This window comes from Camponotus floridanus, unplaced genomic scaffold (genome assembly GCF_003227725.1).
Source record: "Camponotus floridanus strain SB8 unplaced genomic scaffold, Cflo_v7.5 scaffold170, whole genome shotgun sequence".
In the NCBI taxonomy this organism is placed as follows: Eukaryota; Metazoa; Arthropoda; class Insecta; order Hymenoptera; family Formicidae; genus Camponotus; species Camponotus floridanus.
The window spans coordinates 182537-254233 of NW_020229293.1; the positions used below are offsets into that span (position 1 = coordinate 182537).

Consider the following 71697-nt stretch of genomic DNA (forward strand, 5'->3'; position numbering starts at 1 on the left):
CAATTATGTAACAGTTACATAACACGTAACAGTTTATTGTTGAGTGGGAAATTATAACTAATAGTTATACGAACAGTTATGTAACAGTTATATAACAGTTATGTAACAGTTACATAACATGTAATAGTTATATTGTTGAGTGGGAAATTACAGGAATAACAATTATATAAATGTTACTCAGTGTTTGCTGGGTACGGATTACAAATAAATTCGAGAACGACCTCGAGGAGTCGATACAGGGAGCAACGTAATCTATGCGAACGACGGCGAAGCAACCTGGAAGGCAACTCGATCGATTTTTCGGCCTCGGTCGGACCATCCAAATTCCACCCCCTTTTTCAACCCCTTACGCATGCGTTCGCTCCCGTTTATACCTCCCTTTCCGTTCCCCGTCAACATAAACGCACACACGCGTGCATGTTTCTCGCCATCTGTTCATCGCTGATAGGCGGTGTGCAACGCGCAAGACGAGGCGCGATTAGCAACGTCGACGAAGCCAAACCAGTGCTTCTTGCCTCCTTTGTCAGGACGGTTCGCTTCTCTTGGCGGGCAGGAGAATCCCGAGGTGGTCGATCGAGGTCGCCCCTCGATAATCGCGTGGGCGCGACGCGTATCTCGGAGGGATCTCGGAAGTTTTCGGCCTCGTCCCTCCTTTCTTTTCCTCCCCGGTGAGTCTATTTTCACGACGAACATCCGGACATCGCGCTCTCGACCCTTCCCTTCTCTCCTTCCGATCCCCCGTTTCCTCGGCCGGTTTTTTTCGGCGATCGTCATGAGAGCAAGAGAGCGCGTCGAGGCGGCATCGGGAATTAGACTCGCCAAAAAGTGAGATCGATGCGCGAAAACGCACTCGTTCGCACGCGCGTGCACAAATCGCGATATCCCCACGTACACGTGTCGAAAGAAAGATACATGTCAGCGTATTTGCGCGAACGGAAAGACGGAACCGGGGAGAGACAGCGAGCGAGAGAATATCGAGGGACAGAGCGCCGGACGGACTAAGGGCATGTCAGTGCACACACAGTGAGTCGACAAACGTCACATACGATATCGCACTATTTCATTGGATCTTGACAGTGTTATCTTGATATGTGATGACACCCACTTTGCTCTATCGACCTTTTTCTGCGATGCGATTTATTCGTTCTCAAAACACACTCTCGTGTCTATCACTCCAGCTAGAAATGTATACCCACATCTTCGAAGTTAGAGATCTTACATATACTTGAGTAATCTAATTATCGACATCCGTAACATTAAATCGTTCCGAAATTAATTTTGTCCCAATTGTAATTAATCTAATTTTATTGGACTATCAAGTGCTTCAGTTTTTGGAATAACGTGATTCTTTTTATTCGCTTTCATTCTCCATTAGGCGAGAATTCCGTTGCATAATTTCTACATGTAACCGCGATAAGATAAGATCATATCAAAAGATTGATGATAATGTGTGTAATTCCGCTTTATAATGTACCAAGATAAAAAACTCATCAGATCAAAGTTATCTTTTATTAACAAGTATCATTATGTCTAGATATATGATCTAATTATGCGGTGAAAACAAATTATTGTTTCTCAGACCGACATGGAGAAAAAAAAGGCTTTGACTTTCGTAAAAAAAGAAAAAAGAAAAGAGAGAAAAAATGCACAACTTTTTTTATTTCCTCGCTCGAGTAAAGTCACTCTATATATCGTAGATTAGATAGGTGTAAGAACACATTATAAATTAATTAATCCCAACCCTTCGTATTCAAGGTTCGTACTGATATACTTACGTATATACATGTAGGTGAAAGTGTAACTTCTGGTATGGCTGGCCGATCGATATTTAGAGCGTATAACTCGATCGATCGCTTTCAAAGTTCTATATACCACGTGCAACGACGTCGACAATGCTGCGTTAACCCTCTCTGAAGGGCATAGAATAAAATACCATATTACCCACATATTAAGATATTAGATATTTAGTTATATATTTCAATATATATATGATTAATTAAATATTTTAGTGTACTTTTTTCTATTTTATCTTAGTATAAAATTTAAGAATTAATTTTTTTTAAATCGAATAAAATGATTGATTCTCTATTCTTCAAATTAATGCATTAACAAACACGATTGTATCTAAATATTGATAAACTTCAAATCAAAAATGTAATATTTAATTCTGATAACCAGATGACCAGATATATACAGGGTGTATCTGAAATGATGCATTAAACTTTATTCTAGAGGTCAAAATAAGACTTTTTTCCCCATGAACATGGGTCCACAAATGAACCCTTTCCGAGCTAGAGGTCCTAAAGCTAAAGTTTGAGGAAAAAATTAAAAATTAATTGGCTGTATTCCAGAAAAAAAGAAGTTTTTGATGTTACCTATCACTCTCTCTTGAGAGATAAATAAATTTGCGTTGCGGGTGTTTGGTCAATTTCATACATTTTCGAATTTTAGCTCAGAGAGGGGTTCATTTGCGGACCCATGTTCATAAGAAAAAAAATCTTATTTTAATCTCTAACATACGCTTTTAAAGTTTAATTGTCATTTCAGATACACTCTGTATTATTGTTAATTTTCCATATTATACAGGGTGTTTCAGGTCAGGTTAGAGAAACTTCAGGATCTTATGGGAAATTGAATTTGGAACAAAAAAGTTTTCTATAAACATAGGAAACGGTTTGTTATAACTAATGACCGTCAAAAAATCACGTTTATTTCATGATTTTTTTAAATATTAAATATTTAATTAATTAATTAAATATTAAATATTTAAATATTTTTTAAAATCTCTTATTTATTTCACAAAAGTAATGAAATAAATCTGATAGGTAATTAAATAACAAACTAAATTACATTATCTTCATTTTTCTGCCATGGTACAGCATTAGCTTATTCGTCGTGAACTAAACTGATTCTGAATGTTCATGTTCGAGATGTAAACAAAAAAGTATCTATGTGATCTACAAACGTTATAAATGTAATGTTTACATAAAGACCTGCGAAAGTTTGTTTTTACAGTTTCTGTTTTTTTTCGTTGTTTTGAATATATTTTCTTTTGAACGCCTTATCAAAATTACATAAATAAAAATGTGAAATAAATAAAACATTAATGAATAAATAAAACATTAATAATAATTAATAATTATTTTTTACTAATAATTAAAAATTGAATAAATAAAATGTAACAATTATAAAAAAAAAATAATAAAATAATTACATCATATATTAATAATAATAAATACATCATATGAAGTATGTACACAATATTTCGCTTTTCCTGCTCAATTTTAATGCTTTATTATTTTAAAAATGCATTTTAGTAAAACTTTCAGTTTAAATTTCGTCTCTAATCGATTATTTTTGTAAATACCTTTTATTTATTTTATTAGTAAAAATGAATGAGAAAAAACATACTTTCTAAATTTTAAGTTTTTTTTAAATTATTATTTTAACTTTATTTTTTATTTATTATTTTAACAATAATTACATTTGTCAAAAATTTCATTAAAATTTATTACAATAATAACATAAAATTTTCATATTTCAAAGCCATATTTATTGGATTTTTATTTTTCATATTGTATGTATTTTAGTAACATCTTCTTATACTAGTTTCTTTGTTTTACATTTTATTGATGTATTTGGTGGTGTATTTTTGTAAATTTTTATAGATGACCAGTCTTTCTCTGCGATAATTTTGTATATTATTGCATAAAAGTATAATTTTAGAGATTTTGTACTTGCTATTAGATCGCACTATTGCTCTTTCGGTTATCTCATCTAACGGTCTTTTGAACATTATCAGTTTGCGGCGCTTTTATATAAATAAGATAAGAAAACACTCAACTGATGTAATCTACTTTTCACATCTTTATAAGTATGCATGTATACTTCAATAAGCAGTTAATTTATAAAAACAATGCTTTTTTTCTAACGTAAATTCGTTTTTATTCTAATTATGTTTATGCACAATTAATTATATATATAACCTTTATTTTATTTATATCAATTAATGATTTATGTCTAGATTCGTTTATTACGTTCTTTTAATTTAATTTAATTTAATTTTAATTTAATTTTTTTGTGACATTGATAAGAATTGAAACATTTGTTCAGTTATATGTATATTATTTTAACACGTTTAAAAAATTCTAATTATTATGCACCATTTACTGTGTCTATTAGGCTCCAACAGCTTTTCTTTTTTCTTTTTATGAATAATTATTATTTATGAGCTTCATTTTTTTGCTTTTTTAAAATAAATTCTGAGAAAATAATTATTTTTAAGATGACGAAGATGACGAGGAAAATCATTGAAATACATATATTTTATACATACATTGATTCAGAATAATTTGTAGTAATTTTCTTTTTTTTTAATCGCGCACTTAAAATTTATTACTTAAAGATTAGTATATTTACAGAAAAATGCAATTATATTAATTTCATGCAAATGATACACCTTCATCTTAATCACACACGCCATTCTAAATATTTGTCCTGCACAAAGAAACATGACTATATTTACATTATGTTATTCACATTTATACATTTTTTTAATTTATATTGTTACGCCCGCGGCGAGGACTTCGATAGATATCGAAGCGCGCACGAAGGGATCGGCCGCTTGCGAGTCGCACGAAATGAATAAACACTTTTAAGGAACTAAGAACTTTAATATACAACATAGAACACTGAAACGTAATCACAGAACGTTTATACACAATAATAATAATACGGTTCGGCTCGTTACAAATACGCGTCCGCGCAGCTTGACAACTGGGACCAGACCGCTCATAAATGTGCATAAAAATATGCGAGAAGAAATGTTACATTGAAATCAATTTTTTTCTCACACTAAAAACATAATTCCACAAATTGTGGATTACCTATACAGGGTGGGGAAAAAGTATGGAAGCAAACAATTATTTCCGAAACTATTCATTTGTCGACAAAATGTCTTAGACATAATTTTTATGGTATGAAAAGATGTATTATGTGGCATAGACGGCATGACCTTGAAATGACCCTTACGAGCTGCATACAAATAACGTAAAGAATTTCAAATGGAACTCGTCAGTTTTTGTTACAGATTCTTGTAGCTGATGTCGAAACGTTTACAAAACATTGCATATGAGCCCCATTCCCTTAAAAACACTCCCAGTTACGAAACAATTGTGATAATTCGTATCGACGAAATTGAATCTTTCATTCTCACCCCAACCACGCATCAACAGCAATATTCGCTCTCGTTCTGTTAATCGGGCCATCGTGAAAATAACATTTGAAATTACAGAAATGAAAATCAGTAACAATTCCTATGATAGAAAACGACAAAAATAGCAAATTTTCAAAACACAATATCCGAAACTTGTATGCCAATTGACACTACTTTTTTAAGGATAAAATAAATGATAATAATAAATAAGGTAGCGATGATCAAGAAATCAAAAAAATTCTATGAATACTCATAGACAGTGTATCATATGACAACAGGTACAATTACATGTTATTAGTGGACGCAACTGAACGTCATGATGCGAAATCAGTAAGCAATGTCAATGTGCATACAAATTGTTTGTATCACAATTGTTTCGTAACTGGGAGTGTTTTTAAGGGAATGGGACTCATATGCAGTGTTTTGTAAACGTTTCGACATCAGCTACAAGAATCTGTAACAAAAACTGACGAGTTCCATTTGAAATTCTTTACGTTATTTGTATGCAGCTCGTAAGGGTCATTTCAAGGTCATGCCGTCTATGCCACATAATACATCTTTTCATACCATAAAAATTATGTCTAAGACATTTTGTCGACAAATGAATAGTTTCGGAAATAATTGTTTGCTTCCATACTTTTTCCCCTGTATATACACATTTATATAAGCTGTTTATATAAGCACATTTAAATAAGCTATTTAAATAAAAAATATTATCCAACATTTGTATATCAAAGGTAACCCAAAATTAATGGATTTATGTTTCTAGTGTGAGGAAAAAATTGATTTCAATATAATATACTTTTTCTCGCATATTTTTATGCACATTTATGAACGTTAATGAGATTCAATAATGTAAATAAGACTTACTGACGTAATATCATATAAATAAAAAATATATTTAATATCTTATTAGACTTAAATATCCTACCATATTATACATTCGATCAGTGCATACGACTGTTCGAATTATTTAATAATCATGATATGCGTACACATCATGATATGCGCACTATGTAGTATTTTGATCATCAACATTATATGTTTTTTATTCACAATTTTTGTTTGTTTCCTTACAATTTAAATTTATATAAAATGTTTGTTTCCTTACAATTTAAATTTATATAACAAACGGCATTGCAAATGTTATTCGATATTGTACGTTTAAATAATCTTCGAAAATATTCAAAAATATTATAAAAGAAATATTAAATGATAATTATGATAAATTTGTAATGATATAGTGAATGTTTACTTAATATGCTATTCAAAGCAAAATTGATTTCTCATGGATTTATTATTAAAACGTTTACAACTTTGTACTAAAGAATCATTTACTCTTTATTTTCTAACTTTCAGAATATAACAAATAATGAAAATTAAAATGTAATGATGTAATTGAATAATGTTATATTATCACAATGACAATTCAACAGTCGATGTAATTTTTAACGAAAAATAACAGAATGAAAATAATTCATAATTAACGATATATACATAGGCACACGAAATTCAAACAATTGTATATTTATACTTTTACTAATTATGAATTGCACAGTATAATAAATATTTGCGCGAGATTGATTAAAAGTCACATATTTCTCAATAAAATTTAAATGTGATCAAAATAAAAAATAATACATATATACATATGAATTACTAAAATGTTTATTAAAGTAAAAAAATATATCATAAATATATCACTAAAATATTCGGACTCTGTAACAATAAATGAATGAATTATGCGCATTGTCTATATTTTTTGTGATTGTCCATGTGCTATAAACTCATATAAAATTATATAATTGTAGATCATATTTCGCATCAAAAACACTGAACGATGTAAGTTTCTAACTTTCCATGAAAAATTGCAAGAGTAAGTAAAATTGCAATATTTAAGCTCTAATTATCGTAACAGAACATTAAGCAATCAGGACAAAGATAATTACAACGTCAGATAAATTAGACGCAAACATAAGCACATTTCGAAAGGAAATCATATCCAGTCTGTTTCATATTAATACGAATATAGGGACAGGAATGTCTCAACACATGAATTTAGATACAAGCATTAAGGCTTCTGAGTAATCACCGCCATATTGAAATCGTCAGAAGCGAGGAAATAACACGCTGAGAATTCTTGCCATTTTTAAATAAAAAAATATTTTGAAAAAATAACATTACAGATCACTTCATGTATACTTGTAAAATATTCCGAAAACTAGGTTTTTTCCTTGACAGTTAATAAATAGCCTTAAAATGAGTAGTAAGCGAGAAAATACATAGTTTGACAACTGTTGAAAAGAATGAAAAATGTTTTTTTACACATATATTTCTTGCTAAACTTGGTTCTCGGAACATTTTATGGCTTTCATAAGCACGTTACACGTCGCAGCACTAGTATAAAGTGAATAATAATGAAATGGTACGCAAGAATTTTTTTTATATGATTATTTGTTATTGATTTTTTTATGTCAAACTTGATATTGATTTTTAATGACTTAATTTTATTTTATAATAATAATAGATTAATTTTTACAAATATTTATTTGATTAAGAAAACGTATCTTAATTTTCAAATAAGTAAAAATATTAGATTTTATAATTCTATGTAAAAATGCAATAATTAAACAATTGATTAAATTTTTATTTAAAAAAGAATTAAATATTTTCTGCATATTATTTATAATTTGTTAATGTTAATTAATCACTATAATATACGATGCACATAATAAACGACAAGATAAAATCAGCGCAGTAAAAATCAATACTCACTTGACATGAAAAAGTCAATAATAGATGACAGATCGCTACGCGAGTATGTATGTATCGCAGGGTGTTCAATTTAAAACTTTCCATCTATTTATTTCATAATTCACTATTTTTTAAATTGATAAACATAAATATATATAAACTTAAATTGATAAACATGTAAATATATAAGTATATAAACATATAAAAGTTAAATATGAGATATTCAGACTGTAAACTTATAGGCTTATATTGTAAAATCAGACAGATTACAATAATGCATATTTCATGCAAATTTTACTCTTAAATTCTTCGTTAAGTTAAATGATAATTAAAAATGATGCGATAAATAATGAGGTTGTGTCTAAAATATTTTGATAGTTTTTTTTATATTTATATTATAATTTTATATTTAGTTAATTTATACGAATTTATGTTATTTAAACTTAGATATTTGGTAATTATATATAATATTATTTATATTTTATTTATTTATTATTTTATTTTATTTTTATTTATTTATTTATTTATTTATTTTATTTATTATATTTTTTATGTATTATATTTTATTTATTTTTTATAATATTATATTTTATTTATTTATAGTTTAACATTGCATATAATAGTAAGTTTGTTTATATATTATAAAAGTAAAAAAGAAAAAGTTTATAACATATATCAATAAAGCGTTTTAACTATATTATTTTATCATACGATAAGTATTGGTTCCATTATAGCTATTATTAGTTAACCATGATAATTTCATGAATGCTATTGTAGTTATTATGCATTATTTACATTTGCACTTAGTCTATTGTAAAAGTTGCAAATTAGTTTGTTACGAAAGAATTTAATAATGCATGCAATTTTGTGTAATTATTTGACTGTTTTATAAATGCAGAACTGAATATTGTATGTCATTATGTAATATTATAAAACGTAACATGCAACTTTTGCAATTGCAATTTAACTTGAAAATTAGGTTATAAATGTCTCAAAAAAGATTAAAAGTGAGTAAAATAGATCAATTATGTGCGTTAAATTGTATTAAGTGATTTTAACTTAAATGTGCACTTTTTTAAACAAAATAATAATTTTTTTCAATAAAATAATTTTATAAATAATCTCTTTATATATATACTTTAATATATATTTTTATCAATATTAGTAAAATAAAAATAAGTGAAGATTTATTTTGATGTACAATTGAATCGGACCGATAATATTAAGTAGATAAATTAATCAAGAAAAAACATTAAATTTTCAGAATTATATTTTAAATAATTTTTAAGAAAGACAAAATTAAAATTTTTAATGAAAACTATTACTACTTATAAACTATTATTTTCTTAAATATTTGAATAATATATCTAAATTCAAAAACACGAATTATTGATTATTATTATATGAGTTATCGAAATTTTAAAATTTTAAAATTTTAAAAATTAAATTAAATTAAAATTAAATTTAAAAAATTAATAATTGCTTTACGTAAAAATTAATGATTGTTTTACGTAAAAGTTCATGAAATGGCAGACTCGTTTATGAGATTTTGTATTTAATATATAAGCGATTTTGTATTTAATATATAAGCGAAAAAACACGAAGATAACAATATCATATTACAATAATGTTTTATTATAAAACATATTGTATAGTAACAATTGCAAAATAAAATGTACGGTATATTACAATTTTATATTTATTAAATAATTTAAATAATTTATAAATATTAATAATATATTTATAATAATATATATTTATAATAATATATTTATAATATAAATATTAATAATAATTCATAAATAATTTATATTATATTATTTGTTATATCTTTGAACTAAAACGAAATATTTACTGAATTATTACAACCATGTTGAATTATGTATAAAGCCAAGATTGTATGAATATTATATGGATACGGTATCTAAATTCTATCACGTGAATGTTATTTATAAAATCAGTTGTTTAGACTGTGATGCTTCGTATGTGAGACAAACTAAAAGGAAGTTGCTGATCAGAATTAAAGAACATCCTTCTGATATTAATAAAGCTTCTGATTTTCTCTCGGTTGTGCTCCTTCATAGATTGAAGGGTCATGAGTTTGATTGGAAGAATGTTTCCATTTTGGACGAGGAGCCTGGATATAAAAAGAGATTAATTGCAAAGATGTTGCACATCTCTAATCAGAATCATAGCATTAATATTCAGAGTGATATCGAATGCTTAGATAAGTTGTATTTGCCTATTATAAAGTTTTAGCATTGATTTTTTTTGAAAAATTTCCTTTTGTCTTTTGTTGTGTTCTTTCTTTCTGACGTTTGCTCTTCCTCTTGCTTAACTTGCTCTTCCTTCGTGTGATTTTTTAATTTGAGATTACTTTCAATTTAGAGACAAGTATGTAATTTTTATTAGATTAACTTTAGTTTTACATTATATGAAAGATTTTCTTATTGTTAGTTTTAATTTCCGGATTGTTGTTAAATTATATATTGCTCCGCCTATTTTTTCTTTTTTCTTTTTTAGAGTGTCATCTTAATTAATTAATTTTAGAGTGTCATCTTTCATTACACACATTAAGGACCATTAAGTTTCCAACTGATCATCGATTTATGCATCTTTGACTGCTTTTCTTTTTTAAATTGGAAATGAACGTAGACTTGCGTGTGAGATTTCCTTTCGGTTTTTGCTTTCGAGGTGAGCAGCACGTTCTTTGTGGTACACTAAGGATATGGGGTGTGAGTTTGCATTCGGTTTTCCGTTGCGATACTCCGATTATTACCGTTAATGCGTTGCGCTCTTTTTTAATTGATTGTTTGAATCATCCGTTACTTTGCGTATTTTTGCTTTCGACTTTTTTGACTTTGTAATTACCATTTATTTTGGTTTGCGTTTTTTCCAAAACTTATTTACATCAATGACTGTTAATTTTATTTTTATTTTTATGTTTATTATTCACTTTATTATTCAACATTGAAAAGGATCCGAATTGGATTAAAACGCAGCGTTTGTCGTGTTTAAATTAAATAATATATATAATATTGCAGATTTTTGAGAAATTGCAAAAAATTTAAGGTGCTTCCTCCACATCTTTCACACCCTTTCAATTGATATTGATTTGTATAATGATAGATCAGTTCGAGCGTACAACAGTTTTAAATTTAGGACAGCTTTACGTATATTGAATATTGAGATTGTGGATGCATTCAGATCATTACGCCGTTTGCGCCATACTTTACTACAGCTCTCCAGATCAGCCTTTGAGTCCATTCCAGCGTACTTATTGAACAATTATTTTAATAAACAATTCAAGTTTTTTCGGCATATTTTTTACAAGGAGAGATGCAGCTTGGACAGCAAACTCAGATGGATGATCGCCAAAAAACATAGAATCAGAACAACTTCTCTCTCTTTCTCTTATTACTGCAGTTTCACTACCGACTCCGGAGTTAATAATTACAAAAGAAGACTTAGATCACATACTCCTATCTCTGATTGCAAGAAAGATTCATCTAATACTATTTTTAATTTTTCCACTACTCCTGTTCCTTCTTCCTCGTTAAAAATTTCAATTAATCCAGTCACAACGAATCCCCCTCCTCCAGGAGGAGGATTCCCCGTCCTGTGTTTGAAGTTATCAAATACATTGAATGCGGTTTAAAGAGACTGGATCCCGAAGTTCAGTATGATTTCTCAGAAATCATACTGTACAATGCTTAGAAAAGTATCTTACTGATAATTCGAGAGTGTGCTCCGATTTTGATAAAAAAATTTTAAAACTAAATAATATTTGTAAGACTTTTTTGGCGGATCATCCTGAATTGATTGTTACGAAGGCTGATAAGTATAATGCCACCGTTGTACTTGACAGAAGCGTTTATATATCAAAGATGAATGAATTATTGAACGATTCTGATACTTATGTGATTGTAAATAAGGACCCTACTAGAAGAATTTGTAATGAGCTCAACGACATTTTGGAGAGGTGGAATCAGAGAAATTACATTTCAACTCTTACTAAGCGATCTCTCTATATTAGCGATGGCACGTTGCCACGAGCATACGGCTTACCGAAGATCCACAAGCCCAACTGTCCTTTGAGAATTATTGTATCATCTATCAACAGTCCTCTTCACAAGTTCGCGGCTTTCCTCCACAACTGCCTTCACGAGAATCTTCCACATTCCAACAGTCGTATTGCCAATAGCTATGAGTTAGTGGATAGAATTAATAATCTTTATGTAGATGACCATCTTATACTCATTTCTCTTGTCGTATCCTTATTCACTAACGTTCCTACAGACTTAATTATTGGCAGTGTTGCTAAACGTTGGCATTTGATCAAGAACAAAATTAAGATTCCATTTTTTGAATTTGCTATTGGACTTAAACTTGTTTTGAATTCTTTTTTTAAATTCAATGGGAGGATTTACAAACAAATATTCGGAACACCCATAGGTTTCCCTCTTTCCCCTATCTGTGCAGACTTGGTCTTGCATGATCTGGAGGATAGAGCCATTTCACAGCTTCCCTTCCATCTTCCTTTTTACTTCAGATACGTGAACGACGTTGCTTTGATCGCGCCTTCCTCCTTTCTTGATCTCATTATGACAATTTTCAATTCTTTCCATAAAAGACTCAAATTTACTATGGAAGTCGCCAACAACAATCAACTTAATTTTTTGGATGTGACAATTATTATTAACAACAATCACATTGAATTTGATTGGTACATGAAACTCACTTTTTCCGGGAGATTTTTGAAGTTTTTCTCGCAACATCCTTTAGAACATAAAAAGGGCGTAATTATTGACTTTACTGACAAAATTTTTAAGTTATCGCATCCCCGGTTTCATGAGAAGAATTTTAGACTTATTTTTGAGATACTTTCTAATAATGGTTATCCTGCAAATCTCATTTTCTCCACAATTACGAACAGAATTAAGTCTCTTATTCATAACCGTGTTGTGCTTCCTTCTTCTCTTACTCTCCATTCTTCCTCCTCTCCCTCTCATTCGTTCTTTGTGATTCCATACATTAAAGGTGTTTCTGATCATTTTAAGGATATTGCTACTAAACTAGATAAATCTTTTGCTTACGTTGTGTTAAATAAATTGAATCGTTTCATAAAAACACATAAGGATCCGCTACCGATAGAAAGTCATTCAAATGTGATATACAAAATTTGCTGCAACAATTGCTCCGCTTCTTACGTGGGGTAGACGAGCAGGTAACTTTCGACTCTCGTCCGAGAGCATCGATCGAACATTGATCGACTTTCTGAATATTTATCAATTGTATCCCAGCATAGACTTGAGAGACATGAATTTTCATGGAATGATGTAAAAATTTTGGATCAAGATCCTTCGTTCCTTAGAAGGATTATCTCAGAAATGATTCATATTACACGACAGAATAATGTAACTTAAATGTTCAAAATGATACCGATAAATTCGACAAAATTTACCTTCCAATCATGAAATCTTTCCAACCATAAATCACCTCTCATTTCCTACGATTTTAAATTGCTATTTTCATGACACGATCCGTTCCTGAATTTCTTATTCCCCCTTTCCCTCACACCGTTATCGGCACGTCGGGCGCTTCAATATTGCGTGGCTCAGTACGTCTCGCCGTCTTGTATGAGTTACATGTCTCTTATACTTTACTATCATAATTACTCTTTTTCTTGCTTACTTTCTGTCATTCGCTTAACGGGCTTTTTCACTGCTTGTATGTATTTTCTCTGAACAATTCGCATTAATTTCTCTTTATTGTTTCACATTAATTTTTTCTTCTTTTTTTCTTTTTTGCTGCGATATGTTTGCATGAACGCGTGTTGCTCTGCTCAATTTATTTTTCAGATACCAGTTTTTGTGGCTTTGGATTTATTAACTTGCAAAATAAGGAATCTTTTGGCATTAGACAAAGTGTGGATAGTGTGCGGTATCTCTGTCCTTTACGCGCATGCCATCGTTTTTCGACACTTTCTTTCCTACACATCAGTTACGATCTCTGTGTTTGGACCTGGTGAGTAACATGCCGACGTGTAGGCTACAGCCATATTCTGTCATCCGAGCGTTATAAATCTATTTTTCTTTATTACAAATTTCGAATTTATTATTATATTGTCCGCTATATTGACGAATATTTTATCTGCGCTGACTTTTCTCATTAATTTGGACGTTGACCTTGTATTACTTTAAATCTTGATTTGCGAATGTTATTATTTGCGAGCGACCTGTTTCTCTTTACATTTATATTTTTTGTATTTTCTATAATGTTAGCATTGAGAAGGATCTGAAATAGATCGAAACGTTTGCGCGACCATTTACAATTCTTGTTAATAATTTGTAATTGATTACTTGATTTACAATTTATGGATCAATTGAAAAATTGTAGTCGACCAAACTAGCCAAAAAATTAAGTTTATTAATACGACGTTTCGATCATGTGGTTGTGGTCCTTATCAAGTATACACTAGAAAAGATTTATAAATACATAAATTAACGGTTTGAATACATAGTAACGCACAAAGAATTAAAGTGTGAAAAGATTTTTACCGATGTAATAATAATCAGAAGGCAAACATTAATGGTGAACATGTAAAACCACGTAATCACGTAATACAAAAAACGTTATTTAACTAAATTCAAATTTGAGAGAAGCTGATGCGTCCATGTGAGACTTCGTCAATAAACTAAACATAACAAGAAGAAAGGCGATACTAAGTGACCTTTATAATTTTGTCGTAAATATTATTTAAACTATCTGTGTCTTTCTGTAAGTTGATTAGATTTTTAAATCTCTTGATAAAGAACATTTCAGCTATCTCTCTTTTCCGAACGTACTTTTCATTGTGCAAGATATTCGGTTTCGACCAGTCGAAATCGTGTCTGGATTCCAATCTATGCTTGCTAATGACCGAGTGATTAGATTCGTGTAGCTTTATATTATTACAATGTTCTTTCACTCGCGTACGTAAATGTCTTTTTGTTTGCCCGATGTATGATAAATTGCAATCTTTGCAGTTTAATTTGTATACTACACTTATCTTATCATTGTTATGTAAGGAATCTTTACCGCGTCTAATTAAATTATTTAGTTTTTTTTGTTATTTTGTAGACGACGTTAAAGCTGCTATTCCGCAAAAGACGGTACAAGTCATGACTCGAATTCTCTACATATGGTATTGTAATAAATTGAGTCTTATCTGAACGAGTGAGATTCACGTCAACCGTATCATTAACGATTATCACGATTATTTAAAAAATTAATTCTTTTTTTAATGTGTCTATGTACAATATGTTCGGGGAAACAATTATTGATTAAAGTGTCATGTACTAGCTTGATGTTTTCTTGTCGGAAGCAGTCATTAGATAATAAAATAGCATAGTCAACCAAATTATAAATAGTGTTAATTTTGTATACAGAAGACACGGATAGTTTAAACAATATTTACGACAAAGTAATAAAGGTCACGTAGTTCAGTTTTTATATCGTTATTGTTTAGTCTCTTGACGAAGTCTCTCACAGACGCATTAATTTCTCTCGAATTCAAATTTAAAATAACGTTTTTATTTAATGTGACTTGTGCAATTTACAAGATTATCATCCATGCTGGTCTCCTGATTTTTATTACATCGGTATACTAAAATTGTTATATTTTAATTCGTTGAGCGTACTATATATTTAAACCGTTAACTAATTTAGTAATCATTTATAATCTTTCCAGTGTATACTTGATAAGGACCACAACCATATGGTCGAAACGTCGTACTAATAAATCAATTTTTGGCTAGTTTGGTCGATTATATTTCTTTGATCTCTAAACTATTCTTATTAAATTAAATAAACATTTTCATATGATTTATTGAATTGAAATAACCGTCCTATTTTTGCATACATTTCACCATTGCGTTGGTCCTTGAAGTTTTTTAAATAATTTTTATTGATTTTATCTAACAGACCTTTATTTCATTATAATAATCTGTATGAATATTTCTCTTGCATTATATATATGTTAAAATAAATTAGTTTTTATTTGCATATTAACTTTCATGTTTAAAAATAAATGTTGGTGCAGAAAACTGTTTTCATGAATTAATAAACAGCTATAAATCTTTATCAATCATAAAACGTCTTTATGTAGAAAATAAGTACTATGTAAAATACATAGAACACGTGTAAATTGAATCGTGTAATATGAATTATATACACATGTAATATGAATTATATGTTCGTTTATTAAAATTATCTTGTTATTTCCTTTCTAAATGATTCTTAACATATATATTTTGTGCAAGAAATTCGCAAAAATCTTAATAATAATAATAATATTATTATTATTATTATTATTATTATTATTATTATTATTATTAATTTATCTATTAGTTCTATTTTTCATACATTTTCTTATAAAGATGCATTATGATTTTTCATAATTGGATTAATATTTATATTTATATTAATATAACATTTATATTAATATCGCTTTGTAACTGTTGTAAAATTCGTGAATGTAATTGTCCTATGCTCTTAATTTTGACTGGATCTATGAGCATACGCCAATCAGATTCATGAATTTTACAACAGTTGCAAAGCAGCTTTTCCTGCTGAACACAACCAATGTGAGTTAGGTCAGTGCACTATCTTTGATAATTGTCTCCGGTGATAAGAATCTATCGCGAGCTATTACCTAATTATATCTCGAGGCCAGAGTTTGGAAATGACTTATCTTTTTGCATCAAGTAGAGAGAGAGAGAGAGAGAGAGAGAGAGAGAGAGAGAGAGAGAGAGAGAGGGAAGGAAGAGGAGAAGGGAAAAGAGTAAATGGCTATCATAGCGATAAATATCTAAATGTTTGGCCTTGATAGAACGACTGATTGCACACATAAACAAATGTTTCAGAAGTCAATGAATGCAAAGTTATTTAATACTTTAAATATTTATTAATAATAAATATTTATAATGAACGTTTAGCGAAAGTCGATGCTTAATTAACATTATTTAATGCAATACATATATTAATATATACAGGGTATTAAAAAATAACATGAGTTTTTAAACCTGTATGTAAAAAATTTAATAATATGAAAAAGTAAGCGTACAGGACATCAAAATAATCCTAAGACATTGACTTTTAATAAATTATATGTTCGATGTGACTTCCATTTGAGTTTAAGCAGAACTCGAGTCGTCTTTGGAAGGCTGTAAATACCCTGCCAAACATCTCGCTATCAATGGTTTTAATTTCGTTTTTTATGGCGGTTTGGAGCTCTTGTTCGTTTGTTGGTCTCTTAGAATATATTCGGTCCTTTAGAAAGCCCCATTAAAAAAAAAACGATGCATGTTGTTGAAACTTTTTTATTAAGCTGAAAACAACACAATCAAGCTTGGATGGTGCGAAATTGCAAAGAAAATTAAACTTAACAGCGATTTTTAAAAAATCATTACAAAAGCACAATCAGAAAAATTCGAATTCTAATCTTGTTAAAGTGTTGTCGCACGGGAGTTTTTCAGGTTTATATTGGTGTCTTAGAGCGCGAATAGCCGCAGCATAACTAGAGCCATTTTCATAAAAGGATTTGATAAGGCACACCTTTTGGTCATTTGTGAGGTCAGTCATCATAAAAATAAAAATATTCAGCGTAAACACTAATAAACACACGTTTTAGAGATGCAAGGGCGTTGGCAATAAAGCAGTAAGAGGAGAAACTGCTAGCTAAAAACGTTTGAGAGCTACGCGCATGCAAAGTACCTCAGGTTTTTTTTAACACCCTGTATAATATCATAAATATATCAACATAATAATTATGAAACGAGCGATAAAAGCCTAAAAACGCGGACGGTATTGCGTAAATTTTTTTTTTTTTTTTTTCAAACATTAATTGTTCGCGAAAAAATTTTTTTAAGATGTGCACAAGACATTTATACACATATTTTACTTGGTGTATATACCAAGTTATAGATTCTCTTGGTTTGATACTTCTATAATACCCTCTTTACCCACCTGAAGAGATGTAGACAGGAAAAATATCGGGGCGAAGTCGCTGAATCGAGAATCGAATCCGAGTCTTTCGCTTCCCGGGCAACTGCTCTTACCACTGAGCTATTCAGCCCCACACCGACACTTCTCCTGTCCGTTTTTATTAATGGAAATAATGAGAACACGATCTTTTTAGCTCGGCGTGTAGTTCTAAATAAATTGATAAAGAATACGGCTCTATATATTTAACAACATGATAATTATGAAACGAGCGATAAGAGCCTAAAAACGCGGATGGTATTGCGTAAATTATTATTTTGTTTCTTTTTAAATACATTAATTAAAATATATGTATAAATGTCTTGCGCACGTCTTAAAAAAATTTTTTCGCGAACAATTAATGTTTGAAAAAAAAAAAAAAATTTACGCAATACCATCCGCGTTTTTAGACTCTTATCGCTCGTTTCATAATTATCATGTTGTTAAATACATAGAGCCGTATTCTTTATCAATTTATTTACCATAAATATACATAATAATGTCAATATCATATATACGCGTTATTTTTGCAATTTTTTATTAGTCATAAATATACATAATAATGTCAATATCATATCATTTATGTCAACTGTCATTAATTTCTAATTGATGTATCTTTTTAAATACGCGTTATTTTTGCAATTTTTTATCAGTCATATGTTGCACGACTAGCGATAAAAATTAGGAATTAGAAATTAAATATGAATCTAGATGTAGATAAAACATTTTAAAATGCGTTTTAAAATATGTGCTCAAACGTATCATTGCCTTGTATCTATATTTTTTGTTTTATTATTTTTGTTCAGGCATTGTTTGTTTTTCGACTGCTCTTACTCTCTTGTAGTGTCTTTACGTTTTATTAAATCTTTCGACCGTTTTCGACATGTTTATTTGATCTTTCGGTTATTTTACTGCGCGCACCCTTGTAACGTTTGCGTTTTAATTACTTTTGTGTGAACTGTTTAAGACATTGAAAAAAATCCGTATTGGATTGAAACATACATTTGTCGATATATTTCTTGTATTCGAATTATTTCTTCGACGGATAATGTTTTTTTTGCCATATATATATATATATATAATTTATGAAATAAAATAAATATATATATGTATCTAAATATAAATTATAATTTATATAATTAATTTATATAAATATTATATATAAATATACATTTGTATCTTTTTATGTAAAGAAAACTGCTTTTTTCAAGACAAATCTTAAAATGGAATCATGAAATTTCTTTTTTCATTATAAAAAATAAGATTGAAGCACAGTTAAAATATATCTTTAAAGAATGTTTTTAAAACTCTTTCGTACAATAAGCTACTTCTCAAACAAGCTTTTATTTCGAATAATAAAATAAAATAATTTCTAACAGATAATTAGTGTAAATTTTAAATTAATATCAATCTTAATATTTTCAACATTGTTAGATAACATATAAAGAAATATCATATTGAGTAAAGTAGGTTCACGAGCGACATACATAACCTTTCGTTTAACTATATCACAAAACCATATATTCTGATTCTTATTGAAATATTAATAAGAGCTTTTTCCGACGTCGGTTGATGACCGTCACCACGGTTATATTGATTTAAGATATACGCTAGAAGCTTTTACGATATTCCAGGTCAAGGTGCAACTATAATCATTGCATAAATCATGTATATATCACCTGAGCAAAGCTTTGCATAAAGTCTTTTACTTCTCTTCAAATGTTTTTATTACATAATGAGGATTAATTGCTAGAAAAAAATTGGTACTTTTATTTTTAAAAAATTAGTTTATTCTTGGAGCCCAATCACGGCCAGTTCAAGATTCATCCGCCTCTATTTTTCATCAGCATAGTGAGGATATTATCATTTACTAGAGGGATCTTGATGTGATTACTCTATGAACATCTTTCAAAGACGTGCAAAGCAAACCAATAGGTAAATAGCAACCGATAGGCAAATTATTATCATTTATAAAACAGGAAAAGGTGCATATTTAATAATTAATAATTAATAAAATTTAATTAAAAAAGGTGCATATTTAATAATTAATTCTGTAAACAACTTTTGAATGATTAACTCGAGGAAGAGGATCTTTTCTCGTAATTTTTAATAAATTTCCTCAGTTTATTCAATGATACAACTGAACAATCTCTTCTGAACAACTCTTCTGAAATTTTAGCTAGCGTACTGAATTTTTCTGTAAAATTCACATAGGGGACTGTGAAAAAAAGAGGATAGGTGAATGAGGAGAACTGAAAGGAGCAAACATACAAGAATAAAAAAGAGACAACTTCGCAAGTGTGTCGAATTTTGCCATCAAAGGTTGATAAACGATGCATTTTATTAATAAGAATGTTGATTCATTCCTCATATTGTTTATTGGCATAAGTTGAATGCTCGATTCTATTTTTTTTAATTCATTGACAAAATATATAGACATTTAGCACATCGATGAGCTCTCTCTTTTCTCGCATCTTAGTAGATTTTCTTTGAGACCTTGAAGAGCCTTTCAAAGTTACCTATTCCTTTTTATCCTTGCTGCTTCTCTTTCCTTTCATCTAATCATTTTAAATATTTTCATCTTCTTTCAGAGACTTCAATTTATTATTGAAATTGATAAAAACAGCCATATCAATTTTCTGGACGTTTCCACCATAATTAATGAGGAATTTATTGAGTTTGATTGGTACACTAAATCAACTCTTTTAGGTAGGTTTAAACTTTCCGTCACAACACTTATTATATCATAAAAAGGATATCGTTTTTGATTTAGTAAATAAGTAACTAAACTTTGTCATTCTCGATTTTTACAAACAAATCTCAATAGAATCATCGAAATAATTATTCGTTTAATTTTATTTTTTCAAACATTTGCATCCGCTTAAAGTCTCTTTTTTATTCTTATGTGTCTGTTCTTTCCAACTTTTTTATTTATTTATATTTATGACTTTAATATCTTTATCACTAAAGAATATCAAAGTCTTTTACAATCGATTCCTTTCATTTATTCGCAGTTCACGAATGTAAAACATTTTATAAACTAAAAATTAATGATTTTACTTTTATTCTATCTTTTTGAAAACAATTTAATAAATTAATGAAATTCTTATGATTAAACTGATACCAAACATAATATAATTTTTAGTTAGATATATAATAAAAATTTTTTTGTTATCCTCTAACCTGTGCAATTTAAATGATTGCTCATAAAAAGAAAAAAAAGGATCATTGGAGTCTGGACGCAATTAATAATGCGCAATAATTAAAATTTGTTAAGAAAATATTATTATGCATGATGCATTTTTAAGTTATTACATCCACGATAAAATTCTATAAAATTCCATTCAAATAAAAATTTCAGATTGATACAAAAACGAACAATAAATAAACGGTCCAAATGATAAAAATACGAAATAAAAATTGAAAGGCTACGAGACCGTGGCACAAGGTGTCAGAGCGTGAAAAATAAAAGTAATAATAAAAAACTCTACACAGTAAAAAATTTTGTGTTAAATTTAATATATTTCACATGTCCCAATTTATCCACTCTAATTTTAATGTTAATTTAACAGAAGGCAAGTATGTAAATAAATAACACAAGTAATATGTTTAAAAATTAACACAAAAGTGTAACACTTAAACTTTATCTGGAAATAAAGTTTATGTTAAATTAATATATTTATCATGTTAAATTTAATTAAAAGAAAATGTTATTTTTACATTTCTATGATAAATAACAGAAGAGATATGTCGATTTAACATATGGAAACTGTTATAGAGAGAAAAAAAAACACAACTTATTTATTCATTTTAACATATAACATATTTCATCAAAAATTCATGCATTATTAATTGTTGTTGTTTTAACTCTTAGAAAGGTGAATATTAACTCAACGCAGAAATGTCAAAATAACGCAACGATAATATGTTACATTAACATAAGAGTATGTTAAAAATTTAACACAAAAATTTTTACACGAGAAAATTTTAACAGAAATACAAAATGTTTTTTACCATGTAAGTAAGAGGCATGATATATTAATAATCAGTTAGATATTAATAATCAGTTAGATATAAAATACGTACATTTCGATCTATTCAAGATCTTTTTTAATGCTCAAGAAGTCGTTAGAATATAAACAAAATTATATTTAAATAATAAACAGAGCGCGATCAAACAAGGACAGGCGCGATAGGAAGCAACATAAACATTATGTACAATAATAACGGTCGCGAGAGTTTTGAAAACGCTAACAATAGATGTGACGAAAGCGCATAGACAGTTAACAAACTAAAAAACTGTTAATGTCTGATCGTAAGGTGAATTTTCTGAAAGAAACGCCAACGCTCACCTCTCCATCAAAAAAAAGACGCAGTAATCGCATACATGGGGAATAGTATCACGACATTGTACTGTGCGACGATCGCCCGATGAAAAAAGTCCCAACATTTTTCCATCTCCAAAAAAGCCATGAAGTCGAAAGGATACAATTAAACTTTGTCAAAAGACTCTATAAAAAATCCACGAGACTGTCCAGGTAGAAAATCCACAAAGGAGACAGCAGATATCATTTGAATTTCTTAAATGATGAGCGAGGCAAATGTCTATATAAAAAATATAAAAGAAAAGAAAACAAAGAAACACATGTGAAGCATAAAAATAATGGAAAGTTGCGATCGTTATTATATTGTACATAATGTTTATGTTGCTTCCTATCGCGCCTATCCTTGTTCGCGCTGTTTATTATTTAAATTTAATTTTGTTTCTATTCTAACGACTTCTTGAGCATTGAAAAGGATCTTGAATAGATCGAAACGTACGTATGTATTTTATATCTAATTGATTATTAATATATCATGCCTCTTACTTAGAGTCTTTTATTATTACTTTTATTTTTTACGCTCTAACACCTTGCGCCACGGTCTCGTAGCCTTTCAATTTTTATTTCGTATTTGAGGTTGATATCAATCGATAACTATTTTTTTTTTAAGAATAATTATCCATTTATATTTTTGACACAGAAAAAAGAATTATTCTCCACCTGGTTCCTCTCTCTTCCTTACTTCACTAGTCCTGTTTAGATTTACTGAATGTCTCGTTGATTAAAGATTCTGAAAAATCTACAGCTTATCTATTGACAAGCTATAAATATGTTATAGCGAAGAACTATAACTTTATTTTATTTTACTGTTAATCAATTCTATATAATTAAAATGCGATGGAATGTTTGCGAATTGCGTAAAACCGCTACCTCAACGAACTACACACGAGTTCGCCGGAAATGCAAAAAAAGGATTCGACTTTGAATCTCCTTCGCTCGCACTTGGACTTTCACACGCTGCGCCCAGCGGCTCGATTCGTATCGCCATCACTTTCGCACATTAAAGCATGAGCTCTTATCCGTGTACGCTTGACATTCGGTCACTTTTGATTATCTTCGGTTTACAGAGGAAGACAGATAGATTAGCTTTTGTTCCTTTCTTTCCTGAGAGGTTTATTGTATCTTACCCATCTCTCTAAATGCAATAGCTATGTGATCCTCGAAATCTCGAGCTGTCGAGTTGGCGATGTAACATGTGTGACGTTTATTATCACATAATCTTTCCTATAATCTTTTCCCATTAATTCTTTTTTTTTAAACTTTATATAGTGTATAAAAAATGTATAACATTAAGATGTATAACAATAATAATTAATAAATAAATTTTACATACATTTTTACATAAAAAGATAAATGTTATATTACAAAAAAAGGTATAAAAATGAAATATACAGGGTATCTTAGACTACCCATACACCCTTTTCAAAATGAAAATAAATGGCTTTTATTAAAAATCGCGAATATTTTTTAAGTAAATCGGGTACGGTCTATCAAATGGTGATATTTTCAATTTTTTATTTCGATCGGAAACACGTCATCCGGATCAAAAATTGAATTTTTTTAGGAGAACATGGTAAACTTTTTATTACAGATTCGAATTGTACGTGAAAAAATAAGAAACTTTTGTATCAAACGTTTTTTTCTGAAAGTGCCTCTGTCAACCTTAAAATTGATCTTTATTATTTTAACACAGTTACTAAAATGGACCTTGAAAGTAACTGTAAGACTGAAACTATAAGATTGTCAGAGCCACTTTGAGAAAAAACGTTTGATACAAAAGTTTCTTATTTTTTATGTACAATTCAAATCTGTAATAAAAAGTGTTCCTCTGAAAAAATTCAACTTTCGATCCGAATGGCGTATTTCCGGTCGGAATCAGAAGTTGAAAATATCACCATTTAATAAAGCGTACCCAATTTACTGTTCGCGATTTTTAATAAAAGCCATTTATTTTCATTTTAAAAGGGATGTACAGGTGGTCTGGGACACCCTATATATTCAAATATATATTCAAAATATTATATGTGTTTGACATTGTTTTTTTCTCGACTCATGTCGACTGTTATCGACTAATTGTTGATTGTTGACTGTGCTCGTCTTGCAAATACATTCGTAGCCCAGTCAAAAGATAGTTCAAAGCAATCGACAAAATATTGATGATATTGTGCCGACGAGAAAGTAAATTAAGTTAATAATAGATAATCAAAATGTGTGATCAATTAACTAAAAAACGTAAGCGAAATTTTTTAGAAGCTTGGCTTACTGATGGATATAAATTTTGGATACGCAAAGTACATCCGACGATAGTCTTTATTATTGTAGTATATGCAATAATAATTATTCATTTCAATTCAACACTATAAAAACATGCGGATCTAAAAATAATATTAAGGTAAATACGTTAACTGATAATAATAATAATATTGATTTGCCAATAAGAAAATTGCGTAAATCAAAATTTCAACAAAAATTGTTAGAAATTCAGCAATTTAAATGTTGGTTACGTGAAGTACCACAAGATGCAAACTTATTTTTTTGTTCGATTTGTGATATTTGTGTTTCTCATAAAATTAAATCAATAATAAAATAACAGTATCAACATCTACATAACTTAATATTAATATAACAATAATATTAATTCTAACATTAATTTAAGAACTACTTTTAGAACTTTCACTGAAAAATCTGAGAACAAATATTTAGACATATCTCTAAAAATAACTTACAAGATATTATAACATACTGGAAGAAACACTTTCCTCTTCTTTTGTGCAGCATTATAACTCGCAAAAACATTGTAACTTACTTATTATGCGAGATCGTGCAAGAGCATGTCACACGCTGGCAACCGGCACGAGTGTTCCGAAGTCAAAGAACAAAAGAATAAATCACGCATACGCAATAGAGTGTATACGCATATGCCAAATGTTGTTTTTCAGTAACATATTAATATAGTGTCGTCATGCCTATCATGAGAAAGAAATTAAGATATATTACAAAAAAAAATAGTCTAAAAATATGTATGAAATATGTATGAAATAAATCAGAGCTCGGCAACAATTGCACATTTCGGCAGATTTTCAACTGGCTCCGCCTAGCGCGTCCCCCCTTTCCTCGTCGTCTCGCGCAAAGCCAACGAGTCGGCAGTCAGGAGCGTATGGCAATAGCTTTCACATCACCCATGAGGTAGTATTGTTGACGCGTTTTTTTTTTAAGTGGTATCCCCAGTAGGCCTAATCCACTGATGACTAAAACGACCCTTTAACTAATTGCATAAGACGATAAAGTTTATCACGTCTTATGCGACTTGCTACATGCCGTATGCAAATAGATGTTCCTGATCTCGCTTATAAAAAATCCCGAAAGTCATAAATATTCATCATATCAATTATTATTTATAATTCCGTGCAATTAGTTAAAGGGTCGTTTTAGTCATCAGTGAATTAGGCCTATTGAGGATATCACTTAAAAAAACGCGTCAACAATAGTACCTCATAGGTAACGTGCAAAGCTATTGCCATATGCCTGCTCCTGAGCGCCGAGCGGCCGTAGGCTTTGCGCGAGACGGCGAGGTAAGGGGGGACGCGCTAGGCGAATCCAGCCGAAAATCGGCTGAAATGTGCAGTTCTTGCCGAGCTCTGAAATAAATAATACGACGTTTAATAACAACGCGAACGAACTTGTAACTGGATATTATATTTTTATTTATAATAAACATATTAATAACATATAAAAAACATTTTGACTAATGTTTCTAAAATATTTTATTAATATTTTAAGAGGGATGTTATTAAATAACATTTTTAAATATTTATAAAACATAAATTAAAATATTTTCTAAATGTTATTAATATGTTTATTAGAATATTTTAAAAATATTTATAAAACATTATATCATAATGTTTAGAAAATTTATATAAAATCAACATTTTAGAATGTTGATCAAATGTTTCTTACTGGGAATAAACCTTCTCAAAAGAGGAGGAGATAGAAGCTCTAACCGGTTTTCTTTATCAAGGATAACCGAAAGTAACCGAAATTAATCAAAAATAGTCAAACGTCGAGCGTACACGAATGAGAATTAATGCGCGAAAATAGTGTGGATACAAATTGTGCCGCCGCTGAACGCAGCGTGTATAACCTGGTAGTTTTCTCGTACTTGACCGCCACGAAAATCTTCTGTGATCAAAATTCTCCTAAAAACGAGGTATTAAAAACCGCGAGTCGTTAATTAAAAATCAATTAATAAAGAGTGCGAATCTGGACTAGTTACTAGTCAGCGCGACTATAACACTTAAAGTCTAATGGAACGAAGGAAGAGGCGACGAAAAGTGACTCGAAACTCCTGAGAAGGATTCCGAAATAAGATTTATTTAAAACTCAACTAAATTGTATACAAATCTAGTTAAATAGAATAATTATACCTCAAGGAGATTTAATTATGTCTCTATTAAGAATAAATTATTGTAACGTTGTCTATAAGTCAACGTAATCTATTGTCAACATTGTAATGCTTTCTATATGAAGTATATTATCCATGCATTTTATATGCATTTCAATAAGCAGTTAATTTATAAAAATAAATTTTATTTAATATCTATTTAAAATCTATTTTTAAAATCTATTTAATATCTATTTAAAATCTATTTTTATTCTAATTATGTTTATGTGCTATCAATTATATAACCTTTATTTTATTTATATCGATCAATGATTTATTTAAGTTTTTTTTCTTTTTTTAATTTAATTTGACATTCTTTTGTAAAGGATACACAAAGAATCGAAACATTTGTTCCATTATGTATTTTTTAACACGTTTATAAAATTTTAATTATTACATTTATTCCATCCTAGGCTCCAATACTTCTTCTTTGTTTTTTTTAATTATAATTTGCCACAAAAGTCTCATTAATCCAATTAAAATTACTTTCGGAAAAAAGATAAAAACATAAGCATGTTAAAGTTTTTCTTTATATTAATAAAAAAATAGAAAGAAAAATAATGTTACATTTAAAAAGAATAATGGAAAAAACTAAATTTATTTTTTTTCAACGTTTCTTCCTATTAAGAAAACAACTTTTTTACATCTTTATACATATATGACTTGATCGATTTATTTTCTAATGTTAATATATTTTTTTCACAGGTACTGCGTAAAATTTGAAACACATATCAAAATGGGAACAACGAATGCACAAACCAATTCGGGACACGCACACGATGAGACTCACTCGAGAGGAAGTTCAATCGACACATTCTTCGCTGAAACGGTGATCTTTGTAACGGGTGCCACTGGTTTCTTAGGGAAAGCCCTCCTGGAGAAGCTGCTGCGCTCGTGTCCTCGTGTGGCTACAATTTTCGTTTTAATCCGTCCAAAAAGAAGTCAGTCTATCGAAGAACGCTTCAGGAAACTACTGGAAAATCCTGTTTGTATAGATATATTATATCGCTTATTATATCGCTTATCATATCGCAAGATCATTCGAAAAGAAAATATCGAAGTGCTCCAGTTTCATTAAGCTGAATAAAAAACTAATAAAAATAGTAACAAAGGATACATCGAATTAAGAAAGTTGACAGAATTAGACTGTCGTTTAAATGTACATTATGAAAAAAAAAACACATAGATTGAAAATTTTTAAATTCTAAAAAAATTAAAGTCTCAGACAGTCTATTATTTTTGAAAGATGTCAAAATTAAGCTCTTTTGAAAAACAGAGATATATTCTCTCTTTCGAATAATCCTACGTTATCGAATTTACAGAAATCTTACATACAAAGTTTCATTTTACCTCCTTTCTTTAATTTTTTCATAAATTAATTTTGCTGTATTCGCAGGTTGATATTCCTTACAGACGTAATAGTATGCGCATATTAAAAATTAATGCTAATATTGATTTTGACTGTATAACATCGTCTATAAAGGGGATGGTTTAAATATTTTATCTGTAGCATGCTTATACTTGAAGGAAGTGTCAAATACGGTCATCAAAACGAAAGATCGCGATTATTACCATTCTCACGACTATTTCCCCTCATTATTATCTAATGAAGCTATGTCTGTTGATACGTATCGAGAAAAATCGATAAAAAAATCGCGCCACAAATATTTTTCAGTACATATAAAATAACAATACATATAAAGTAAGAAATATACCGAAAGTGAAAGTTGATAGAATTAGACTACCATTTAAATGTATATCATAGGGGAAAAAACACGCATAGAAAATTTTAAAATTCTAAAAAAATTAAACCCTCAGACAGTCTATCAGCAAATATTTTTTATTTTATAATTTTTATTTTTTATTATTTTTTATTGTTACAAACTGCAGATTTATAAGTTGAAAGATGCGCATTTTTTATGAAACAACGGTTCTCTCCTCTGTCGCAGGTTTTCGATAGAATACGATCGGAATTTCCTGGCGCCTTAAATAAGATCTTCCCCGTTAAGGGCGACGTGGGCATGCCGGAACTGGGACTTCAGCCCGAAGACAAGGATATGTTAATACAGCGAGTTAACATTGTTTTTCATAGTGCAGCCACCGTGCGTTTTAATGAGCCGTTGAAAGTAGCCGTTAATCTAAACACAAGAGGCACTGAACGTATGCTAGACTTGTGTAGGCACATGACGAACCTTATTAGCGTCATTCACGTTAGCACGGCCTACAGTAACGCCGATCGACGAGAAATTGAGGAATCGATATATACGTAAGCTTTCAATTATAGTTAAAAAAAAGTACAAATATTTCACAAATAAGAATTTTAATAAAACTATTTATTAACTATTATTAAATTATTTATTAAATTATTAAATTTATTAAGTTATTAAATTATTAAATTATTCTAAATTTATATTATTACATTATTAAATTTTTATTTTTATATTATTACATTATATTATTATTTTATTATTACATTATGTTATTATTATTATTATTTTTATTTTTATATTATTACATTATATTTTTATATTATTACATTATTAAATTTTACAAATAAGAATTTTAATAAAACTATTTATTAACTATTATTAAATTATTTATTAAATTATTAAATTATTATAACACAAACAGTATTTATTAGGTTATTCATTTTTATACATTTATATTGTATATTTTTCTATTTTATTTTTTTATACATGATACGAACCAGACTCTGCAAAATTAAATTCGTTTTTCGAGGCGCGATAATAAATATATATTTAATAAAGCATATACTATAGAAAAATATCCTTATAATGATACACATTGCCAATATTACAGCACGGAGATAAAGCCGTACACAGTAATCGATATGTGCGAAAATTTGGATGACGAAACGATAGGAATAATAGAGAAAAGATTAATCGGTAATCATCCAAATACTTATACGTTGACCAAAGGTTTAGCAGAGCAGATTGTGCTGTCCAAGGGAAGCGATTTACCAATCGCGATCGTACGACCGAGTATAGTTTGCGCAGCATATCAAGAACCATTTCCAGGATGGGTAGATAATGTTTGCGGTATTACAGGTACAATCTATATTGAAAAAGTGATTGAAAATTGATTGAAATTTTGACAGGAAACCTACTCGGGAAAAAAGTTCACACATATACGTAAAATCAAATATAAATAATAAATCATATAAAATATATCCATGTATGTTTTTTCTCTTGTATAATAAATTCTATTTATATATAAAAAAGAATCAGAAAAATAATTGAGAATAAATTAGAGAAGATTAATTTTAATATACAGGGTGTCCTAGATCATCCCTTTTAAAATGAAAATAAATGGCTTTTCTCAAAAATCGCGAACAATTTTTAAGTAAATCGGATACGCTATATCAAATGATGATATTTTGAACTTTTGATTCCAATCGGAAATACGCCATCCGGATTGAAAGTTGAATTTTTTTAGGGGAATACGGTACTTTCTGTTACAGATTCGAATTGTACATGAAAAAATAAGAAACTTTTGTATTAAACGTTTTTTTCTGAAAGTGCCTCTGTCAGTTTTAAAATTGACCTTGAAAATAACTGTGATGAAATAATAAAGATCAATTTTAGGATTGACAGAGGCACTTTCAGAAAAACGTTTGATACAAAAGTTTCTTATTTCTTCACGTATAATTCGAATTTGTAATAAGAAGTACTATGTTTCCTCAAAAAAATTCAACTTCCGATCCGGATGGTATATTTCCGATCGGAATCAAAAGTTGAAAATATCACCATTTGATAGACTTTGATAGACCCGATTTACTTAAAAATTGTTCGCAATGGCGGAAAGTCACTTATTTTCATTTTAAAAGGAGTGTACGAATGGTCTGAAACACTCTGTATATTTATGTTTGATTATATGTAAGAATAATTTTTTCTCGTTTCTTTAGTTGGATATTTTACTATATTTATATATAATTTATTTTATATAATATTATAAAATATTATATTTATAAGCCTGAATTGCTCATTTTATTTTATATAATTTTTAACCCTATTGCTTTATATAAAAAGTTATTAAAGATATGAAAAAGAATAAGCACGATATATATAATTAATCGCTCTTATAACATGTTCGTGACGTTAGCTTGAAGAATTTTATTAAAAACGAATTATATATAATTATATATTATATAATGAAGAATAAAAATATTAAAAGTTTAAATTGTATAAAATGAACCGAACATTTCTAATAAATTAATTTTCTTCTATTAATTATATAGACGTGTATACAGAAAAAAACAAGTGTCAAATCAAAACTTATATACTTAAACTAACGTGTTTATTGTTTCGTATATACGCAACAATCTATAATCTTCTTAGAAGAATTTAATAATTTTAAATTTTAACAATATTATAGTTTTATTTTAATATTGTAATTGTCACCTCAAGAATATATAATTATTTAATTTCACTTTAAGAAAATTATAATCTTCGATTTAAAAATGTTATTATCCAGCATTGTTTCTTTTCCATTCAAGAAAATTAAATCTTAAATCATAAGAATATAAAAATAATAGATATAATAACAATTAAAAGGCTCGTGTATTGCAATACAAAAATAAACAGATTAACATTAAATGGCCGCGCGCGACAATACGAGCAAATTAATAAGATAGAAATAAAAATAAATAAAACAATTAATTATAAGTTCGTTTAATTAAAAGATCGCAAACGTTTCGACTTAACTTAGTCTTCTTCTGTATGATATTTAAACATCTTTTAATTAAACGAACTTATAATTAATTGTTTTATTTATTTTTATTTCTATCTTATTAATTTGCTCGTATTGTCGCACGGCGCGGTCCTTTAATGTTAATTTGTTTATTTTTGCATAAGAATATATTTTTCTTGATTGAACTATATAAAATGGCTTCATTCAAGTAAGCAATTATTCAAGCAATTATATTTTTCTTTAATTAACGCAATATAATCTCATTTCAAGATTTCCATATTAAAACTAAATTATATTTTCAAAACAAGAATGTCCTTTTTTTCTGTGTACACATATACTATATTCTATTATTTGATTAGGTATAATGACAGAGATAGGTAGAGGTACCATTAGGAGCATCATATGCAACGCAAATTTAGTAGTAGACGTTGTACCTGTCGATTTTGTTGTCGATACATTAATATGCGCGTCTTGGTATAACGCTACGCAACGTTCCGATACGATAAAGATTTATAATTGTACCAGCAGCTCATTGCATCCAATCACGTGCGTATATGAAAAACTGGTATATAGTATAATATAGGTATAGTATAATATAGTATAATATAACGTAATGAAGCAATAAATAAAAGTATGATATTTATATGATATTTAAGGACATAGTGAGAGACACTAAAAATGTGTGATTTTGCAGATGGCGTGAATTCGGACATCTTACGAGGAAGCACGCTATAGAATCTCCATCGAAATACGTCATGTGGTATCCAGACTTTACGTTTAGAACAAACAAATTCATTCACACTATCATGGTAGCTATGTTGCACTTCTTACCTGCATTTATCGTAGATCTTATATTAAGGGTCCAAGGTTGTAAACCTATGTAAGTGCTTTCTTTCTCTTGTTCTACCCAATTATATTTATAATAATAAATTCTAAATTATAATAAATTATAATAAATTCTAATAATAAATTTATTATAATAAAAATTATAATAAATTCTAAATTATAATAATAAATTCTAATATAATAATAAATTCTAAATGATATTTATAATAATAAATTATAATAATAAATTAATTTTGAGTGACGATTTTTTTCTCTTTTCTCTTACTGTTTTCTTTTTTTTTCAGAATGATGAAAATCACCAAACGTTTCGAGCGCGCCGCTAAAACTGGAGAGTTCTTCGCGATGAACGAATGGAAATTCTGTGCTGATAACATGACGAAGTTAGTGAAATTTGTAAGAGCGTCGGGTGATTGTGACGATTTCAACGTAGATATCAAAAGTTTAGATTGGGATACGTACTTACATCAATACATGTTAGGAATTAGAAAATATATTTTGAAAGACAATCCAGATACGTTAAATAATGCCCGAAATCGTTTATCGAAGTAAGTCTTCCAATTTCATATTCTTATTTACATTTTCGCGCTTGCAAGGTAAACGTTGCGCAGGAAAAAATAAATCGATTATTAATGTATTGCAGATTGTATTGGATGCATAAATTAACCAAAGTATTCAGTATATTCATGTTATTAGGAATGATCAAGTGTGCCGGTCGGTGATGTCATCGAGAAATTATACGAAAGCTTTTGGATCACAATTCTAGGAACACTGTAAAAATATTATGGAAAATATTTTAGGAAAGAGGAACATATAACTTTGTAGTACTAAACTGTTATCAAGTAACTAATTTACTAATTTACTAATTAATCAGATATTAATGGGAAGGAGAGGAGGAAAAAAAGGAAAGGTAGTTCAAAAAATATAATTTTGAAAAGCGTAAATGTAGAACGATTGTAAATACTATAGAATCTTTGTTTAAAACATTTTCTCACATATCTCTCACATATTTTGTACGATAATTATTAAGTTAGCTTCTTAAAGATCCTACAATTGACACGTACAAAGAATGTTATGTCTCTTATTTTGTGTTATTCTATCAAGACATATACATATACAGAGAATTCAAAGATCAAAGATGAAAATTTGCAAACATTTCCTTGTATTATATACAGGGTGTCCCATTTTATTTTTGTCAGTCAAATATCTCGATTTTACTTAGAGTTAGAAAAAAATGTTTCAGACAAAAGTTGTATGGCTTGAAGGGGGCAAAAGATGATGTCATTGATTTGACCACAAAAAATCGTTTGAAGATTACGTGAACGTCACTTTCAATTTTTTAAATGGAACCTACTCTGTCATTACATATTTTTATAGCTTATCTCGAAAGCTTTCCAAAACACTATAATTAAGTTAATTTTCATTGAGTACTTTTTGAGTTATGAGACTTGAAATCATTTCTTAATTTTACATAAACTGTAAAATATCTTGTAAAATATTCATTTTTCGATTATCATACTTTAATACTTTTAAGTACAAAATAATGAAAAGAATCAATTAGTCTAAAGAAAAAACATAGTTGTTATTAAAAAGAAATATGTAAGTATTAATTGCAAATTACATATTTTTTCTTGAAAACAATTACATATTTTTTCTTGAAAACATTGTTTTTTCTTTACATCTATTGATTCCTCTTATTATTTTGTACATAAAAGTATTAAGATAAAATAATCGAAAAATGAATATTTTAGAAGATATATTATGATTTATGTAAAATTAAGAAATTATTTCAAACCTCATAACTTGAAAAGTATTCAATGAAGAAATACTTTATTATAGTGTTTTGAAAGCCTCTCGAGATAAGCTATAAGAATAAGTAATAAAAAATAGGGGGTTCCATTTAAAAAATTGAGGGCAACTTTCACAACTTTTGTTTATAACATTTTTTTCTAACTTTAAGTAATATCGAGATATTTGACTGACAAAAATAAAATGGGGCACCCTGTATATGTCGATTTATTTTCAATAATTGTCATATTATCGCAACATCGTAAAAAAATAATATGCGTATTATATTGAACCATATATACAGATACAAAATGATTGATTGATGTGTCAAAAAAAATCAAAACTTAATTTCTATACTAATCCCTGTATATTTTGTCTTAATGAAACTATTATGATTGTGGTTGAATTCTTTCTTGCTTTGAGCTTTGTAATATAAAATATAAAGGTTTGAAATTATATCGAGCGCTCTCAGACCATTTATATTAGGCGTACATTATTTCACATATGGTATATGTAAATTAAACTTTTACATAGTACAATATATGAATAACCGGAATTTTTTAATATACAATATTACATTCGCAAAGACTGACTTTAATTATATATTTTAAAAATATAAACACATACACGTACAGAGACATACATAGGGGACCTATACTGCATTGCCTTAATAATAATTACACAGGCCTGCGAAGATCAGTTACAAATAGCAGAGTAGGTGAATATGATAGATTTTTTGACGCTGATAACGAATTTGTACGCAGCACTTCAAATTTTCGAGTAATTTATAGTTAAATTTTTCAACTATTTAATCACAAATTATTCAAAAATCTGACGTGCCGAAGAAATTCTGCGGCCAGATTTGTTTTCTAATCAAATTCATCTACTCTGCTTTTTCGCAACTAACCAAACCTAAATAAAATTTCGCAGGCCTGTGTTATCAATATTAAAATGAAATTATTTTTGCTATAATTCAAACACTTCTATAATCATATAATTAAACAATTATAATTGAATCAACCAATTTTATCACACATTACGCTTGCAGGAACAAATAAATTTATTGAAAAGCATTTTTAAGGCAAAATGTCTTTCGACACTTTTGCGTTGTCTCTTTTTGAAACTAAATGAACTAAAGGGACTATAGGCGGCTGTGATATAAAACGATCACGCGCAAAAAGTTACAGTTGTTATAGTTTGTGCGTGCGTCTATAAATTATATTGGAAGTGATCTATACATGAGGATAAAATCTCTTTAAAAATTCGAAAAATTGTATGTATACCTGTAATATGATGAACAAAATAATGAACATGTATTTATGTGTATATATTTAAATATTATGAGATATATACACACAATTTTATTTAAATATTATGAGATATATACAAATTTATATTTCAAAATATAATACTTTTCGATTTTGAACTTTCGTAATTCTCTTTTTGTGATCTTGCTATACTTAAACTTTGAGATTTGATATATATAACAGAAATATGATCGTAATACGTTACTAGATAAATCACTATTGAAATTAAAAAAAGAATTGATCTGTTTGATTATTCATAAAACATGACAGAAATGTGTAACGTTACGATTTTATGGTTTTTCTTATTCTCAATATAAATACGAAACATCATGATGCATATCAAATATGTTCCTGAGCGTAAATCTTTAACCATCAAAATTGCTTTCTTCGCGTGTAACAATGTATTGCATAAATACATTTCGATAAATTAATGAAATATATTATTAATACATCATTAAACCATATCATGACTATGTTTTGATATACATAAATGTGTAATATTGTACACTTTTGCCATGTAACAAACTTGTGTAAGACTTGTAATTAGATAAATAATGTTTGTAATTAATATCTGACTTCTTCGATTATAAATATTCGTATATATACATCACCAAAAATTTAGAATATGTTGTCAATAAAGAACTTGGTGCAAAACGCGTAAGAAATTCACCATTTGTTTCAGCTCCTTCTGAAAAAAAGCTAGGAAAATGTGATTTTATCTTTTCAACTTATTTATCTTAAAAATTTTGATTTGTTTGATTTTTTTTCTATTGGATTAGATAATATTAGCTTCAAGTCTCTCAGCAATTTTATACCAATATTTCCTCCAAAAGTAAAGAAATTATACTCTTCAAAGATCGGATATTATATCATTTTATTAAATGTATCTTTAAAAACCCATTCGAATTTCTTAGAATCTCACAATTTTCCTTCCAGCTCACAGAATTAATCTTTTTTAGACTGACTGTAAAATCTAATCTTTCTAAATCCTTCTGTAGAAATAGAGATCTCAATGAAACCATTCGTACTCTTGACTTTATTCTAGATATAATGAGCTTTTTTCGAAAGTTCTTGCAATCTCGAGTTCTAATAGAAAGCATCTTTTACCTTTAATCCATCACGAAACAATTCTTTTTAAATATCTTCTGTACACATTTAAAGTCCTTTGTAGACATTCTATGCAAAAGCTTCTCTCTAATTCCATATCCTTTAGAGAAGCTCCCAAGATTAATCGCGATGTCCTGTCAATGCAAACTTCAGTCTTTCTCGAGTTCCTCATTTCTTTCATTTCAATTTTATTCTCGGTAAATAGTAGATGGTCAACAAGGAAGCCTTGATGAGATATTTCCCAATCGAGAGCAAAGAGTGAAATGATATTTAAATAATTCTCTCATTTATTTCTATTAAATATTTATGTCAATTATATTATTGGTTTTATTTAAAGAAGATATAATTAGAAGACTAATGAAATATATATATATATATATATATATATATATATATATATATATATATACAGGGTCTACCAAAAGTGTGGAAACCCCTAAATATCTCGGAAAATATACGTTTTACAGAAAAGTGTTTCCAACAAAAGTTGTAGGGTTTAAGAAGATCTATATACTGATTCTATCAGTTTGACCTTGGATGGCGTCGTCAAGGTCAGGTCAAGGTCACATTGACTTTTTTAAATGACACCCCCTACATTTGATTGCATATTCTTATAGCTTAATTCAAGAGCTTTCCAAAACACTATAATAATGTTCATTTTTATTAAGTACTTTGCGAGTTATGAGGGTTGAAATAATTTCTTAATTTTACATAAACCATAAAATATCTAGTAAACCATTCATTTTTCGATTATCTTACCTTCATACTTTTATGTACAAATTAATGAGAGGAATCAATTGGTGTAAAGAAAACACATAGTTGTTTCTAAGAAAAAATATGTAATTTGCAATTAACAATTCCATATTTTTTCTTAAAAACTGTATGTTTTCTTTACACCAATTGATTCCTTTCATTATTTTGTACATAAAAGTATGAAGGTAAGATAATCGAAAAATGAATGGTTTACTAGATATTTTATGGTTTATGTAAAATTAAGAAATTATTTCAACCCTCATAACTCGCAAAGTACTTAATAAAAATGAACATTATTATAGTGTTTTGGAAAGCTCTTGAATTAAGCTATAAGAATATGCAATCAAATGTAGGGGGTGTCATTTAAAAAAGTCAATGTGACCTTGACCTGACCTTGACGACGCCATCCAAGGTCAAACTGATAGAATCAGTATATAGATCTTCTTAAACCCTACAACTTTTGTTGGAAACACTTTTCTGTAAAACGTATATTTTCCGAGATATTTAGGGGTTTCCACACTTTTGGTAGACCCTGTATATATATATATATACATATACAGGGTGACCCATTTTAACTTAGGCAGCCAAATAACTCGAAAAATAAGCACACTACGAAAGAATCAAAATTTCGTCATTTCGAGGGGGACGTACAATGACGTTAAAATCAGTCCCCCCACCCCTCCCCCTGGGCAGTGAGGGGGGGCAAGTTTGAAATCTTAAATGGAACCCCCTATTTTTCATTGCATATTCTTGTAGCTTATCTCGAAAGCTTTCCAAAACACTATAATTAAGTACCTTTTTATTAAGTACTTTTTGAGTTATAAGGCTTGAAATAATTTCTTAATTTTACATAAACCATAAAATATCTAGTAAACCATTCATTTTTCGATTATCTTACCTTCATACTTTTATGTACAAAATAATGAGAGGAATCAATTGGTGTAAAGAAAACACATAGTTGTTTCTAAGAAAAAATATGTAATTTGCAATTAACAATTCCATATTTTTTCTTCACAATCACACATTTCTAAATAATTGTGACCGTAATGACAATACTAACGACAATCTTACTCGTGTAGATAAGGCTCAAATTATTACAATACCATACGTAGAGAATACGAGCCATGATCTGCACCGCCTTTTGCGAAATAACGGTTTTAGCGTTGTTTACATAATAACAAAAAAACTAAATAATTTAATTAGACGCGGTAAAAACAGATTACATAATAACGACAAGACAAGCGTTGTATATAAATTAAATTGCAAAGATTGCAACATATCATACATAGGTCAAACAAAAAGACATCTACGTACACGAGTGAAGGAACATTGTAATAATATAAAGTTACATGATTCTAATCACTCCGTAATTACCAAACACAGATTGGATTCTGGACACGATTTTGATTGGTTGAAACCCGACATCTTACATAGCGAAACGTATGTTCGGAAAAGAGAGATTGCTGAGATGTTTTTTATTAAGAGATCTGATAATCTCATCAACTTAGAGACAGACACAGATAATCTAAATAATATTTATGACAAAATGATAAAGGTCACTTAGTTGTGTTTCTCGAGATTCGTTTAGTTTTTCGACGAAGTCTCACATGGACGCATCTGTCTCTCTCGTTTTTTGAATTTAATTATATAACGTTTTTCATTTGTGACTCGTGATGGTTTTTACAAGTGCTATGTTTGCCTCCTGATTATTATATTTCATCGGTAAATTTGTTTACTCTTTATTCTATTTTGTGCTTTTTATGTATTCAAACCGTTAATTTAATGTATTTTAAATCCTTCCAGTATATACTTGATAAGGACCACAACCATATGGTCGAAACGTCGTATTAAATAAAGGAAATTTCTGGCTAGTTTGGTCGAATATAATTTTTTCAATAATCCTTTGATTATTCGACTAGCGATTATACCTTTCTACATTTATATAATCTTTCCCTATAATCTTTCCCCATTAATTTTTTTTGTTTAAACTTTATATATTGTATAAAAAATGTATAACATTAAGAAATAATAATTAATAAATAAATTTTACATAAATATTTACATAAAAAGATAAATGTTATATTACAAAAATAGAGGTATAAAAATGAAATGTACAGGGTATCTTAGACTACTCATACACTCTTTTTAAAATGAAAATAAATGGCTTTTATTAAAAATCGCGAACAATTTTTAAGTAAATCGGGTACGGTCTATCAAATGGTGATATTTTCAATAGGCTTAAAAATTATATAAAATAAAATGAGCAATTCAGGCTTATAAATATAATATTTTATAATATTATATAAAATAAATTATATATAAATATAATAAAATATCCAACTAAAGAAACGAGAAAAAATTATTCTTACATATAATCAAACATAAATATACAAAGTGTTTCAGACCATCCGTACACCCCTTTTAAAATGAAAATAAGTGACTTTTCGCCATCGCGAACAATTTTTAAGTAAATCGGGTACAGTCTATCAAATGGTGATATTTTCAACTTTTGATTCCGATCGGAAATATGCCATCCGGATCGGAAGTTGAATTTTTTTGAGGAAACATGGTACTTCTTATTACAGATTCGAATTATACGTGAAGAAATAAGAAACTTTTGTATCAAACGTTTTTCTGAAAGTGCCTCTGTCAATCCTAAAATTGATCTTTATTATTTCATCACAGTTATTTTCAAGGTCAATTTTAAAACTGACAGAGGCACTTTCAGAAAAAACGTTTAATACAAAAGTTTCTTATTTTTTCATGTATAATTCGAATCTGTAACAGAAAGTACCATATTCCCCTAAAAAAATTTATTTTTTTTTTTTATAATATATCTTAATTTCTTTCTCATGATAGGCATGACGACACCTAATATGTTACTGAGAAACAACATTCGGTGGCATATGCGTATACACTCTATTGCGTATGCGTGATTTATTCCTTTGTTCTTTGACTTCGGAACATTCGTGCCGGTTGCCAGCGTGCGACATGCTCTTGCACGATCTCACATAATAAGTAAGTTACAATGTTTTTGCCAGTTATAGTGCTGCACGAAAGAAGAGGAAAGTGTTTCTTCCAGTGTGTTATAACATCTTGTAAGTTATTTTTAGAGATATGTCTAAATATTCGTTCTCAGATTTTTCAATGAAAGTTCTAAAAGTAATTCTTAAATTAATGTTAGAATTAATATTATTGTGATATTAATATTAAATTATGTAGATGTTGATACTAATGTTATTTTATTATTGATTTAATTTTATGAGAAACATTATCAGTATGTTAAAACAACAGCGTACACGAGCGTACACTCATAAAATTAAATCAATAATAAAATAACATTAGCATCAACATCTACATAACTTAATATTAATATCACAATAATATTAATTCTAACATTAATTTAAGAACTACTTTTAGAACTTTCACTGAAAAATCTGAGAACGAATATTTAGAAATATCTCTAAAAATAACTTACAGGATATTATAACACACTGGAAGAAACACTTTCCTCTTCTTTCGTGCAGCACTATAAGTCGCAAAAATACTAACTTACTTATGTAGGGTTTATCTTTTTTAAATAAATGTTCACCGGCAATTTTTGCACTAACTTTACATTTATTTGAACGACTACTCTTTAACACAGTACAAATAATACTCGATATTCTACCTTCGCGAACGTTCTCTGGCATTCCTTCGCCAAAACGTATGCGCAGTCCTCGACAATACTTTTCGAACTGAACTGCTCCAATTTTCAAAATCAAGTCTTTTCGCTTATCGCAACAAATGGTGCTGAGCTATCATAGGGATAGCGTAAGGCACACATCCCTTAAACTATATATATATATATATATATATATATATATATATATATATTATACTTTTAGGCGCTTACAGATTCGGCCATTCTGACCCTTTAATTCGTCCTCGAACTATTACGATTATATACTAAATTAACAATAAAAAAATATCTTATTCTGTGGAGACCTCACGTATTATCACACATTACATTACATTACATATATATATTTTTCTTATAGTATTCCAATTTATTTATTCAAAAGCTAAATTTTATCTTTATTAGTGGAATAATTTTCGTTTATTTTAATCCAAGGTTTAATTTTATCGGATGAAAGAATAGTGTTAAATGGTTTTTGAGTTAGATTATATCCTGGAATGTCTGTCACTACGAATCTATTTTTCTTAAGTACAGCTTTGATTTGATATGGTCCTTTATATTTCGGCAATAATTTTTGATTGGTACCGGTTTTGGGCTGTAAAATTTTGACAAGTACCAGATCTCCTTCTTTATACCGTGTAGGTTTCTTATGCTTTTTATCGTATTTTATTTTATTATATTCTTGAACGGCGCGATTCACGATTTGAGCTGAATCACGTAATTCTGTTCTTTCTTGCTCGATATCTAAATCGATTTGCGACAGATGATCAATTAGTTTTCTTAATTCGTTATCGGAATTTTGACGCTGATCATATCCTAACAATATTTTACTCGGCGTGGTATTAATCGACTTATGCAAAGTATTGTTAATTACAAATTGAACATTGCCTAGTACATTTTTCCAATCTGCAATATTATCGCTTATTTTCGATAAGGTCGACTTTAAAAAACGATTTACTCTTTCAACTTGACCATTAGCCCAAGGTGAAGCGACTGCAGTCATTACATGCTTTATTTTTCTTTCCTTTAAAAATTGAGCAAAATTTCTTGAAGAAAAAGCTGTTCCACTATCACTAATTATTCGTTCAGGAAGTCCAAATAAATCAAAAAGAATATTTAAACATTTTATGACTTCATCAGTTGTAGTAGATTTAGTGGAAAAAAGCCAAGTAAATTTTGTAAAAGCATCCACGATAACTAAAATATATTTATAGCCGTCTGTTGTAATTTCTAATGGTCCAAAATGGTCAATATGTAGCGTGTAAAGGGGTAAAGCTATTTTTTCAAAAATTTCTAATTCGCCTTCGGGTTTTCCCCCAATTAAAGAAAAACTTAAGCATTTTACACAGTTTTCTATATATTGTTTTACGCGTAATTTAAGACATGGGAACCAGTAGTGACTCAGAAGACCGTGTACAGTTTTATCTATGCCAACATGTCCCGTTTCGTCGTGATAAATCCGTATTATACTATTAATCATATTCTCAGGAACAACAAATAAGTTTTTATCCGCGTATTTACGAAAAACGAGGCCTTCTATAAGTACAAAGTATTTATGATCTCTGGTTTCCAAGCCTTCTGCTAATTCTTTAATTTTTGGATCAGCTAATTGCTTATACATTAATTCATCTTCTACTGTAATTAAATTTACATTCATAACGCAACGACTAAGACAATCTACGTGAGCCATTTTACCTGATGCTCTGTGTATTAACTGAAATTTATAATTTTGGAGAATTAAACTCCATCGCGCTATTCTTGGATTAATATTAATTTTTTTCATTGCTAATACCAATGAATTACAATCCGTGATAATTTTAAAGTTTATACCTTGTAAATAAACGTGAAAACGTTCGACTGCTTTAACAATAGCTAACGTTTCTAATTCGTAACTATGGTAATTTTTTTCGGCGTTACTAGTCGCGCGGCTAAAATAAGCTATGGGCGCCATACAATTATTTGATTGTTTTTGTAACAATATTGCGCCAAAACCGTGACTACTCGCATCCGTGTGTAATTCTGTTTCGGCTGATGGATTATATATACATAACACTGGTGGTGTAGTCAATTCGGCTTTCAAATGTTCAAATGTTTGTACGCAATGATCATCAAATGTAAATTTAGTATTCTTTTTAACTAAAGCTTGTAGACAACTAATTTTAAAAGCGTAATCTTTAATGAATCTTCGAAAATAATTTGTTAAGCCTAGAAAACTTTGTAATTCTCTTACATTTCGTGGTTGTGGAAAGTCGATGATAGCTTGTATATGGCGTTTACACATTGTAATGCCGTTTGCCGTAATTAGATAACCCAGATATTCAATTTCCTTTTTTAAAAATGTACACTTTGATAAATTCAGTTCTAAGCCATATTTCTTTAAATAGATTAGCACTTCTTTTAAGATTTTTAAATTTTCGTCAATAGTAATCGTAGGTATTAATATATCGTCTATATATATCAAGATTTTATTTGCGCGCAATAGCGGATCAAAAACTTGCAAGATTCTCTTTTGAAATTCGGCCGGAGCCTCAGAATAACCGAATGGCATTTTAAGAAATTCATATTGCCCAGAAGGAGTTGCAAAAGCAAAATATTTATGTTCCGGATGAATTGCAATTTGATGGAAACCATCTTTTAAATCTAATTTAGTAAAAATCCGTGTATCTCTTAATTTATCTAAATGATCTTCTATTATAGGAAAAGGATATTTTTGTGGATAAATCCTTTGATTAAGCGGTCTCAAATCTACACACATTCTTTTTTTTCCGTTTCTGCGCGTTACCAAAATAACTCGAGCACAATACGGTGAAATACTAGGTCGAATAATATTTCGATCCAATAAATCGTCTGTAATTTTTTGAAGCTCATTTTTCTCTGCAATAGACATTCGCCTCGGAGCATATCTGAACAAAGACTTATCTTTTAAATATACTTGAACGCAATAATTATCATTTACTTTTTCAATCTCTAAATTTTCTACCTCAGCAAATGTATTTAATAAGTCACACCGATTCTGAAAGTTTAAATCTTTATCTAAACTTTCAATTATTGGATCATATATCTCTTTTGTTTCGACTACATTTATAGTTAAAAGATCATGAGCTATTCCTTCACAATCAGCAACTTTTTCAAAAGTATATTCATCTTGAAAAAATATAAATCTTAAATTTGCATTATTAATAAATTCACGACCGATAATAATATCATAACGCATTGTTTTATCATCCACAACCAGGAAAGTAATATCGAACCATGAATCATTTAAATTTTCTAAAATAATTTGATCATATATCTTTCCATACACTAATAACGGAGATTCATTAATTCCTTTGTAACTATTTCCTTTTCTAACGTTAAATAAGTCTCTATTATCAAAGAATTTTTCATGTATCGACTTTTTAATTAAATTGACTGGACTACCAGTATCTACCAAGGCAGGGATTGCTACATTTTTATTATGTAATCTACGAATCATAGTACATAGCCTTGTTTCGCTGTTTGCACCGATCTGCAATACGCTGTCCGATAGAGATGTCCGTGGACGATGTTGACGGCGGCGACGCATCCTTCTCCACATGATTCAAAGACGTGCTGCGATTGGCTTCCTTCTTAGGACAGGTGTTGCTTAGATGACCCGTTTTCTTGCACGTAAAACAAGTCTTCTCGGTTGATGATGTAGTCTCTCCCGTTTTTTTCATTGGGTGTTTAGATTCTCCCTTTCGTACAATTATGCTATCTTCTGTAATTTTGCGCACGTGTTCAATAAAGTCAGGCACGTTGTCAATCCAAGTATTCAGCACCATTCTTCGAAGATTAAAATCTTTCACTCCGTCCGCTAAGAGTTCTATTTTTTCCTTTTCAGAGAGCTTTAGGGACTGCATTAAATTTAATTTTGCTTCCGCGTAATCAATAAATTTTTCTGTGTGAGATTTCCAAAAGCGAGTGCTAATTCGTGCCAAAGTTGCGGTGTAAGATTCTTTCCTTTCAAAATATCGTCTCACCTGGAATTTAAATTCCTCCCAAGTAGATACAGATTCGAGTGGTTGACGATTATACCAATTTAGAGCACGCTCTTTTAGTTGACTTATAGCAGCCAAAAGCAAAACATCACTACCGAAATGATATGTCTGTGCGATATTGGCAATTCTTTCAAGCCATCGAATAACATTTTCATCTTCTTTTCCCGAAAAAGTAGGGATCAGTTTTTCAGCACACTTTACACGCTGCCAAATGTTAGACGAATTTCCATTTGCTTCACGCGTATCACACGTATTTTGATGAGGCACATTAGCAGATGAAGAGGAAGAGGCTTGTTGCAACGCTTGTACAACCGACTCCACAATAAATTGAATATCAGGTAAAGAGCTGATATTTGTCGGATTTTGTGTTCTCACACCTGATGACGAACCCGCTGTATGTAACATACAGGGTGGCTGGAGTATTGACATCTCCGGCTTTTCTCCGGGTGGTTCACTGCCCGATGATATAGTAGATGGATCACTGTTAGGTTCATGAGTGCTTTCTGTAGATGACTGTCCATGCGATTATTCCGACCATCCTTCTCGTTCATAATAATTTATGATAGATTCAAAAATATTAGAACGTTTTCCTTTTGTATCGATTTTTAAACGTGCTGCAAGAGCTCTCAAATCGTTTATCGATAATGATTCCAATTTTTCTCGATTCATGTTGAACGTTCACAGATGGCACCAATAAATAAGTTTTCGCGAGTGAAAGTATCGATAATTATAGTAATCCCTTGTTATCTTCAGAACTTGACAAGACGTCAATACCCGAAAAAGATGGTGATATGGAATCAATATCACTCTCGAAATAGAGATGGCTCTCCAAAATTTTCGCCTACCGGTAAGATGGCTGAGTCAGCAATTTCGGAGCAAGATCTAAAATGTTCTATAAGACGCACTTCCGGTTCGAGAACTTTCTCTGATGACACGTGCTCACTTTACTTTTCTTTTCGATTTTCTCGATATGACCAATTAATATGTACCGTAAAGGCAATTTGATGTGTTTATTACACGCAAACTATTCACAAAGAAAAAACCTTAGTCTGGAGTTACTTCTTAGCACCGTTTAACATAGGTGAATCCCGCTTCTGAGAGAAAAAGAGTCTTAACTGTAGGGTTTATCTTTTTTAAATAAATGTTCACCGGCAATTTTTGCACTAACTTTACATTTATTTGAACGAATACTCTTTAACACAGTACAAATAATACTCGATATTCTACCTTCGCGAACGTTCTCTGGCATTCCTTCGCCAAAACGTATGCGCAGTCCTCGACAATACTTTTCTAACTGAACTGCTCCAATTTTCAAAATCAAGTCTTTTCGCTTATCGCAACAGATAGTGCTGAGCTATCATAGGGATAGCGTAAGGCACACATCCCTTAAACTATATATATATATATATATATATATATATATATATATATATATTATACTTTTAGGCGCTTACACTTATTATGCAAGATTGTGTAAGAACAGGTGGCACGCTGGCAGCCGGCACAAGTGTTCAAAAGTCAAAAGAATAAATCACGCATACGCAATAGAGCGTATACGCATATCCCACGGAATTCCTTCTCAATAACGTATTAAGTGTCGTCAAGGCCTTCTCGAGAAAGAAATTAAGATATATTATGAAAAAAAAATAGTCTAAAGATATGTATGAAATAAATAATACGACGTTTAATAACAACGCGAACTTGTAACTAGATGTTATATTTTTATTTATAATAAACATATTAATAACATATAAAAAACATTTTGACTATTGTTTCTAAAATATTTTATTAATATTTTAAGAGGGATGTTATTAAATAACATTTTTAAAATATTTATAAAACATAAATTAAAATATTTTTTAAATGTTATTAATATGTTTATTATAATATTTTTAAAATATTTATAAAACATTATATCATAATGTTTAGAAAATTTATATAAAATCAACATTTTAGAATGTTGATCAAATGATTCTTACTGGAAATAGACCTTCTCAAAAGAGGAGGAAATAGAAGCTAATCTAACCAATTTTCTTTATCAAGGATAACCGAAGGTAACCGAAATTAATCAAAAATAGTCAAACATCGAGCGTACACGAATGAGAATTTATGCCTTAATGCGCGAAAATAGTGTGGATACAAATTGTGCCGCCGCTGAACGCAGCGTGTGTAACCTGGTAGTTTTCTCGTACTTGACCGCCACGAAAATCTTCTGTGTCCAAAATTCTCCTAAAAACGAGGTATTAAAAACCGCGAGTCGTTAATTAAAAATCAATAAATAAAGAGTGCGAACTGGACTAGTTACTAGTCAGCGCGACTATAACACTTAAAGTCTAATGGAACGAAGGAAGAGGCGACGAAAAGTGACTCGAAACTCCTGAGAAGGATTCCGAAATAAGATTTATTTAAAACTCAACTAAATTGTATACAAATCTAGTTAAATAGAATAATTATACCTCAAGGAGATTTAATTATGCCTCTATTAAAAATAAATTATTGTAACGTTGTCTATAAGTCAACGTAATCTATTGTCAACATTGTAATGCTTCCTATATGAAGTATATTATCCATGCATTTTATATGCATTTCAATAAACAGTTAATTTATAAAAATAAATTTTATTTAATATCTAATTAAAATCTATTTTTAAAATCTATTTAATATCTATTTAAAATCTATTTTTATTCTAATTATGTTTATGTGCTATCAATTATATAACCTTTATTTTATTTATATCGATCAATGATTTATTTAAGTTTTTTTTCTTTTTTTAATTTAATTTGACATTCTTTTGTAAAGGATACACAAAGAATCGAAACATTTGTTCCATTATGTATTTTTTAACACGTTTATAAAATTTTAATTATTACATTTATTCCATCCTAGGCTCCAATCATTCTTCTTTCTTTTTTTTAATTATAATTTGTCACAAAAGTCTCATTAATCCAATTAAAATTACTTTCGGAAAAAAGATAAAAACATATAAGCATATTAAAGTTTTTCTTTATATTAATAAAAAAATAGGAAGAAAAATAATGTTACATTTAAAAAAATAATGGAAAAAACTAAATTTATTTTTTTTCAACGTTTCATCCTATTAAGAAAACAACTTTTTTACATCTTTATATATGACTTGATCGATTTATTTTCTAATGTTAATATATTTTTTTTCATAGGTACAGCGTAAAATTTGAAATATCAAAATGGGAACAACAAACGCACAAACCAATTCGGGACACGCACACGATGAGACTCACTCGAGAGGAAGTTCAATCGACACATTCTTCGCCGAAACGGTGATCTTTGTAACGGATGCCACTGGTTTCTTAGGGAAAGCCCTCCTGGAGAAGCTGCTGCGCTCGTGTCCTCGTGTGGCTACAATTTTCGTTTTAATCCGTCCAAAAAGAAGTCAGTCTATCGAAGAACGCTTCAGAGAACTACTGGAAAATCCTGTTTGTATAGATATATTATATCGCTTATTATATCGCTTATCATATCGCAAGATCATTCGAAAAGAAAATATCGAAGTGCCCCAGTTTCATTAAGCTGAATAAAAAACTAATAAAAATAGTAACAAAGGATACATCGAATTAAGAAAGTTGACAGAATTAGACTGTCGTTTAAATGTACATTATGAAAAAAAAAACACACATAGATTGAAAATTTTAAAATTCTAAAAAAATTAAAGTCTCAGACAGTCTATTATTTTTGAAAGATGCCAAAATTAAGCTCTTTTGAAAAATAGAGATATATTCTCTCTTTCGAATAATCCTACATTATCGAATTTACAGAAATCTTACAAAGCTTCATTTTAATTCCTCCTTTCTTTAATTTTTTCTCCTTTCTTTAATTTTTTCATAAATTAATTTTGCTGTATTCGCAGATTGATATTCCTTATAGACGTAATAGTATGCGCACATATTAAAAATTAATGCTAATATTGATTTTGACTGTATAACTTCGTCTATAGAGGGGGTGATTCAAATATTTTATCTGTAGCATGCTTATACTTGAAGGAAGTGTCAAATACGGTCATCAAAACGAAAGATCGCGATTGTTACCATTCTCACGACTATTTCCCCTAATTATTATCTAATGAAGCTATGTCTGTTGATACGTATCGAGAAAAGTCGATAAAAAAATCGCGCCACAAATATTTTTCAGTACATATAAAATAACAATACATATAAAGTAACAAATATACCGAAAGTGAAAGTTGATAGAATTAGACTACCATTTAAATGTATGTCATAGGGAAAAAAACACGCGTAAAAAATTTTAAAATTCTAAAAAAATTAAACCTTCAAACGGTCTATCAGCAGATATTTTTTATTTTATAATTTTTATTTTTTATTATTTTTTATTGTTACAAACTGCAGATTTATAAGTTGAAAGATGCGCATTTTTAACGAAACAACGGTTCTCTCCTCTGTCGCAGGTTTTCGATAGAATACGATCGGAATTTCCTGGCGCCTTAAATAAGATCTTCCCCGTTAAGGGCGACGTGGGCATGCCGGAACTGGGACTTCAGCCCGAAGACAAGGATATGTTAATACAGCGAGTTAACATTGTTTTTCATAGTGCAGCCACCGTGCGTTTTAATGAGCCGTTGAAAGTGGCCGTTAATCTAAACACAAGAGGCACTGAACGTATGCTAGACTTGTGTAGGCACATGACGAACCTTATTAGCGTCATTCACGGCCTACAGTAACGCCGATCGACGAGAAATTGAGGAATCGATATATACGTAAGCTTTCAATTATAGTTAAAAGAAAGTACAAATATTTCAGAAATAAGAATTTTAATAAAACTATTTATTAACTATTATTAAATTATTTATTAAATTATTAAATTTATTAAGTTATTAAATTATTAAATTATTCCAAATTTATATTATTACATTATTAAATTTTTATTTTTATATTATTACATTATATTATTATTTTATTATTACATTATGTTATTATTATTATTATTTTTATTTTTATATTATACATTATATTTTTATATTATTACATTATTAAATTTTACAAATAAGAATTTTAATAAAACTATTTATTAACTATTATTAAATTATTTATTAAATTATTAAATTATTATAACACAAACAGTATTTATTAGGTTATTCATTTTTATATATTTATATTGTATATTTTTCTATTTTATTTTTTTATACATGATACGAACCAGACTCTGCAAAATTAAATTCGTTTTTCGAGGCGCGATAATAAATATATATTTAATAAAGCATATACTGTAGAAAAATATCCTTATAATGATACACATTGCCAATATTACAGCACGAAGATAAAGCCGTACACAGTAATCGATATGTGCGAAAATTTGGATGACGAAACGATAGGAATAATAGAGAAGAGATTAATCGGTAATCATCCAAATACTTATACGTTGACCAAAGGTTTGGCAGAGCAGATTGTGCTGTCCAAGGGAAGTGATTTACCAATCGCGATCGTACGACCGAGTATAGTTGGCGCAGCGTATCAAGAACCATTTCCAGGATGGATAGATAATGTTTACGGTATTACAGGTACAATCTATATTGAAAAAGTGATTGAAAATTGATTGAAATTTTGACAGGAAACCTACTCGGGAAAAAAGTTCACACATATACGTAAAATCAAATATAAATATTAAATCATATAAAATATATCCATGTATGTTTTTTCTCTTGTATAATAAATTCTATTTATATATAAAAAAGAATCAGAAAAATAATTGAGAATAAATTAGAGGAGATTAATTTTAATATACAGGGTGTCCTAGACCACCCCTTTTAAAATGAAAATAAATGGCTTTTCTCAAAAATCGCGAACAATTTTTAAGTAAATCGGATACGATATATGAAATGATGATATTTTGAACTTTTGATTCCCATCCGAAATACGCCATCCGGATTGAAAGTTGAATTTTTTTAGGGGAATATGGTACTTTCTGTTACAGATTCGAATTGTACATGAAAAAATAAGAAACTTTTGTATTAAACGTTTTTTCTGAAAGTGCCTCTGTCAGTTTTAAAATTGATCTTGAAAATAACTGTGATGAAATAATAAAGATCAATTTTAGGATTGACAGAGGCACTTTCAGAAAAACGTTTGATACAAAAGTTTCTTATTTCTTCACATATAATTCGAATCTGTAATAAGAAGTACCATGTATCCTCAAAAAAATTCAACTTCCGATCCGGATGGCATATTTCCGGTCAGAATCAAAAGTTGAAAATATCACCATTTGATAGACCGTACCCGATGTACTTAAAAATTGTTCGCGATGGCGAAAAGTCACTTATTTTCATTCTAAAAGGGGTGTACGGATGGTCTGAAACACTCTGTATATTTATGTTTGATTATATATAAGAATAATTTTTTCTCGTTTCTTTAGTTGGATATTTTATTATATTTATATATAATTTATTTTATATAATATTATAAAATATTATATTTATAAGCCTAAATTGCTCATTTTATTTTATATAATTTTTAAGCCTATTGTTTTATATAAAAAGTTATTAAAAATATGGAAAAGAATAAGCACGATATACAGGGTGACCCATTTTAATTTCCCCTGCCAAATATTTCGGAAAATAATGAAAAATCGAAAAAATGTTTCAGACAAAAGTTGTATGGTTTCTAGGGGGACATAAGATGGCACCATTGGTTTGACCTTGAAGAGTTATTTGAAGGTCACATGAAGGTCACTCAATTTCTTAAATGGAACCTACATTTTCTCATTATATATTCTTGTAGCTTATCTCGAGAGCTTTCCAAAACACTATAATTAAGTTAGTTTTCATTAAGTACTTTCCGAATTATGAGGCTTGAAATTATTTCTGAATTTTGCATAAACCATAAAATATCTTGTAAAATATTCATTTTTTGATTATCTTACCTTAATACTTTTATGTACAAAATAATGAGAGGAATCAATTGGTATAAAGAAAACACATAGTTATTTTTAAGAAAAAATATGTAATTTGCAATTAACAATTACATATTTTTTCTTTGAAACAACTATGTGTTTTTTTTACACCAATTGATTTCTCTCATTATTTTGTACATAAAAGTATTAAGGCAAGATAATCGAAAAATGAATATTTTACTTGATATATTACGGTTTATGTTAAATTAAGAAATGATTTCAAGCCTCATAACTCGAAAAGTATTCAATAAAAAAATATTTTATTATAGTGTTTTGGAAAGCTCTCGAGATAAGCTACAAGAATATGTAATGAGAAAATGTAAGTTCCATTTAAGAAATTGAAGGTGACCTTCATGTGACCTTCAAATAACTCTTCAAGGTCAAACCAATAGTGCCATCTTATGTCCCCCTAGAAACCATACAACTTTTGTCTGAAACATTTTTTCGATTTTTCATTATTTTCCGAAATATTTGGCTGGGGAAATTAAAATGGGTCACCCTGTATATAATTAATCGCTCATATAACATGTTCGACATTAGCTTGAAAAATTTTATTAAAAACGAATTATTATATAATGAAGAATAAAAATATTAAGTTTAAATTGTATAAAATGAAGCGAACATTTCTAATAAATTAATTTTCTTCTATTAATTATATAGACGTGTATACAGAAAAAAACAAGTGTCAAATCAAAACTTATATACTTAAACTAACGCGTTTATTGTCTCGTATATACGCAACAATCTATAATCTTCTTAGAAGAATTTAATAATTTTAAATTTTAACAATATTATAGTTTTATTTTAATATTGTAATTGTCACCTCAAGAATATATAATTATTTAATTTCACTTTAAGAAAATTATAATATTCGATTTAAAAATGTTATTATCCAGCATTGTTTCTTTTCCATTCAAGAAAATTAAATCTTAAATCATAAGAATATAAAAATAATAGATATAATAACAATTAAAAGGCTCGTGTACTGCAATACAAAAATAAACAGATTAAAATTAAAGGGCCGCGCGCGACAATACGAGCAAATTAATAAGACAGAAATAAAAATAAATAAAACAATTAATTATAAGTTCGTTTAATTAAAAGATCGCAAACGTTTCGACTTAACTTAGTCTTCTTCTGCATGATATTTAAACATCTTTTAATTAAGCGAACTTATAATTAATTGTTTTATTTATTTTTATTTCTATCTTATTAATTTGCTCGTATAGTCGCGCGGCGCGGTCCTTTAATGTTAATTTGTCTATTTTTGCATAAGAATATATTTTTCTTGATTGAACTATATAAAATGGCTTCATTCAAGTAAGCAATTATTCAAGCAATTATATTTTTCTTTAATTAACGCAATATAATCTCATTTCAAGATTTCCATATTAAAACTAAATTATATTTTCAAAACAAGAATGTCCTTTTTTTCTGTGTACACATATACTATATTCTATTATTTGATTAGGTATAATGACAGAGATAGGTAGAGGTACCAATAGGAGCATCATATGCAACGCAAATTTAATAGTAGACGTTGTACCTGTCGATTTTGTTGTCGATACATTAATATGCGCGTCTTGGTATAACGCTACGCAACGTTCCGATACGATAAAGATTTATAATTGTATCAGCAGCTCATTGCATCCAATCACGTGCGTATATGAAAAACTGGTATATAGTATAATATAGTATAATATAACGTAATGAAGCAATAAATAAAAGTATGATGTTTATATGATATTTAAGGACATAGTGAGAGACACTATAAAAAAAAAATGTGTGATTTTGCAGATGGCGTGAATTCGGACATCTTACGAGGAAGCACGCTATAGAATCTCCATCGAAATACGTCATGTGGTATCCAGACTTTACGTTTAGAACAAACAAATTCATTCACACTATCATGGTATCTATGTTGCACTTCTTACCTGCATTTATCGTAGATCTTATATTAAGGGTCCAAGGTTATAAACCTATGTAAGTGCTTTCTTTCTCTTGTTCTAACCAATTATATTTATAATAATAAATTCTTAATTATAATAAATTATAATAAATTCTAATAATAAATTTATTATAATAAAAATTATAATAAATTCTAAATTATAATAATAAATTCTAATATAATAATAATAAATTCTAAATGATATTTATAATAATAAATTATAATAATAAATTAATTTTGAGTGACGATTTTTTTCTCTTTTTTCTTACTTTTTTCTTTTTTTTTTCAGAATGATGAAAATCACCAAACGTTTCGAGCGCGCCGCTAAAACTGTAGAGTTCTTCACGATGAACGAATGGCAATTTTGTGCTGATAACATGACGAAGTTAGTAAAATTTGTAAGAGCGTCGGGTGATTGTGACGATTTCAACGTAGATATCAAAAGTTTAGATTGGGATACGTACTTACATCAATACATGTTAGGAATTAGAAAATATATTTTGAAAGACAATCCAGATACGTTAAATAATGCCCGAAATCGTTTATCGAAGTAAGTCTTCCAATTTCATATTCTTATTTACATTTTCGCGCTTGCAAGGTAAACGTTGCGCAGGAAAAAATAAATCGATTATTAATGTATTGCAGATTGTATTGGATGCATAAATTAACCAAAGTATTCAGTATATTCATGTTATTAGGAATGATCAAGTGTGCCGGTCGGTAATCGAGAAATTATACGGAAGTTTTTGGATCGCAATTCTAGGAACACTGTAAAAATATGGAAAATATTTTAGGAAAGAGGAACATATAACTTTGTAGTACTAAACTGTTATCAAGTAACTAATTTACTAATTAAATCAGATATTAATGGGAAGGAGAGGAGGAAAGAAAGGAAAGGTAGTTCAAAAAATATAATTTTGAAAAGCGTAAATGTAGAACGATTGTAAATACTATAAAATCTTTATTTAAAACATTTTCTCACATATCTCTCACATATTTTGTACGATAATTATTAAGTTAGCTTCTTAAAGATCCTACAATTGACACGTACAAAAAATGTTATGTCTCTTATTTTGTGTTATTCTATCAAGATATACATATACAGAGAATTCAAAGATCAAAGATAAAAATTTGCAAACATTTCCTTATATTATATACAGGGTGTCCCATTTTATTTTTGTCAGTCAAATATCTCGATTTTACTTAGAGTTAGAAAAAAATGTTTCAGACAAAAGTTGTATGGCTTGAAGGGGGCCAGAGATGATGTCATTGATTTGACCACAAAAAGTCGTTCGAAGATTATGTAAATGTCACCTTCAATTTTTTAAATGGAACCTACTCTGTCATTACATATTCTTATAGCTTATCTCGAAAGCTTTCCAAAACACTATAATTAAGTTAATTTTTATTGAGTACTTTTTGAGATATGAAACTTGAAATTTCTTCTTCATTCATGAAATTCATTTCTTAATTTTACATAAACTGTAAAATATCTTGTGAAATATTCATTTTTCGATTATCATACTTTAATACTTTTACAAAATAATGAAAGGAATCAATTGGTGTAAAGAAAAAACATAGTTGTTATTAAAAAGAAATATGTAATTGTTAATTGCAAATTACATAATTTTTCTTGAAAACAATTATGTTTTTTCTTTACATCTATTGATTCCTCTTATTATTTTGTACATAAAAGTATTAAGGTAAGATAATCGAGAAATGAATATTTTACAAGATATATTATGATTTATGTAAAATTAAGAAATTATTTCAAACCTCATAACTTGAAAAGTACTCAATGAAGAAATACTTTATTATAGTGTTTTGAAAACTTCTCGAGATAAGCTATAAGAATAAGTAATAAAAAATAGGGGGTTCCAATTTATAAAATTGAGGGTAACTTTCACAACTTTTTGTTTGAAACATTTTTTTCTAACTCTAAGTAATATCGAGATATTTGACAAAAATAAAATGGGGCACCCTGTATATGTCGATTTCTTTTCAATAATTATCATATTATCGCAACATCGTAAACGAATAATATGCGTATTATATTGAACCATATACACAGATACAAAATGATTGATTGATGTGTCAAAAAAAATCAAAACTTAATTTCTATACTAATCCCTATATATCTTGTCTTAATGAAACTATTATGATATATCCCTATATATCTTGTCTTAATGAAACTATTATGATTGTGATTGAATTCTTTCTTGCTTTGAGCTTTGTAATATAAAATATAAAGGTTTGAAATTATATCGAGCACTCTCAGACCATTTATATTAGGCGTACATTATTTCACATATGGTATACGTAAATTAAACTTTTACATAGTACAATATATGAATAACCGGAATTTTTTAATATACAATATTACATTCGCAAAGACTGACTTTAATTATATATTTTAAAAATATAAACACATACGCGTACAGAAACATACACTCATTTTTCGGCGCGGTATTGCGATATATCGCAAACCACCATCATGTCTCGGAGAGCGACCCGCCCACCGCTTCGCCGCGCTCGTAGTATCGGATTACGGTGGGACGACTCTCGTCGCCGCGCTCTTTTACTCACGCAGATTGGCCGATCTTTTTTATTTAATATTTCGTTAATTATTGCGACAATCCCAAAACAATACAGGTCATTCCTTCTTAATTCGAGCCAATCTACTTATTTATTTCATTTAGGTCGAAAATCGACGGACACCCTGTATAATTAAATTCAAAAAACGAGAGAGACAGATGCGTCCATGTGAGACTTCTTCGAAAAAGTAAACAAATCTCGAGGGAGAAACACAACTAAGTGACCTTTATTATTTTGTCATAAATATTATTTAGATTATCTGTGTCTGTAAGTTGATGAGATTATCAGATCTGTTAATAAAAAACATCTCAGCAATCTCTCTTTTCCGAACATATGTTTCGCTATGTAAGATGTCGGGTTTCAACCAATCAAAATCGTGTCCAGAATCCAATCTGTGTTTGGTAATTATGGAGTGATTAGAATCATGTAATTTTATATTATTACAATGTTCCTTCACTCGTGTACGTAGATGTCTTTTTGTTTGACCTATGTATGATATGTTGCAATCTTTGCAATTTAATTTATATACAACGCTTGTCTTGTCGTTATTATGTAATCTATCTTTACCGCGTCTAATTAAATTATTTAGTTTTTTTGTTATTGTGTAAACAACGCTAAAACCGTTATTTCGCAAAAGGCGGTGCAGATCATGGCTCGTATTCTCTACGTATGGTATTGTAATAATTTGAGCCTTATCTACACGAGTAAGATTGTCGTTAGTATTGTCATTACGGTCACAGTTATTGTTATTTAGAAAATTGATTCTCTTTCGAATGTGTCTATATATGATGTGTTTAGGAAAACAATTATTAATTTAAGTGTTAATTAAAGTGTTATAAACTAGTTTGATATTTTCTTGCTTAAAGCAATCGTCAGATAATAAAATAGCATGGTCGACTAAATTGTAAATCGTATTAATTTTATACTTAAGCGGGTGATTCGAATAAAAGTTAATATATCTACCAGACCATGTAGGTTTCCTAAACCAATTAGTGATAAGTTTATTGCCTGACCTAATGACTTTTACATTAAGAAAGTTGATCGACGAATCAATCTCATTTCAATCTCGTGTGTGAAACGTAAACGTTCATGGTAATTATTGAAAATCGTTAGAATCTCGTCGACTTTTGTACGTGGCAAGATTGCGAAAACGTCATCTACATATCTATAATAAATAGGCGCCGCAAAATTAAGTGAATTTAAACATTGCGTCTCCAGATCGTCCATCACCATATCTGCTAAAATAGGTGATAGTGGGGAATCCATAGGAGTGCCGAAGATCTGTTCATAAAAACGTTCGTTGAAAGAACATAAACTTTATTTTCAGATAAAGTTTAAGTGCTACACTTTTGTGTTAATTTTTAAACATATTACTTGTGTTATTTATTTACATACTTGCCTTTTGTTAAATTAACAATTAAAATTAGAGTGGATAAATTGGGACATGTGAAATATGTTAAATTTAACACAAAATTTTTTACTGTGTGATCTTACTAATAATAAATGGATGACTTTTTTTGTCCGATACGTTGATCCGGAGACATTAGATGTTTGCTCGCAATTAGTTAAATTACGTTAAAAGGTTATATAAACGTAGTTAGAATTGTTCGATATTAACCAAAAACTGTTTGCAGTCGCCGGTTAAATATCGTCGCATTGTCGCGTCGTATAATAACGCATATGCGCGTGTCTTTCTTTAATCGAATGATTTTTAATTGCCAACAGTGATTATTTGACAGTGATTGATAGTGATTAGTGATAGAGTCATTGAAATTAAATTTTTCATCTTATCGAATGAATGAATGAATGTATGTTGAAGTTTATAAAAGAATACAGTTTATCTCTGTCTTTTAGAACGTGATATCTACGTTCAATTGAATGAAAGTATGAACTATCGGAAAATTCATTTCTCAAGAAATTACAGCAATACATCGAACAAAGTAATAATAACTATTCTTTGATGTTGTATGAAAACAGATTTCGGGATGTCAAATAAACAGTGTTAGAGAAAATTCGCGAAAGAGATGGTTTTTAGTAGGGAGTACGGAGTTAGTAGTTTGACTTGGTATTCCAGTATCACATAACTCACCGGTTCGCCCGGTGAGTATGCATAAAATGCATTTTCCCTTCTCTCTAAAAAAAACGGTACAATATAAAAAAATAATAATAATTAAAGTTAAAATATATAATAATAAAAAGTAAATAATAATTTAAGTAAGAATAATAATAATGTCAAGTAAGTAAGCAAATGCGAGAGAGAGAGAGAAAGAATAAGAATCATGATCGCGCCACTCTTGCCTGCCTCTTGTATCCGTCATAAGTTAATTACTTCCTTTAATAATTCAAAAACTCAGCGTCAGTCGAAATTTCGCCAAAGGAAAAATCGTGTTAGAATTGACTCAAAAATGTGTTATTTCATGGACAATATGGTTATTTCGAATTACCCTGTATATATTATGTGTGTGTGTGTATGTGTGTAAGGAAATATGTAAATAATATTTTGACCTTTTATCAATTAGAAAATTGATTATATTTTATTATTTTATTATAATTTTATTTTTTATTTTTATTTATTATTTTATTTTTATTTTATTTTTATTATTATTCATTTATTAAATTTTTTACATTTCCTTTTTAACATAAGAGACTACCATCTTCTCACGGTTTCCGTTGAACAATAAGATGTACGTCAGATGTACATTAATACAAAATAATAATAACAAAATACAATTCTATTAAAAAAAATTCTAATATATTTAAATATTATTTTATTACAATTATTTTTAATAAAAAAAACGTACATATTGTCCAAGGGTGGAAAAATTGAGATAAAAATGTTAGATAAAAATTTAGATAAAAATATATAAAATTTGTTTTTGTATATGTTATATTCTCTTTTTTAAACAATATATAAACTTTTATAAAAAAAAGTCAATAGGAAAATATTATGTGTGATAATAAGTACCCAGTAAGCAAGAAACATTTGATCAACATTCTAAAATGTTGATTTTATATAAATTTTCGAAACATTATGATATAATGTTTTATAAATATTTTTAAAATATTCTAATAAACATATTAATAACATTTAAAAAATATTTTAATTTATGTTTTATAAATATTTTAAAAATGTTATTTAACAACATCCCTCTTAAAATATTAATAAAATATTTTAGAAACATTAGTCAAAATGTTTTTTATATGTTATTAATATGTTTATTATAAATAAAAATATAACATCCAGTTAAAAGTTCGTTCGCGTTGTTATTAAACGTCGTATTATTTATTTCATACATATTTTTAGACTATTTTTTTTTTATAATATATCTTAATTTCTTTCTCATGATAGGCATGACGACATCTAATATGTTACTGAGAAACAACATTCGGTGGCATATGCGTATACACTCTATTGCGTATGCGTGATTTATTCTTTTGTTCTTTGACTTCGGAACATTCGTGCCGGTTGTCAGCGTGCGACATGTTCTTGCACGATCTCGCATAATAAGTAAGTTACAATGTTTTTGCGAGTTATAGTGCTGCACGAAATAAGAGGAAAGTGTTTCTTCCAGTGTGTTATAATATCTTGTAAGTTATTTTTAGAGATATGTCTAAATATTCGTTCTCAGATTTTTCAGTGAAAGTTCTAAAAGTAGTTCTTAAATTAATGTTAGAATTAATATTATTGTGATATTAATATTAAGTTATGTAGATGTTGATACTAATGTTATTTTATTATTGATTTAATTTTATGAGTGTACGCTCGTGTACGCTGTTGTTTTAACATACTGATAATGTTTCTCATAAAATTAAATCAATAATAAAATAACATTAGTATCAACATCTACATAATTTAATATTAATATCACAATAATATTAATTCTAACATTAATTTAAGAATTACTTTTAGAACTTTCATTGAAAAATCTGAGAACGAATATTTAGACATATCTCTAAAAATAACTTACAAGATATTATAACACACTGGAAGAAACACTTTCCTCTTCTTTCGTGCAGCACTATAAGTCGCAAAAACATTAACTTACTTATTATGTAAGATCGTGTAAGAACAGGTGGCACGCTGACAGCCGACACAAGTGTTCCAAAGTCAAAAGAATAAATCACGCATACGCAATAGAGCGTATACGCATATCCCACGGAATGTCCTTCTCAATAACGTATTAAGTGTCATCAAGGCCTTCTCGAGAAAGAAATTAAGATATATTATGAAAAAAAATAGTCTAAAGATATGTATGAAATAAATAATACGACGTTTAATAACAACGCGAACTTGTAACTAGATGTTATATTTTTATTTATAATAAACATATTAATAACATATAAAAAACATTTTGACTAATGTTTCTAAAATATTTTATTAATATTTTAAGAGGGATGTTATTAAATAACAATTTTAAAATATTTATAAAACATAAATTAAAATATTTTTTAAACGTTATTAATATGTTTATTAGAATATTTTAAAAATATTTATAAAACATTATATCATAATGTTTCGAAAATTTATATAAAATCAACATTTTAGAATGTTGATCAAATGTTTCTTACTGGAAATAGATCCTTCTCAAAAGAGGAGGAGATAGAAGCTAATCTAACCGGTTTTCTTTATCATGGATAACTGAAGGTAACCGAACCAATTAAAAATAGTGAAACGTCGCGCGTACATGAATGAGAACTTATGCCTTAATGCGCGAAAATAGTGTGGATACAAATTGTGCCGCCGCTGATTGTGACGCAGCGTGTGTAACCTGGTAGTTTTCTCGTACTTGACCGCCACGAAAATCTTCTGTGACCAAAATTCTCCTAAAAACGAGGTATTAAAAACCGGGAGTCGTTAATTAAAAGTCAATTAATAAAGAGTGCGAATCTGGACTAGTTACTAGTCAGCGCGACTATAACACTTAAAGTCTAATGGAACGAAGGAAGAGGCGAAAAGTGACTCGAAACTCCTGAGAAGGATTCCGAAATAAGATTTATTTAAAACTCAACTAAATTGTATACAAATCTAGTTAAATAGAATAATTATACCTCAAGGAGATTTAATTATGTCTCTATTAAGAATAAATTATTGTAACGTTGTCTATAAGTCAACGTAATCTATTGTCAACATTGTAATGCTTCCTATATGAAGTATATTATCCATGCATTTTATATGCATTTCAATGAGCGGTTAATTTATAAAAATAAATTTTATTTAATATCTATTTAAAATCTATTTTTAAAATCTATTTAATATCTATTTAAAATCTATTTTTATTCTAATTATGTTTATGTGCTATCAATTATATAACCTTTATTTTATTTATATCGATCAATGATTTATTTAAGTTTTTTTTCTTTTTTTAATTTAATTTGACATTCTTTTGTAAAGGATACACAAAGAATCGAAACATTTGTTCAATTACTTTTTAACACGTTTATAAAATTTTAATTATTACATTTATTCCATCCTAGGCTCCAATGATTCTTCTTTCTTTTTTTTAATTATAATTTGTCACAAAAGTCTCATTAATCCAATTAAAATTACTTTCGGAAAAAAGATAAAAACATATAAGCATGTTAAAGTTTTTCTTTATATTAATAAAAAAATAGAAAGAAAAATAATGTTACATTTAAAAAGAATAATGGAAAAAACTAAATTTATTTTTTTTCAACGTTTCTTCCTATTAAGAAAACAACTTTTTTACATCTTTATATATGACTTGATCGATTTATTTTCTAATGTTAATATATTTTTTTTCATAGGTACTGCGTAAAATTTGAAACACATATCAAAATGGAAACAACGAACGCACAAACCAATTCAGGACACGCACACGATGAGACTCACTCGAGAGGAAGTTCAATCGACACATTCTTCGCCGAAACGGTGATCTTTGTAACGGGTGCCACTGGTTTCTTAGGGAAAGCCCTCCTGGAGAAGCTGCTGCGCTCGTGTCCTCGTGTGGCTACAATTTTCGTTTTAATCCGTCCAAAAAGAAGTCAGTCCATCGAAGAACGCTTCAGGGAACTACTGGAAAATCCTGTTTGTATAGATATATTATATCGCTTATTATATCGCTTATCATATCGCAAGATCATTCGAAAAGAAAATATCGAAGTGCCCCAGTTTCATTAAGCTGAATAAAAAACTAATAAAAATAGTAACAAAGGATACATCGAAATTAAGAAAGTTAACAGAATTAGACTGTCGTTTAAATATACATTATGAAAAAAAAAACACACATAGATTGAAAATTTTAAAATTCTAAAAAAATTAAAGTCTCAGACAGTCTATTATTTTTGAAAGATGCCAAAATTAAGCTCTTTTGAAAAATAGAGATATATTCTCTCTTTCGAATAATCCTACATTATCGAATTTACAGAAATCTTACAAAGCTTCATTTTACCTCCTTTCTTTAATTTTTTCATAAATTAATTTTGCTGTATTCGCAGGTTGATATTCCTTATAGACGTAATAGTATGCGCACATATTAAAAATTAATGCTAATATTGATTTTGACTGTATAACTTCGTCTATAGAGGGGGTGATTCAAATATTTTATCTGTAGCATGCTTATACTTGAAGGAAGTGTCAAATACGGTCATCAAAACGAAAGATCGCGATTGTTACCATTCTCACGACTATTTCCCCTAATTATTATCTAATGAAGCTATGTCTGTTGATACGTATCGAGAAAAGTCGATAAAAAAATCGCGCCACAAATATTTTTCAGTACATGTAAAATAACAATACATATAAAGTAAGAAATATACCGAAAGTGAAAGTTGATAGAATTAGACTACCATTTAAATGTATGTCATAGGGGAAAAAACACACGTAAAAAATTTTAAAATTCTAAAAAAATTAAACCTTCAAACAGTCTATCAGCAGATATTTTTTATTTTATAATTTTTATTTTTTATTATTTTTTATTGTTACAAACTGCAGATTTATAAGTTGAAAGATGCGCATTTTTTGCGAAACAACGGTTCTCTCCTCTGTCGCAGGTTTTCGATAGAATACGATCGGAATTTCCTGGCGCCTTAAATAAGATCTTCCCCGTTAAGGGCGACGTGAGCATGCCGGAACTGGGACTTCAGCCCGAAGACAAGGATATGTTAATACAGCGAGTTAACATTGTTTTTCATAGTGCAGCCACCGTGCGTTTTAATGAGCCGTTGAAAGTGGCCGTTAATCTAAACACAAGAGGCACTGAACATATGCTAGACTTGTGTAGACACATGACGAACCTTATTAGCGTCATTCACGTTAGCACGGCCTACAGTAACGCCGATCGACAAGAAATTGAGGAATCGATATATATGTAAGCTTTCAATTATAGTTAAAAAAAAGTACAAATAAGAATTTTAATAAAACTATTTATTAACTATTATTAAATTATTTATTAAATTATTAAATTATTAAATTATTCCAAATTTATATTATTGCATTATTAAATTTTTATTTTTATATTATTACATTATATTATTATTTTAATATTACATTATATTATTATTATTATTATTTTTATTTTTATATTATTACATTATATTTTTATATTATTACTCTAAAAATTAATCTATTAATTTAGGCAAAGATTACTGCTACGGCAAAGGTGTAATATGCAAATCAAAATTTAAGAAAATAAACTTAAACTTTGGTCATTAAAAATCATGTCTATAATATAATAACATGTACAATTTCGTGCTCGCATACGTACGTTTCGTTTTATTTCAGGACCTTCTTAATGCTGATAGCGAAGATTACAAAAACAAATTACATATAGAAAAAGATCAAATCGGTCGCTCGCAATAGAATACAACAATTCAATACATAATAACGGTCAGAGTACAAAAAGATGACGACATCGAACGCAAAAAAAGAATTTTTAAGTCGTTACATTTTAAACAATAATGTTGAGAGTCAAATGAATATAATGAATAAATGTGAAATTAGAAATTCGAAAATAGAGACGGTGCGGCTATCTACACGCATGCACGCTGAATATGCTACTCACCTTCCAAGAAACACAGGGATCGCGACTGTGTGAAAAGCGGTGCAAAAAGCAGTGGCAAACAAGCATAGGACAGAGATACTGCATACCAATTAAGCCTTGCACGGCGTATAAAATCCGTCAAATTTTTTCAAATGATAGCACAGAATCTGAAAAATTAAGATGAGCAGAGCAACACATCCACATGCAAACATGTAGTAGCCAAAGCAAATAAGAACAAAAAATCATCCAGAAAAAGAATTTTTTAAAAAACATAAAATGAAATGCCAAAATATAACATACTTCATAAGAGAATAGTCTATCAGAGAAAAGTCAAAAATTATGTACAAAGAGAAATATGTAATAAGTAAAGCCAAATTGAAACTTAGTTAATCAGAGCTTTTTAAATATTAATGATGCGCAATTATTGGAACATTGAGAATAAGCAATTATTTGAACATTAAAAAATAAGCAAATGAAGGAAATGAATATCCCAGTGTAACAAAAAGCATATAAAGACAAGATTAATAGAGAATATTAAGAGAAGCTCAAATAAAATACATACAGGTGTTCGAACGCAGTCAATTAGCAATGTTAATGTTAATAGTAGCACTTCAAATCAATTATAATTTTGAGACGTAGAAATAGCGTGTATATCATGCGGGATCTCGCTGCGTACTGAAATTGCGAGGTATCGAAATGTACGGCATACCGAAGGCAGGGAGGAAGGAGGGGGACAGGCAAAAGAAATACAGGAGCGGATAAATAGATATAAAGGAAAACAAAAATAGCATAATCAGGGAGGCAGCTCCGATTATAGTGATTTAATAATCGGGATATAAATCTTATCAAATTTTTCGGTGTCTTTCTGCACATTCAAGCTGTCTTGTCTTATGATGTGAATCATTTCAGAAACTGACCTTCTCACAAAGGACGGTTCCCGATCTAGTATAATCACCTCATTCCAATCAAACTCATGTCCCTCAAGTCTGTGGAGGGAAACTACTGATAACTGTTCGGAAGAACCATTAATGTTAGAGCGATGTTCTTTGATACGAGTCTTCAATTGTCTTCCGGTCTGTCCAACGTAGGATGCCGTGCAGTCACAAGGGACCTTATAGACCACATTGGAGAGATTTTCCCTTGGAAGTTGGTCTTTATGTGCTTTAATTAAGCGATTCAATTTATTGGGAACAGAGTAGGCGAGAGACTTTTTTAAATTCGTCGCAACATCTTTAAAGTGCTCGGAGACACCCTTAATATAAGGAATGACGAAAAACGATTTAGAGGTGTCAGAGGTAGGAGGAAGTGGAGGGGCAAGGTTGTTATGGATAAGAGATTTAATTCTGTTGGTGATGGTAGAAAAAATGAAATTGATAACCGTTATCAAGGAGCAAATCAATTACCAGCTTAAAATTTTTTTCATGAAAACGTGGGTTCGACAGTTTAAAAATTTTGTCCGTAAGGCCAATTATGACGCCTTTTTTATGCGCTTGAGGGTGCTGCGAGAAAAAATTCAAAAATCTCCCAGAGAAAGTAGGCTTCATATACCAATCAAACTCAATGTGATTGTCATCAATGATGATGGTGACGTCTAAAAAAATTGAGACGGTCAGTCCCAGGAATTTCAATAGTAAACTTAAGTCTCTGATGGAAGGAGCTAAAAACTGTCATGATGAAATCAAAGGAGGAAGAGGGAGCAATCAAGGCAATGTCGTCTACATATCTAAAGTAAAAAGGAAGATGGAAGGGTAATTGCGACATGGCTTTTTCCTCAAGATTCTGTAAGACTAAATCTGTACAAACGGGGGAGAGGGGGGAACCCATGGGAGTCCCAAAAATTTGCTTATAAATCTTCCCGTTGAATTTGAAAAAAGTAGAATTCAGTACCAGCTTAAGGCCAATAGAGAATTCTAAGAGCGGAATCTTGATTTTGTTCTCCAAAAAATGCCAACGCTTTGTCACACTGTCAACAATCAAGTCTGTAGGCACATTTGAGAACAATGAAACAACATCTAAAGAAGCTAATTTAAGATGGTCATCGACGTGGAAATAATTAATTTTATCGACAAGCTCATAACTGTTGGCAATATGACTATTAGAAAGAGGAAGGTTTTCATGAAGGCAATTATGTAGGAAAGTCGCAAACTTATGAAGAGGACTATTTATGGACGACACTATGATTCTTAAAAGGAAGCCAGGTTTATGGATCTTCGGTAAACCATATGCTCTAGGTAGCATACCGTCACTGGTGTAAAGCGAACGTTTCGTTAGAGCTGAGATGTAATTATTTCGTTGCCACCGTTTCAGAATATCATTGAGCTCTCTACATATTTTTGATGTGGGATCCTTATTTATGACAATATAATATCCGTATCATTCAGCAATTCATTCATTTTCGAAACGAAAATGTTATGTATTGAATTGTTGTATTCTATTGCGAGCGACCGATTTGATCTTTTTCTATATGTAATTTGTTTTTGTAATCTTCGCTATCAGCATTGAGAAGATCCTGGAATAGGACGAAACGTACGTATGCGAGCACGAAATTGTACATGTTATTATATTATAGACATGATTTTTAATGACCAAAATTTAAGTTTATTTTCTTAAATTTTGATTTGCATATTACACATTTGCCGTAGCAGTAATCTTTGCCTAAATTAATAGATTAATTTTTAGAGTTATTTAATACCTGCTACTTTCATAATAATTTTATTATATTATTACATTATTAAATTTTATTAAATTATTAAATTATTCCAAAATTATATTATTACAACACAAACAGTATTTATTAGGTTATTCATTTTTATACATTTATATTGTATATTTTTCTATTTTATTTTTTTATACATGATACGAACCAGACTCTGCAAAATTAAATTCGTTTTTCGAAGCGCGATAATAAATATATATTTAATAAAGCATATGCTGTAGAAAAATATCCTTATAACGATACACATTGCCAATATTACAGCACGGAGATAAAGCCATACACAGTAATCGATATGTGCGAAAATTTGGATGACGAAACGATAGGAATAATAGAGAAGAAATTAATCGGTAATCATCCAAATACTTATACGTTGACCAAAGGTTTGGCAGAGCAGATTGTGCTGTCCAAGGGAAGCGATTTACCAATCGCGATCGTACGACCGAGTATAGTTGGCGCAGCGTATCAAGAACCATTTCCAGGATGGGTAGATAATGTTTACGGTATTACAGGTATAATCTATATTGAAAAAGTGATTGAAAATTGATTGAAATTTTGACAGGAAACCTACTCGGGAAAAAAGTTCACACATATACGTAAAATCAAATATAAATAATAAATCATATCCATGTATGTTTTTTCTCTTGTATAATAAATTCTATTTATATATAAAAAAGAATCAGAAAAATAATTGAGAATAAATTAGAGGAGATTAATTGTAATATACAGGGTGTCCTAGACCATCCCTTTTAAAATGAAAATAAATGGCTTTTCTCAAAAATCGCGAACAATTTTTAAGTAAATCGGATACGATATATCAAATGATGATATTTTGAACTTTTGATTCCCATCCGAAATACGCCATCCGGATTGAAAGTTGAATTTTTTTAGGGGAATATGGTACTTTCTGTTACAGATTCGAATTGTACATGAAAAAATAAGAAACTTTTGTATTAAACGTTTTTTCTGAAAGTGCCTCTGTCAGTTTTAAAATTGACCTTGAAAATAACTGTGATGAAATAATAAAGATCAATTTTAGGATTGACAGAGGCACTTTCAGAAAAACGTTTGATACAAAAGTTTCTTATTTCTTCACGAATTGATTTCTCTCATTATTTTGTACATAAAAGTATTAAGGCAAGATAATCGAAAAATGAAATATTTTACTAGATTTATTACGGTTTATGTTAAATTAAGAAATGATTTCAAGCCTCATAACTCGAAAAGTACTCAATAAAAAAATATTTTAATATAGTGTTTTGGAAAGCTCTCGAGATAAGCTACAAGAATATGTAATGAGAAAATGTAGGTTCCATTTAAGAAATTGAAGGTGACCTTCATGTGACCTTCAAATAACTCTTCAAGGTCAAACCAATGGTGCCATCTGATGTCCCCCTAGAAACCATACAACTTTTGTCTGAAACATTTTTTCGATTTTTCATTATTTTCCGAAATATTTGACTGGGGAAATTAAAATGGGTCATCCTGTATATAATTAATCGCTCATATAACATGTTCGTGACATTAGCTTGAAGAATTTTATTAAAAACGAATTATTATATAATGAAGAATAAAAATATTAAAAGTTTAAATTGTATAAAATGAACCGAACATTTCTAATAAATTAATTTTCTTCTATTAATTATATAGACGTGTATACAGAAAAAAACAAGTGTCAAATCAAAACTTATATACTTAAACTAACGCGTTTATTGTTTCGTATATACGCAACAATCTATAATCTTCTTAGAAGAATTTAATAATTTTAAATTTTAACAATATTATAGTTTTATTTTAATATTGTAATTGTCACCTCAAGAATATATAATTATTTAATTTCACTTTAAGAAAATTATAATCTTCGATTTAAAAATGTTATTATCCAGCATTGTTTCTTTTCCATTCAAGAAAATTAAATCTTAAATCATAAGAATATAAAAATAATAAATATAATAACAATTAAAAGGCTCGTGTATTGCAATGCAAAAATAAACAGATTAACATTAAAGGGCCGCGCGCGACAATACGAGCAAATTAATAAGATAGAAATAAAAATAAATAAAACAATTAATTATAAGTTCGTTTAATTAAAAGATCGCAAACGTTTCGACTTAACTTAGTCTTCTTCTGTATGATAACAACTGTATGATTTAAACATCTTTTAATTAAACGAACTTATAATTAATTGTTTTATTTATTTTTATTTCTATCTTATTAATTTGCTCGTATTGTCGCGCGGCGCGGTCCTTTAATGTTAATTTGTTTATTTTTGCATAAGAATATATTTTTCTTGATTGAATTATATAAAATGGCTTCATTCAAGTAAGCAATTATTCAAGCAATTATATTTTTCTTTAATTAACGCAATATAATCTCATTTCAATAGATTTCCATATTAAAACTAAATATATTTTCAAAACAGAAGATTGTCCTTTTTTTCTGTGTACATATATACTATATTCTATTATTTGATTAGGTATAATGACAGAGATAGGTAGAGGTACTATTAGGAGCATCATATGCAACGCAAATTTAGTAGTAGACGTTGTACCTGTCGATTTTGTTGTCGATACATTAATATGCGCGTCTTGGTATAACGCTACGCAACGTTCCGATACGATAAGGATTTATAATTGTACCAGCAGCTCATTGCATCCAATCACGTGCGTATATGAAAAACTGGTATATAGTATAATATAGTATAATATAACGTAATGAAGCAATAAATAAAAGTATGATGTTTATATGATATTTAAGGATATAGTGAGAGACACTATCAAAAAAAAATGTGTGATTTTGCAGATGGCATGAATTCGGACATCTTACGAGGAAGCACGCTATAGAATCTCCATCGAAATACGTCATGTGGTATCCAGACTTTACGTTTAGAACAAACAAATTCATTCACACTATCATGGTAGCTATGTTGCACTTCTTACCTGCATTCATCGTAGATCTTATATTAAGGGTCCAAGGTTATAAACCTATGTAAGTGCTTTCTTTCTCTTGTTCTAACCAATTATATTTATAATAATAAATTCTAAATTATAATAAATTATAATAAATTCTAATAATAAATTTATTATAATAAAAATTATAATAAATTCTAAATTATAATAATAAGTTCTAATATAATAATAAATTCTAAATGATATTTATAATAATAAATTATAATAATAAATTAATTTTGAGTGACGATTTTTTTCTCTTTTCTCTTACTTTTTTCTTTTTTTTTCAGAATGATGAAAATCGCGAAACGTTTCGAGCACGCCGCTAAAACTGGAGAGTTCTTCGCGATGAACGAATGGAAATTCTGTGCTGATAACATGACGAAGTTAGTGAAATTTGTAAGAGCGTCGGGTGATTGTGACGATTTCAACGTAGATATCAAAAGTTTAGATTGGGATACGTACTTACATCAATACATGTTAGGAATTAGAAAATATATTTTGAAAGACAATCCAGATACGTTAAATAATGCCCGAAATCGTTTATCGAAGTAAGTCTTCCAATTTCATATTCTTATTTACATTTTCGCGCTTGCAAGGTAAACGTTGCGCAGGAAAAAATAAATCGATTATTAATGTATTTCAGATTGTATTGGATGCATAAATTAACCAAAGTATTCAGTATATTCATGTTATTAGAAATGATCAAGTGTGCCGGTCGGTCATCGAGAAATTATACGAAAGCTTTTGGATCGCAATTCTAGGAACACTGTAAAAATATTATGGAAAATATTTTAGGAAAGAGGAACATATAACTTTGTAGTACTAAACTGTTATCAAGTAACTAATTTACTAATTAAATCAGATATTAATGGGAAGGAGAGGAGGAAAGAAAGGAAAGGTAGTTCAAGAAATATAATTTTGAAAAGCGTAAATGTAGAATGATTGTAAATACTATAAAATCTTTGTTTAAAACATTTTCTCACATATCTCTCACATATTTTGTACGATAATTATTAAGTTAGCTTCTTAGAGATCCTACAATTGACACGTATAAAAAATGTTATGTCTCTTATTTTGTGTTATTCTATCAAGATATACATATACAGAGAATTCAAAGATCAAAGATAAAAATTTTCAAACATTTCCTTATATTATATACAGGATGTCCCATTTTATTTTTGTCAGTCAAATATCTCGATTTTACTTAGAGTTAGAAAAAAATGTTTCAGACAAAAGTTGTATGGCTTGAAGGGGGCCAGAGATGATGTCATTGATTTGACCACAAAAAGTCGTTCGAAGATTACGTGAATGTCATCTTCAATTTTTTAAATGGGACCTACTCTGTCATTACATATTCTTATAGCTTATCTCGAAAGCTTTCCAAAACACTATAATTAAGTTAATTTTTATTAAGTACTTTTTGAGTTATGAAACTTGAAATTTCTTCTTCATTCATGAAATTCATTTCTTAATTTTACATAAACTGTAAAATATCTTGTGAAATATTCATTTTTCGATTATCATACTTTAATA

The 71697-nt window shown here is 29.0% G+C and overlaps 2 protein-coding genes, 1 long non-coding RNA gene and 1 pseudogene across 6 annotated transcripts; 3 read left to right on the forward strand and 1 right to left on the reverse strand.

The window, feature by feature from the left end:
* Nucleotides 1–244: 244 nt before the first annotated feature.
* On the forward strand, nucleotides 245–33759 carry LOC105256908 (putative fatty acyl-CoA reductase CG5065). Of its 4 annotated transcripts, XM_025407374.1 has the most exons (10): nucleotides 246–1023; nucleotides 13831–13996; nucleotides 20584–20701; nucleotides 27521–27800; nucleotides 28765–29081; nucleotides 29636–29883; nucleotides 31885–32071; nucleotides 32220–32405; nucleotides 32656–32916; nucleotides 33012–33759. In XM_025407374.1, the coding sequence occupies exons 4-10, from the start codon at nucleotides 27552–27554 to the stop codon at nucleotides 33088–33090; spliced, it is 1527 nt and encodes a 508-aa protein (XP_025263159.1). In that variant the 5' UTR covers nucleotides 246–1023; nucleotides 13831–13996; nucleotides 20584–20701; nucleotides 27521–27551; the 3' UTR covers nucleotides 33091–33759. The 4 variants fall into 4 exon arrangements, with proteins under 4 accessions (XP_025263158.1, XP_025263159.1, XP_025263160.1 ...); XM_025407375.1 differs by lacking the exon at nucleotides 20584–20701; XM_025407376.1 differs by lacking the exon at nucleotides 13831–13996.
* Nucleotides 33760–48188: 14429 nt separating this feature from the next.
* LOC112637501 lies at nucleotides 48189–54639 on the forward strand (annotated as a pseudogene).
* A 140-nt stretch (nucleotides 54640–54779) lies between these two features.
* On the forward strand, nucleotides 54780–71261 carry LOC112637500 (putative fatty acyl-CoA reductase CG5065). Its single transcript, XM_025407380.1, has 8 exons — nucleotides 54780–54802; nucleotides 62267–62546; nucleotides 63512–63828; nucleotides 67478–67725; nucleotides 69690–69876; nucleotides 70016–70201; nucleotides 70452–70712; nucleotides 70808–71261. The coding sequence occupies exons 2-8, from the start codon at nucleotides 62298–62300 to the stop codon at nucleotides 70923–70925; spliced, it is 1566 nt and encodes a 521-aa protein (XP_025263165.1). The 5' UTR covers nucleotides 54780–54802; nucleotides 62267–62297; the 3' UTR covers nucleotides 70926–71261.
* On the reverse strand, nucleotides 62448–65325 carry LOC112637502. Its single transcript, XR_003122583.1, has 3 exons — nucleotides 65063–65325; nucleotides 64522–64667; nucleotides 62448–62544 (listed from the first exon to the last, which is right to left on the reverse strand). It is a non-coding gene; the product is annotated as an uncharacterized LOC112637502 (long non-coding RNA).
* Nucleotides 71262–71697: the final 436 nt, after the last annotated feature.

Bases quoted from the DNA above. Each gene is read 5' to 3' on its own strand.
- LOC105256908 (XM_025407373.1), top strand. The intron at 32,072-32,219 runs GTGCGTATATGA...GTGATTTTGCAG, and splicing joins AGCTCATTGCATCCAATCAC to ATGGCGTGAATTCGGACATC. The intron at 32,917-33,011 runs GTAAGTCTTCCA...AATGTATTGCAG, and splicing joins GCCCGAAATCGTTTATCGAA to ATTGTATTGGATGCATAAAT.
- LOC112637500 (XM_025407380.1), top strand. From the start codon at position 62,298: ATGGAAACAACGAACGCACAAACCAATTCAGGACACGCACACGATGAG. The intron at 67,726-69,689 runs GTATAATCTATA...TTATTTGATTAG, and splicing joins TAATGTTTACGGTATTACAG to GTATAATGACAGAGATAGGT. The intron at 69,877-70,015 runs GTGCGTATATGA...GTGATTTTGCAG, and splicing joins AGCTCATTGCATCCAATCAC to ATGGCATGAATTCGGACATC.